Consider the following 72,089-nt stretch of genomic DNA (forward strand, 5'->3'; position numbering starts at 1 on the left):
CTGATCAGAGTATGTTGGTAATTAAGAGAGGGGTTTTTTTATTAAACCATCGATGCAACTACGACATGACACATATTATCAATTCATTGACAACTCTCGATATACCAATAGTTTTCGAATGGGTCGGGATATATGAGTTGAAGGGACCGTACTGTAAGCTAACCATTATGGAATGGTTCTTGCAGGCACTATCATTTGATACCTACGAAATCATGTAAGTGATGCTGCTAGGCGTTTAACATAATTTGTTGGGTACTATCAGACTTGAGTTCTGACGTTCTCATTATCAAGAAGTTGATAGGTAAGAATGGAGCAATTGTGGTATGCTAATATAAGGACATGTTTAGTATCGAATCACTTAGAGATGTGAACCTACTGCTAGTTGTATAAATAAACCATTGAGGGTAACACAAGTGATAACTTTTTAGATCCCGTTGAGAAGTAAAATTAGTTCAATGTGTTGAACGGCTTATAAAAGAGTTTATAAGCACAAGGAAAATTATAAGTATGACTTCTATAAAGGGAATGTGACTTTTAATTTGTGGAAGTGTTTCTAAATTAAAAGATGGCCAAATAAATAATGTATTTGAAAAATTGTTATTTTCATAAACATTATTATGAACTAAATTAAATTAATTCAAGTGTTGAATTAATTAAACACTTTTGGGCCTAGTAGAGTCCAAATAATTAAATTAATTCAAGTGTTGAATTAATTAAATAATATTTGGCCTTGTCAAGCCCAATAGCAAATAATTATTCAACTAGTGGGCTTTAGTAAATTCAAGTAAAGTTTAAATGGTCTCAAATGTGTTTGAGATATCTAAATAAAAGTCCATGGGCTTTGTAAATGTTACAAGTCTAAATAATATGCATGGGGAGGTGAAGAGTTAGAAGACAACTTTTTCAATAAACAAGGTATGACATGCACATGCTCACTTTAACTTTTTCAAGGACCAATAAAGTTTTTCCTCCTGTTCTCTCCACGTAGTGATGGCCGAAACTTTCCTTGGATAATTTTCCAATTTTCTTATTCATTTTAGTTGAGTAAAAATAAACTCTTCTAAAAAAAATGCTCTAATTTTTCTAGTGCAAAATTAGAGTGGATCTACCTTGTTAGTGGTGGACCTAATTTGAAGGAAAGAAGGAATTTGGGCAAGGAGTGCTCAAGGGAGCTTGTAGATTAGTCTACCATTCAAGAGCTAAGATGTTTAACATCTTAGTTGGAACCATCATCAATTTAAAGAGATTGATAGGTATATTTCTTAAACACTCTATGTATGACATGTTTGTTTTTTTGTTATTTGCTACACATATTCTGAGGTTCTCGGTTTTGTTTTTCTTGTTGAGAATTTTTCAAAACTTCCGTTGCGCAACCGGGCATCGTAACCGATCCACTTTCAAGAGGTGATTTCCAGAGAGCAGACATTATGGGGGAGGCCATCAGCACCCCATACTCCATTCATCCGGGGATTACGAAGATGTATAAAGATCTGCGGTCTTTAAGTATTGGTGGCCGTGCATGTAGGGAGATATTTTTTGTTTCGTGTCTGAGTGTTTTACGTGTCAGCAAGTCAAGGCAGAGCATCCGAGACCTGCATGAATGCTGAGACCGCTCCCTATTCCCGAGTGGAAATGGGAGCACATCACCATGGATTTTGTGACAGGGCTACCGAGGACAACTGGAGGATATAATGCCATTTGGGTGATAGTTCATCGGCTCACCAAGTCAGCACTTTTTCTACCGGTCAAGAAGACTTTCACCATAACTCTATACACAGAGATGTATATCTGAGAGATAGTCAGACAACATGGGGTTCCGATGTCCATCGTGTCAGACAGGGACCTGAAATTCACGTCTGCATTTTGGAAGAGTCTGGATCGGGCATTGGGTACCAAGATGCTATTCAGTACATCCTTTCATCCTCAGACCGATGGTCAGTCTAAGAGAGTGATTCAGATCTTGGAGGACCTAATCAGAGATTGCATGATCGATTTACAGGGCAGCCGGAAGCCAAAAATATCTCTCATGGAGTTCATGTACAACAACAACTATTAGGCATCTATTGGTATGGCTCCATATGAGGCACTTTATAGGAGAAATTGTAGTTCACCAGTCTATTCGGATGAGGTAGATGAAAGAGCATAGTTGGGTCTAGACATTGTCAGAAAGACTACAGAGCTAGTGGTCAAGATCCGAGACAAGATGAAGACCGCTCAGAGCCGACAAAAGAGTTATGCATATCAGCAGCGTAGTGATCTAGAGTTTGCAGTAGTCGATCATGTGTTTGTGAAGGTCGCACCGATGAAGGGTGTGATGAGATTTGGGAAGAAAGGAAAACTTAGTTGTTGGAACAATTCACGTTCGCAATATTGATTTTAATGTTAACCAAACTTTTTATTTTGTTTCTAATTATTTACTTAAGTGCACAGAAAGCTACCGAGACTTAATTGAAGATATCGAGACGCAAACTAAAAGCGCCAACTGATTGCCCAAACTGATAAGTAGTTCGGAAGAAGACCTTCCAAAGCTCGGCTAGCTGATGAAGAACTCAACTGATGAATATCCCAGCTAACCAGTTCAACTGAAGCAGTGAAATCAGTTCAGCTTACGAGCCAACTGATTTCACCAAACCAGTTGTACACCAGTTCAACTGACCAATTCAAAACATCAGTTAGAAGCCAAACAGTTTGCAGAACACGACAAGTTTATCTAAGTGAAATCCAGCTGTGAAAAACGGTATAAAAACAATTGTCCAGACAAAGGACAATAATGAACGTTGCAGCATATTAGATAAGAACAATTCCCTCAGTGTGTGAGAACACTTTCATGTTGTATTCATAGATCAGTTCTCACACACGCGCACGCAATCACTAACAAGCACAGAGAATAGAGCATATTAAAAAGCTGAGTGAGTCTTGCACAAAGATATTAAACTTTTGTATGTAGTCTTTAACTATAACGATCATGAGCCATTAGGCTGAACCAACATGGGCCTCGGCGCATACCCATGCACCACTACTGATCATGGATCATTAGGTTGGTCTAGCATGGGCCTTGGCCCATGCCCATGCACTGTCACCCTTAGAATATCCCACCCTTGGAAAGTGGTTTTTTTCGCCTTCCCCAACAGTTGAACTCAGGACCTTCAGGTTTAAGTACCTATATTCCTAAATTGTTGGTACCACTTGGGCTCAACTGGTACCAGGATTGCTTTGCCAAAACCTTTTTATCCAGGAGGTCTTGGGTTCAATCCTGGGAAGGTAAATGCTCCAATGCCTGGGCTGGAAAAATCCTATGAGTAATGGCGCATGGGAAGCCAGTGAGGAAAAAGGCCCCAATGGGAACCCAAGACGGGAAAAGGCCCCCGAGGGAGCCCAAGATCAAAAAAATAGCCCATGGTTGTTATATTAACACATAGACGTTAAACAAGTGTTGGCTGGAAGGTGCTTCCTTCATTCAGAGCTAGGAGTTCAGTTAGGCAGCAACAGAAGTCCTAAGCTGAGTGGGTTGGTACAAGGTGTTTTTTAAATCAAAGTCTTCTACTGGATCCTACCCGAGGTCGTAGAAGGTTGACGTATGAGCAGTTGAAGTTTCCAAACATCCATATATATATCTTGTGTACTTAACTGTTTAACTATTGTTTTCAAATTGATTTGATCAGTTCCAGTTGATATCATTTCAGTTCTCACCATAATTGAACAGATACAAGCAAGAACTGATCCCCCTTATTTCATTTAATAAGTTGACACAAGTTAAAAAGCTTTAAAATGATCAGCTTTCTTAACGAATGATTATTTCATGTATTTTCTGATTGTTTTAAAACCAAACTCGATATAATTCATCGGTGTTTACATTCTTAGAACACGAGTTGTTGCTGTTCATTGATAATATTGTGTTTGGAGCACCCTCGTAGGTGTTAGAATCGATCCATCAATTGTATCAGAGCGAGTTGTTCTAAGAAGAACATTTGAAAATTGATATTTAAATTTGTTTCGAAATGTTATTTAAAATGATTTTCAAAATCCTCTTAAAAATTTTATATGAGTTTACCGTTACAACTAACATTGTAGTCACTTCTCTCGACTCCGTTTTTTGTTATTTAGCAACTTGTAGAGTTTTGAGTCCAAATTGACAGTAGAATATGTAAACTCATCAGTGGACAAGATTTCAGTTGCCAGCCTACCAATTCAGTTGATCAACAAACAAAACCCAACTACCCTGAAATGTCGGATGATTAGGAGCTTAATCATCAGCAGTATATCACCGCTTCATTGCCATATCAGATCAAATTGGATGATCAATGCAGTTCAACATCAGTTGAGTCCAGTTTGAGTCAGCTAGACCAGTTAGCCAACACAGAGATCAAGTCCAAAGAAAATTAGCTGCTCTTCTAACAAAGAAACCCAAGATCGATGCAGCATTTCAAAGCATTCAAGGCAACCATTTGTTGGTATATTCAGGTCTATTATTTATAAACTGACTGATATTTGATGTTTTTAAAATTTTCTAATAAAGTAGAAATTTTCCTTGGACATGTTGGTGTGCTTTAATGTATGATACAAGGGATGCGTATTTGATTAAATAAACGCGATGTTTATCCAGTTAGTTTCTATGTAACTGAACTGCTATCTTAAGATTTGTTGCCTAAACTGATTGAATTTTAAAAGATGTTAAAACTTCATCAAATCGCGTAAATGATTATATTATTAAGGGGGTTTTTAATTCAATTCTTGAGGGGGAGCTTTTTTATCCCTCGGACTGAAAAATGTTTTAAACTCGTTTTTTTAATTCTTGAGAAGGAGTTTCCATTAATTATCCCTCGAACTGAAATTTTATCACTTAAATGTCTTTTATTCCCACAGAGGGGGAGAATTAGTATTAATTTTTTTTTTAAAAATCATCTTTACAAAATCGATTTTATTGCTCACGTTTTGTGATCATCAAAGAGGAGGAGATTGTTGAAACATTTCATGTATCTGTTAAAAAAACTTTTTATTTTGTTTCTAAAGAATTTACCTAAAAAACCTATTGAGCCTTAACTAAAGATATCGACACGCAAACTAAAAGCTCCAACTGATTGCCCAAACTGAACCAGTTCAACTGATATATCAAATATCAGTTCAACTGATTGTCCAGCTGATAGGTAGTTCAGCAGAAGACCTTCAAAAGCCCGGTCAACGGATTAAGAGCTCAACTGATGAAGAGCTCAGCTGACCATTTCAACTGAAGTAGTGAAAGCAGTTCAACTGACGAGCCAACTGATTTCACCAAACTAGTTCAGCTGACCATTTCAAGAGATCAGTTACGAGCATACCAGCATGCAGAACACGACAAGCTTATCTAAATGGACTCCAGTTGTGCACAACGGTATAAAAGCAATTGTCCAGTCAAAGAATAATAATGAACGTTGCAGCAGATCTTAAAGTCAAGATGTTCCAGAATGGCTGTGATAATGACAAGATACAAATATCCAGGAACGGATTCAAACTACAACGGACATATTTGATGAGATTTTAAGAACGGTCATGAAGCCTCTATAAATACAAGATCAAGACCATCAACAAACAAGTGTGTGTAAATCATGAGAAAAGAAGAAGGACACGCTCAACGTCTATCAGCTTACAAGAAGCAATCAAGCCCAAATTTAATGGAACACTTTAACGTGTTATCAGCTAAGATTAGATGCACAATTCCCTCAGTGTGTGAGAACACTTTCGTGTTGTATTCATATATCACTTCTAACACACGCACACACAATCACTCACAAACACAGAAAATAGAGTGTATTGAAAAGCTGAGTGAGTCTTGCACAAAGATATTAAATTTTTGTATGTACTCTTTTACAAATAGACGTTAAACAAGTGTTGGCTTGAAGGTGCTGTCTTCATTTTAGGCTAAGAGTTCAGTTAGGTGGTAGTGTAAGTCCTAAGCTGAGTGGGTTTGTACAAGATGTTGTATTAATCAAAGTCTTCTGGTGGATCCTACCTGAGGTCGTAGAAGGGGTGACATAGGGTTTAGGGTTCCACCATTATTGTACTGTTGATAGTACAATTTCTTTTCCTCCTTTGATAAGCTTGTCGTGTTCTGCAAACTGATTAATTTCAAACTGATACTTTCAACTGGCCAGTTGAACTGTTCTTGATCTGGTGAGGTGAAATCAGTTGACTCGTCAGCTGAACAGATTTCACTGATTCAGTTGAACTGGTCAGTTGGGCTCTTCATCAGTTGAACACTTCATCAGCTGGCCGGGTTCTGAAAGTCTTCTGCTGAACCACCTATCAACTAGACAATCAGTTGAACTGCTCTTGATACTTCAGTTCTACTGGTTCAGTTGGCGCGTTCAATTTTCTTTTCGATAGCTTTAGTTTTGGCTTGGTAACTGATTAGTTGGAAGCCTGATCAGTTTCAGCTTCCTACTCACTTAGGTAAATAGTTACTTACAAAAATAACAAGTTTTGTTAACATCAAAATTAAGATTTCGAACATGAAATATTCCAACAGGTTTCCAGGGGCAAAATGGTCATTTTTCACAAGGGTCGAGTTAGCAGTCCTGCAAGCGCCCTGATAACTAATTGCTTGTTTAAAATGTTTATGCTTATTATGGATGTGAATATTTATAAAAATATGGAAATTACGTTGTATGCTTGATTTTAAAAAATGTACGTATATGCATTTTTTTCATAAGTGATGAATACGATGTCATGTTTTGAAAGAAGGGAGTTGGTTGTGACTAAAACGAACACGAACACGAACATGTGAGGCCAATGCTCAGTGGATGGGTAAAAATGTCGATGATGTCCCCGTCATCGGGTACCGCGGTTATATGTAGATGGATCCATCAATTAGAGCTAATACGAAAGTCACAAGTAATTATCTGAATTTAATAAAGGAAAACAAACATGTATATGATTAAATGATAAGATATGTTTTAAATATGTGTATGTTATGATATGTTTAAGTTCTTGCTTTTAAGGTCATGAAGTTATATTAATTAAAGTACTTTTCACTGTTGCATGATATGCATATGTATTTGTTATTACGGTTCAGGTATGTTGAGTCTTTAGACTCAATAGGTGTGATTGATGCATGTGAGCATGATGAGACTGTGGGCCTCGAAGACTGAATAGGCGGAGCTAAGAGTGCGCACGTTAACCCGAGGACTTTGCATTTTTTTGCATTTTATGTTTATGAGTCAGAAGTGATACATTATGTTTTATGCATTTCTGATCTTTCCATATGTTGATGATCTGGCAGGCTTTTGAATATTGCATTTGAGTTCTTTGAAAATAGTAGTTCAGAGTTGAGATGATATTTAGATTTTTATTTAACTGCAATATTTTTATTCAGCAGTTGAATGAATTTTTAAAATGCTAGATCGACAGCTTTTATTGCATGCAATTGTTTCAATATATTTTCGAATAGAGCTTTAAAAAAATTCTAGTAGTATTATAGAGGTAGACTTTGCACGATTACTGGATCAGCATGTTGGGAATGCTGCGAAGGTCCGACCAGAGGTGGTTTATGAGAGATTTTGGATGATGGATCCCAAAGAATTTTCCGGCACTATTGATCCATTCGTGGATGAGGGATGGATTAGGTCTTTGGAGATTATTTTTAGGTTTATGAATATGGCGGACACTGACCGAGTTTGTTGTACCGTTTATTTGCTGAAGGGCAACGCTTCCTTATGATGAGAGGGAGCGGAGCAAAGAGTGAATCTAGGACTTTGTCTTGGGAGGAGTTAAGAGAGAGAATTTACCATTTTTTTGGTTAAATTCTTTTTTTGAACATAATGTAAAATCCTCTCTTTTTTCAAGATCTGTTCGTTCTTTTTTCTCTGGTAGATGGTGAGAGGATATTATTTGATATGTATTTAACTGCTGATGTCCGTTCAAGGTTGAAGAGAGAGTTTAAGAGTCTCCGCTAGGGGGATTCCTCGGTTGATGAGTTCGTTCAGAAGTTTGATCGGTGGCTGTCACTTTGTGCCCCTCATTGCAAATGTTGTTGCGGAGAATTTACGACATTTTTCTGATGGTTTGAGGTAGACGTTCCATCGGGATGTGATGCTTACTGACCCTATTGACTGTATTGTTGTTGTTGAAAAAGCCTTTCCAGCTGAGCAGTCACTGAAGGACATTGACCGGGAGATGTAGTTCAAGAGGAACCATGCCCAGCAATCAAGTCATTAGAACAAGAAGCTGTTTATGGGACCACCGGAGAGGCCAGAACAACATAAACCATAGGGGCAGCCACAGAAAAAAGCCATCCCGAAGACTGATGAGAAGCCGTACTGCAAGGAGAGCAATCTCCATCAACACGACAAGTGCATGCGGGGCACCTAGCAGTGCTTCAGGTGCAGAGGAATGGGGTATAAGGTTGATGATTGCCCAACGCATAAGAAGCCCTCGACTGGAAGGGCTTATGTGATGAAAATGTTATCACAGGCAGAATTTTATTAGTGGGCGTAGCCACTTACGCTTTACTAGATTCTGGAGCTACACATTCTTTCATATCTGAATCCTTTGTGAAATGATTGAAAATCTTATCGGAGGACTTAGAGTCGGGATTAAGATTTTATAGTGCCTTTGGGCGAACATATAATCTTTACAATCATGGTTAAGAATGGGGAGCTCAAATTGCAGAGGAATGTCGTTCTAGCAGACCTTATTGTATTGCCAATGCCCAAGTTCGAAGTTATTTTTGGCATGGATTGGCTGACACTGAATGGAGCTACTATCAATTTCCAGCGGAGGTCAATATCTATTAGAACGCCAAATTGTGAAGCATTTATCTTTTAGGCAGCGCAGAACAATCAAATTCCGCACATTATCTCCTGAATTTGTGCGAAGAAGCTTATCTGGAGATGCTGTCAAGGTTTTCTTGCTAGTATTATGTCAGTACCCAACACTGACAGTCGATCGATTGAAGATGTGGAGGTTTTCAAGGATTTTCCTTATGTGTTCCCTGAAGATGTTTCGAGCATCCTGGCCGAGAAAGAGGTGGAATTTGTTACTGAGTTGATGGTTGGTACCATGCTGATATCTAAGGAACCATATTGCCTAGCACCTGCTGAGTTGAAAGAATTGAAATATCAAATTCTAGAGCTGCTAGACAAGGGATTTATTTGCCCTTGTTTCTCTCCATGGGGTGCGTCGGTACTGTTTGTGAAGAAAAAAGATGGGAGTATGACACTGTGTATCGATTATAGAGAGCTGAATTGAGTGGCAGTGAAGAAAAAGTATCCATTACCCTGAATCGCGGATTTGTTTGATCAACTGCAAGGAACTTCGGTATTTTCAAAGATAGATCTTCAGTCTGGATATCACCAACTGAGAGTAAAAGAGGCAGATGTGAATAAGACGGTTTTCAGAACGCGTTATTGACGCTATGAGTTTTAAGTGAAGCCTTTTGGACTTACTAATGCTCCACCGATCTTCATGGATCTCATGAATTGCATATTTCAGTCGTACCTTGATTAGTTTATTATTGTCTTCATCGATGATATTTTAATCTATTCCAAGAACCGAGATGAGCATGATCATCACTTGAAGACGACATTGCAAGTATTACGAGATCGGAAATAATATGCAAAGTTCAGCAAGTGCGAGTTTTGGCTAGAAAAGGCGGAGTTCCTAGGCCACATCATTTCGAGTGAAGGAATAGAAGTCGACCCATCCAAGGTCAAGACAGTTAAAGAATTGTCAGTTCCTAAAAGTGTAACGGAAATTCGCAGTTTCTTGGGTTTAGTTGTCTACTATCGCAAATTCATCAAAGGTTTTTCGTCCATTGCAGTACCCTTGACATCTTTAACGAAGAAGAATGTGAAATTTGTATGGGGACCGGAGTGTCAAAACATTTTTGGTCAGTTAAATCAAGCACTCACTACCGCGCCATTTCTAGCTATGCGAACAGAACAAGGGGAATATGTGTTATATACAGATGCTTCAAGGCTGGGATTGGGCGCAGCTCTCATGCAACACAATCAAGTCATAGTGTATCCGTCTAGACAATTGAAAACCCATGAGAAAAATTATCCAGCGCATGACCTTGAACTTGCTGCAGTCGTATTTGCGCTTAAAATTCGGAGGCACTACTTATATGGTGAGAAATGCAAGATCTTTATGGACCACAAAAGCAACAAGTATTTGTTCACCCAAAAAGAGCTGAACATGAGACAAACAAGATTGCTAGGACTTGTAAAGGACAACGACTGTGACATTAGCTATCATCCCGGAAAAGTTAATGTAGTTGCGGATGCTTTGAGTAGAAAATGGACAATCTTGGCTCAATTATCAGTTCAGAGACCTCTACAAACGAAAATTCAGATGTTTGATCTTGAAATTTATGCTAGGGAAAAGCCCATAATCCCGCTACTTTAGCAGTACAGCCTACTCTCGAGAAAGAATTCAAGCCGGACAGTCTATCGATGAGCAACTACAGAAATGGAGACAGCAAAATGAATCGAAAGGCTGAATGTTATATTCAGTCGAAGATGTCATAGTCAAATATCGAGGACGACTATGGGTTCCTAATTGAGATTCACTTAGAGTTGATATTATAACAGAAGCCCACAGTACCCCTTATTCTATACACGCCGGAAGTACAAAAATGTACAAGGACTTGCAGCTCTTATATTGGTGGTGGGAAATGAAACGAGATATTATGCACTTCATATCCGAATGCTTGACGTGTCAAAAAATGAAGGCAGAGCATCATAGACCAACATGAATGCTCCGACCACTTCCCATTCCCGAGTGGAAGTGAGAGAACATTACTATGGAATTCATGGTAGGATTGCCAATGAACGTGAAAGGATTCAACACCATCTAGGTAATAGTGGACCATATTACTAAGTCAGCACATTTCCTACCAATAAACACGAATTTTTCTATGACACAGTATGCAGAGCTATATATTCGAGAGATAGTCCGACTACATGGAATTTTAGTGTTTCGGACAGAGACATGCGATTCACTTCATCATTCTAGAAGAGTTTGCATGCAGCCTTGGGGACCAAACTACTATTCAGCACCGTATTTCTTCCTCAGACATACGGTCAGTGTAACGTCCCGAAAATTTAAAGGTCCACGTGAACCACATGGATGCAAGTTATTAAATTTATTTTGTATTTTAAATTTTTTTTTAAAGCATTAAATGCATGTCTATTTCATGAATTTGATTTTTAACTCATGGTTTATTTAAATTTTCATGCATTAGGATTTTTAGTTGCATTTCGCACTAGAACGAGGGACGAGATCGGAGATATTCAGGAAAATATTTTTATTGAATAAATATTTGTAATTACTTAATATGAGGAGTTTTAAATATTATTTTTTTAAAATGGGCATTGGTTGGTTATTTTTACCCGCCGGGTTATATTTTTAGCAGGTACGCAAAGTTTAGCGAATCGGAGAACTTTTTGAGGGCTCGGGCAATATTTTCAAAAACGTACCTAAAAGAAATATTTTCGGGAGTGTGTTTGGGCTTGTTTGGTTGGTTTTATTGCTTAATGGGATTTATACCCTTTTAATCCTTTTAAAATGCAATTAGGGCCCATTAATACACTTTATTTTAAATAATTAACAGCTAAACTAAAACCTAAACCATTCCCCTCATAGCAGACGCCCACCCATTATTCCAGCAGCCTCTCTAACTTTTTTTCAGCAGAAAAGAACCAGCAGCCTTCGGCTTCCGTGGCTTCTTCAAGAAAGCTTCTTCCCCGCCTCTTCGTTTTTGCAAAGGTTTTGACACGTATATGTGTATATCTTGTGTGCAACTCACGTTTTCATGTATTGTTGCAAGGGGCTGCCGATTTCCATCATTTCTAAGGGCGTGTAGGCTGTAAATCAAGGTGAAATGATGCTGGAATTATAAGGGATGACCGAATGTTTCCCTTAGGCGGCTAGGGTTATGGGTTGGTTTTGTGAAAAAGGTTGGTAGGATCTGAAAGGGGATCGGTATGGTGCTCAGAAGCGCAACGGAAATTTCGAAAATCATATTTTCATAGCAATAAAATCGAGCACCCCACATAGTGTGTAGAAAATATGAAAATAAACACAAATGTCATACATAGATTGTTTTAGAATTGTATCTAACAATCACAAGGATTGCTGTTTTGGCCCCAACTAAGTTGTAAACAACTTAGCTCTTGAGGGTAGATATTCTACAAGCTTTTCCAAGAGCACACCATGCTCTTCTGGATTCTTTCCTTCAAATTAGGTCCACCACCAACTAAAAACATCAACTCTAATTTTGCACTAGAAAAATTAGAGTATTTTGTATTGAGAATTTTATGCAATCTTCAACAAAATAAAGAAGCAAGACACGAGGGAAATGTGCAAGATAATTTCGGCCATTGCATGGAGAGAATGGGAGAAATTTTCTAGGTTATGTAAAAATATAAAGTGTGTTCCAAAGGCATGCATGCCTTTAACTCAAAATTTGACCTCCAACCTTTAATCTCCCAAGCATGTAACAATTACAAAGCCTATGGACTTTTATTTAAATTTCTCGAACATATTTGAGACCAATTAAACCTTACTTGATTTTACTCAAGCAGACTAATTGAATAATTATTTCAAATTGGGCTCTACAATAGCCAATGTTATTTAATTAATTCAACACTTGAATTAATTTAATTATTTGAAATCTACTAGGTCCACTAGTGTTTAATTAATTCAATACTTGAATTAATTTAATTTAGTCCATAATAATGTTTATGAAAATCACATTTTTAAATACATTATTTATTTGAGTCATCTTTTAATTTATGAACACTTCCATAAATTAAAAAGTTACTTTCCCCATAATCCTATTATAGAAGTCATAATTCTATTTTTCTTTGCGCTTATAAACTCTTATGTAAGCCGTTCAACACATTGAACTATTTTCCTTCTCAACAGGATCTAGAAAGGTAGCACTTGTGTGACCCTCAATGGTTCAATGATACAACTAGTTGTGGGTTTACATCTCAATGTGATCGAGACTAAACATGTCCTTGTATAATCATACCCAGTTGCTCCATTATTAATAATCAACTCCTTGATAATAAGAACGTCAGAACTGTCTGATAGTACCCAACCAATCATGTTAAACGCCTAGCAACATCGCTTACATGATTCCCTAGGTATCAAATGATAGTGCCTGCAAGAACCAATCCATTATAATTAGCGTACAGTACAGTCCCTTCATCTCATATATCCCAACCGATTCGACAGCTATTGGTATATCGAGAGCTATCAAAGATTCGATACTATGTGTCATGTCGTAGTTGCATCGATGGTGTAATCTAAGAAACCCCTTTCTTAATTATCACCAACATTCTGATCAGAGATTTCAAACTACATACACATGAGATCAAATAAGATATCTATACCCGAAGGTAAGCGGTGAATCCCCGACAACAGTGCATGGACTCCTATATGTTTCGACAAAACACTCAACTTTCCCACCTAATGACCCTATATGAGTCGGTAAACATGTCAAAGTGCAATGCTAGCATAGAGAGTCACAATGTTGTCCGGATCATAAGGATTAATGATGTACAACCATAAAATATGACGTTTCCACTGGATATGTGAGAACCACTTGGAAAGTCCTTTAGGTAGGGTTGTTCAGTGCACTCTACGAGGAGCACCTATCTGCATGCTCGGACATCACAATGTCCCCTACCAATGAAACATGGTACTCACATCGCAGATACTAGTCTCAAACTCGAGCGGCCTTTATCCTTCTTAACGGCGGCTGAATCAACTAGGAACTGTTTAGAATATACAGTATTCAAATGTGAGTTTCATGATACTCATCATATGAGCATCTCATATTCTTTCTGCTATTTGTATATTCAAGGACTTTATCAATGCAACTAGCATGAGAATACATATAAAGATGCGCCAAAACAATAATTTCAAATATAATTAAAATAAAGTTTTTTTATACATAGAGTTTCAACATGAACCATCGGCCAACACTTGGCTCGACGGGCACCTACTCTAACAATCTCCCACTTGCACTAGAGCAAACTACTCATATGCTTCAAACCCATAATTTTGCGATGCTTCTCAAACAATGGTCCAGGTAAAGGATTAGTTAGTGGATCAGCAGCATTATCTGCGGAGCCGACTTTGTCAATCGACACTTCTCCTCTTTCCACAATCTCTCGGAGGATGTAGCACTTTCTCAATACATGTTTGGATTTCTGATGAGACTTTGGCTCCTTTGCTTGATCTATAGCTCCCGTGTTGTCAAAAAACACCGGGACAGGAGCAACTCCATTAGGAATGACGCCCAACTCTTTGACGAAATTCCTTATCCAAACAGCCTCCTTTGCTGCAGCTGATGCAGCAATGTATTCGACCTCAGTGGTGGAATCCGCAGTACTGTCTTGCTTGCAACTCTTCCAATAGATAGCAGCACCATTGAGCATGAATACGAACCTAGAGGTTGACTTTGAATCATCGATATCGCTTTGGAAGCTAGAGTTGGTATAGGCCTTCCAATTTCAGTTCTCAACCTTCATAGACCAAAAACAACTTATTGGTCCTTCTTAAGTACTTGAGGATGTCTTTCATAGCTTTTCAGTGTGGAAGACCAGGGTTCGATTGATTTCTACTCACTACACTTAGTGCAAAAGCCACGTCAGGACGTGTAGATATCATCTCATACATGATGCTACCAATTGCAGATGCAAACAGAATGCTTGTCATTGTTGATATCTCTGCATCAGTTTTGGGAGACATAGACTTGGATAGGGACACGCCATGACACATTGGTAGATGTCCTCTCTTGGACTCATCCATCGAGAACCGCTTAACGATGGTATCAATGTATGTGGACTGGTTGAGACAAGAAATCTTCTTGATCTATCTCTATGTGGACTGCCGATTTCCATGATTTCTAATGGCGTGTACGCTTTAAATTAAGGTGAAACGATGCTGGAATTCTAAGGAGTGCACAGTTTGAGGGATGGCTCAATGTTTCCCTTAGGAGGCTAGGTTAATGCGTTGGTTTTGTGAAAGAGGTTGGTAGGCTCGACCGAGTGAGGCCTGAACCATGTCATGTTGCAGTCCAGGAGGGTCCAACCAAGGCCTAGTGGAGGTCCATACAAGGTTGGTCTCGGGTGGAAGGGAGAGTTATAGGCTAGAAACTTATATGAGTCGAATGTGGCTAGATCGAGAGCTTCCTTGATGGATTGAGGATTGAGCATGCATGAGGCTGAATACTTGAGATGGTTTGGTCCAGGAGAGCCCTAGGGTGGTCTAGGACGAGCTTGTTTGGGGCTGATCCAAGCAGGTTAGGTGTAGGGTCGTTGGTTCGGTCCAAAGTCGTGACTAGGGTTAAGGATTGTCTGTGCAACTAAATTCCAGCAACTTTTGGTTATGGTTTTAGGGTGATAATGGGTCTGAAATAATAGGTTTACGGGCTTGTCAAGTAGGGTTAAGTCATGGTTTGAGTTAGGAAATATTTGGTTAAATTTCGGGTTGATCCGGGGTAAAACCGGGACCCTGGTCCAAGTTTTAAAAAGAATTTCTTTGATTAAGTTTTAAAACGAATCGATTAAGTTTTGAAACGGGGTCGATTTTATGTGTAAGAAATATTTTTATTATTTTTTGGGATGTTTTAAGGTGTCTGGTAAGCTTCAGATCGGAATGTTGAGGTCCGGGGGTAAAACCGTCATTTTGGGTTTCCAGAGGCAAAATGGTCATTTTGCACCCGAGTCGAGATTTTTGTCCTAGCAGAGCCCTGAGGACATTTTATCATGTTTTTAAATGTTTATGCATCATGATCACGATTTTTATGAATTTAAGAAATATACGTTGCATGCTTGGATTTAAGAAAATTTACGCATGTGCATGATTTTGATAAATGATGATGATTTAAAGGATGATAATTAGTTGTGGCTATCGAAGTTTATGTAAATACTTGAGACGTATATGTAAATTATGATGATGAGGCATAGGAACAGTGGATGGGTAATACTGTCACTGATGGTCGACAGCCGCCGAGTACCGCGGTTCTATGTATGATGGATCCATCGTAAATGATGTAGGACAGTCACAACTAATGAACTGAATTCACAAAAGGAAATGATGTATAAAGATACGATGATAATGATGAGCTGTTTTGACATGTTACAATTTCATATTGCACGTTTACTTAACGCCTTTAAAGTTCATGAAAGGCATGTTGATTACAGTATATTTTCACTGATGTGTGCTATGTATATGTACTTGCAATTATCGTTACAGGTGTGTTGAGTCTTTAGACTCACTAAATGTGAATGATGCAGGTGAGCTTATTGATGTTGATGGTGGAGGTGATGATGACTGTACGGGCGGAGCTAGTGGCGCACGTTAACCCGATGACCTTGAACTCTTCTGCAATAATATGATTTTATGTTAACACGTTTAAACAGTTCATAGATTGATGAATTTATTTTGTTGACGGTTTTTGACAGATTTTTTTATGCTGGACGTTTTTTATTTTTAAAAGGTAAATTGTTTAGGTTGGTTACTCTTTTCATAATTTTAACTGTAATTATTTTATTCAGCAGTGGGATGATTTTACAAAATGTATGTTTTCGAATTTTATAGTTTTATATGGCATTGGTTTCGGCCATAGCATCAAAAAAGGTTCAGTAGAATTTTAAAATTAGTAGACGTTTCAGTCAGTCTGTGAAGGTCATACTGATTTTAGAGGATCTACTCCGAGCATGCGCGATCGATTTCCAAGGGAGTTGGGAACCGAAACTATCTCTAGTGGAGTTTACTTACAACAACAATTATCAGTCATCTATAGAAATTGATCCATACAATTCATTCTATGGAAGAAAATGTAGATCGCCTATCCATTGGGATGAGGTAGGAGAAAGGGCTACGATTGGACCCGAGCGAGTTCAGCACACCGCAAAAATGGTTACCAAGATCCGAGACAGAATGAAGACTGCTCAGAGTCGACAGAAAAGCTACGCGAACAAAAGAAGACGAGATCTCGATTTTGCAGTCGGTAACTAAAAATAGCACCTATGAAGGTTGTTATGAGATTTGGAAAGAAAAGCAAACTTAGTCCGAGGTTCATCTGACGGTTCGAGATATTCGAAAAAGTAGGAGCATTAGCATATCGAGTGGCGTTGCCTCCTAATCTCGCAATAGTTCACAATGTCTTCCATGTATCAATGATGTGCTAGTACATGTCAAACCCTTCACATGTACTGAATTTGAGCCACTGCGGCTTACACCAAACATGTCCTATGAGGAGAGGCCTACTCAAATTTTGGGCAGAAAAGAGAGAAGGCTACGGAACAAGGTGATAAAGATTGTCAAGGTCAAGTGGCTGAATCACTCGGAGGATGAAGGCTACTTGGGAGACCGAGTCAAAGAGGAGTAGTCGCTACCCCAAATTTTTCGGTAAGTCTTAATTTCGAGGACAAAATTGTATTAAAGAATTGGAGGAATTGTAACGTCCAAAAATCAGCCCACATAAACCACATGAATGAAAATTATTTAAATTACATAATTGTTTTATTTAATTGATTTTAAATTCTTAAATGAATACATAGTATATCATTGGAGGTGTAATTGCATGATTTCATGAAAATTAAAGATTTTATCCGAACATTCGATAATATGCTGGAAAAAGGAGATCGTGGACGACTTAGATAAAATTATTTTTCGAAAATTGTTTTGAGACTTGATAATATGATTAAAATTTTATAAAAATGCTGGAGTCCAAATTATTTTACGAGACGAGCTTGATTTTATCCGGGAAGCTGATTTTAGCCAAACGAAGGACTTTTAAAGGCTTAAATATTATTATTTTTTTAAACATTTATTTACAATTAAATATGTATTAATGGGTCTAATTTACCTAATATTAGTTGGCCTAATTATTCCTTAACAAAAAGCCTAAAACCCTAACCCATTAACACCTAATTTTCGAGAAAAAAACCTAGTGCTCTTGAGACTCCATTCAGCTGTCCACTTCACACACCACACACAAAAATTTTCGAAAACTTGGAGAGGAAAGTTCAAGGATTTTCGTCCTTCTTCGCAACCCACGCCAAATATTCGAGTGTTTTAAACAAAAAAGCACGCTATTAAACCTTTTTTTACACCATTCAAATCATATTATGCATGATTTATGTGTTTTAGCATGAAAAATATTTAAGTGCAAATCGCTTAATGTTTTGACAAATATTTCAAAAGTTTTGATGATTTTATGCGCACGTGAGTCGTGTTATGATTTCCAATGGGTACGCTGCCAATATAAGACGCTAAAGGACTAGGAAAAGTGTCTTCAAGGGACAACAAAAGGGCTGGACAAGGGCAGAGAGGAGGCATGCATGGCTTATGGTTAAAGGCTAGGGTTTCAAGGGTTTTTCTTGGGTAAAGGCCACGGCTAGAGGGAGGCTAGACCAGGGGCTCAACCAAGCATGGCTGAGGCACTGTGATGGCTGTGTCATAGGCCTAGGGAGATTCCTATCATGGCTGGACTATTGACATAGAAAGGAGGAAATAATCGCGGCCTTAGCATGGGTTTAGAGCTAGGTTTACGCACGGGTCTATTAGGCAAGGAAGGAGAGGGCTCGGTGTCTAGGCTAGGTCCAGAAGGGTTCAGGGTGGTCCTAGGGTGTGGACCGGTGAGCTGGTGTAGGCCTGGGCACGGCTGGTTGTATAGGGGCCGCGCACGCATAATGGAAAGAAGGAGGGAACCCGCGTGTCTTGGCTTAGGGCTTGGGCTCGTTCGATGCTGTTCAGGAGTGGTTCAGGTAGAGTCTAGGACGGTCTGTGTAACACCTCTGATCGATTTCGTAAAATAACAGCGGAAAATTAAAAATTTACTTAGAGGGAAGGAGGATTTAAAATTCTCTTCACATACAACATTATAATCAAAAACATATACATGATCAATCAAGTGTATTATCAAAATACAAAATATTATTTTTGATCATGTCAAAATGCTAGCAAAATATCTTCTTCCTTCCATCTTCTTTGCATATGACCTCGGCTCCAATCAATGTCCTGGCCCGTCCCTCTTATCTGCATCACATGAATAACTGAAATGAGTATAAAACTCAGCAAGTGGAACTCTTACATAACAATCTGTACATATCATACTCTGTAAAACATGGCTTTGAAATCATTAAATACCATCAACTCTGAAACATAAATATCATAGCATATCATAACAATAACGATGATATTTCTCTTTTCTCTGGTGGATTGATATTTCAATAGTATCTCTGTCTCTGTACCTATATCCCATCGATATAAATCGATTACTCTGTTGGGATATAAGCCTATGGTCGTTGATCAACTAATTGCATGCAATCTCTGACTATGTATCTATCAATCCTAAATCATTTGAACTCTCTTTTTGGCATTACATAAAACACTTTGAAGACTCTTTTCTCTTGTATTCCCTTTGACATAAATGAGATAAAAAATGCCTCCAATATACAACAAAGTGTATTAATACATAGCATGAATCAAATGGAAGGGAATAACATGTTAAAACATTAGAACACAATACATATATTATCATGTGAGCACAAGGAAATGAACTCCACTTACAACACTTTGAAACCTTGATTCTAAACTCTTGGTTGAATCCTACAACAATAAGCCATAAAATGAACCATCAACATATCAATAATCACAAACCCATACCAATAAATCCATAAAACCAACACCATCAACAAACCCATAATCTCCTAACATCAAAATACAAGAATAACCAAAGCCACAAGCTTACCTTAGCTCCCTGAACCCAAAAGAACCTTGTTCTCACTTCAATAATCCAACAATAAGCTTGAATCAAAGAAAGGAAAGAAAGAAATGTAGGAACCCTAGTCTCCCTTGAGCTGCAAACCGAGAAGAGTGGAGAGAAATGAGGGAAAAGTGAACCAACTCATGTATTTAACCACTTAAAACCGAAGACACGCTTTTACTATTCACACACCGCGGGTGCGCTCCAAAATACACCGCGGGTGCGCAAGGCATTCTGCAACACTTCCGAAAATTCAAAGTTACGACCGCGGGTGCGCTGCATTATCGACCGTTGGTGCGCTGAAGGTTCTGCCCTGACACCGCGGGTGCACTAACTTTTATACCGCGGGTGCACTAGCCGACCACGGGTGCGGTGTCTTTTGCAGTGCGGGTGCACTGTCACCTGAAGCCAACAATAAACTTTGCATCTAAAATCGAATCGCAACGTCGCTTCTCCTCATAATTCGGCAACACTCTCAACATGAAAGTTGCACCTCTATGTCTTATCTAACCACTCCAATTGGCCTCATACCAATTGGCTCAACATACGAATTACCATGAATTAAATCGCAACAATGCTACAATACAACTACACAACATCTAATAACCAACAATACTATGAATCATAAATCACAACTCTTAACATCTAAACTGTGGGGACCCGGACGCTAATCATCATCTTAATCATCCTTGGGATTTAATTATCAATTAAGATAAACAGGGTCCAAAATTTTTTTTTTTAAAATGCGGAAGGTAATGGAATCAATCTATTATACAAACCAGTATAATAATACAAATCTTGTACAACATGCTTCTAGTTCAAACTAATCTAAGGTTTAACTACTAAATTTCAAGTATTAAACCAAGTCTACATCCAAGTCCGGAATCACCACTCTAATCTCAATCTCTTATCATTTTCTTGACCCCGATCTTGTCCCACCTGTTGTCATGCACACATACAAACAAGACAACAGCCGGATACTCCGGTGAGAATAAATCCCAGTATAAATAATGTATACATGCAGTTAACTGAATTAACATAAAAGCATGAATTATATCTTATTACATGTAGCATAATCAAACAACATGTATCAATACCAGTCTGTAAATAAAACATGAATCGTAATCTTCGAAACATAAATTAATACAAATCTGTAAATCAAGTTCTAGTCTCGATATCTAAGACTCGACTCATCTCTCATTCTAATCTAGGGATCCCGGTTTAATTTAGACTTTGGTATGCTGTATCGAATGTCTGCAATAGACGTCGATCTACATCTAAGCTCATCGATACACCGTAAGTCTAGAGTCTACACGGTTCTGACAAAGACTCGGCGGTTCTGCCCTAGCTAGGCTTATCTGCCCTAGACTCAAACTCTGGCTCTGCTATAATTCAATAGACTAAACATATCAATCTCATAATCTGCAAATATCAATGCAATAAAGTAAAGTATGTGATTTTGGGAAACTCAAGTCAAACCTAACTTGAGTTGTGCAATCCCGAATCAACATTTATTTATACCTTTCTCTTCACGATATGATGAAGACGAAGTATTGAAGTCAACTCTGTCCATATCCAATCTGATACTAATAATCATATAAATACCATATCAGTATATAACTCAGTTCAAGACCCGTTCTGATCAATACTCAAATCGGCATATAATCTGATCCATATCTGAACAAGGTACAATCTAATTCATATCAATGATATCACGATACAATTGAAATCATTACTGAATCTGATCAATCTGAATCAATACTGAATCTGATCAATATCAATCTACTGATGTTTCAAAGGCATAACAATACCGTCACGATAACCCCGTCTTTCTCAACATCACAGATATAATACCAGAATTCATAACCAGTATCAGTACAACTCATAATCTGAATAATAACACAATTCTGATATAGAATCTCAGCTAAATCAACTCTGAAAATCATAACAATTCCATATGGTATTTGTTCTTCAGTCGGGTTTCGATTATACGATGTCTAACATGACAAGAACATCATATATGAATCATATCAGATTCTGACAATACCATAGTTTCAAATCATATCAAAACGTAGCAAAACTTACGTCCAGTTGTAGTCTACGTCGATAGGAACTCAATACTGAAGTCGGATTCAAAATCTAACGGACAGATTGAAATATAAAGCCGTAAGGATTTTCACCTTTTCTCTGAAACCTTCTCCTTTTCTTATGAATTCTGAACGAATTCATGATATATAGATATGTATATATATATGTATCTCGTACATGCAAGAGGGAAAGTGGCTCATCCTTCATACTGCACGTCTCGCGCATATGCGCGACTAATATCGGCGCATATGCGCGAGACCTTCTGGTCTTGTGAGTAAGCTTCTCGGCAGCTCGCGCATATGCGCGAGGTCCTCTGGACTTCACTTGTACAGGCTCGCGCATATGCGCGACTCAATTCGCGCATATGCGCGAGGTCCTCTGCCCATGTCGCGCATATGCGCGCATCTGTGTCGCGCATATGTACGAGGGCTACTGTTCCTCGCACATTTTCATGCATTATCTCGTCTTTCCCGGTCCGATTCTTTCCGTCTATAATCATATCAATTATCCCCAAATCATTTCGGATTATCATAATCAAAATCTCGGGCATTACATTTCCCCCCCTCTAAAATATGATTTCTTCCTCGAAATCACAGGCAATTAAATCAGATAAAGAAGGAATGTATAATAGAGGTTACTTCAGAAAATTCATTATAGCAAACCGTTCTGATCAAATTACTTGCAATTACTGGCTATACAACATCCGTATATACCAATCAACAGCTCATATCAAATCAATATCATCAGCTGTTATCAAATTCAATCTCAAATGTCACCGTAATATCATTTCCATTCCCGGAAATCTGCAGTACTCATTGTACAATGTCTTATATGTGGCTATCTCAATACTCGTTTGATAGCTATCATTATACATTAATTCATAAAGTGACAAGACATCAGGTCAATAGTGCCAAAATCCAGCACTACAGTTCCTGGATATCCTCCAGTATCTAGATAGTTTACTCCAACTATCCGTCAATCTATAAACCATAGATAAAATCATGCTATACCTTCTGCCAAAAGCACAAAATCAAGCAAAATCACAATCCGATATACTCTACTTCGGCATTCTAGTTATTCTGACCACTTTTCTGACATCGATCTGTGTCATTTGGTCATGTTCGTACGTTATCTGGTACAAACTAAGAGATATAGATTGAACAATCCGTCAATCACAATCATATTACATTACAATCTGGAAAGTATTACAGTAGTTTCATTACGAATTTCATCGAAATATACTCCTCATGTCTAGTCAGCAATATGCAAATTCTGTAATAAATCTTCTGATTTCTATTTTTCTGTCTTCATTTATTGACAATTCAGACATATCAGTACAATTCTGCCAACATTTCAGTATAATTCTATCATAAGTGATTTAATCTGTCTATATCAAAACTGTCTGTTCGAATTATCATACACTTTCTGTTACCTGAACGACTACTAAATCCATTTCTGTGCACTTCTGACCCTATCTGTTATTTCAAATTCGAACTATGCAGCACAAGAAATCAGTTAATAATATAAACTAAAGAAAAATACCTACTTGGTATTCGGTTCTGATTATCGATATCAAATTCAGTTGTACAATTCTGAAATATTTGACGTCACAAGATAATCATTCTTATACAGTAAAAAAAATCACACATCTCCCACTCTGATCGATGTTCTGCTCTAATTATCAAATTTAAGTTCTGAACATTCTGGTTAAATCTTTGAACTGCCGAAATTCTTGAATTCAGTTCTGATTCGGTTTGAATAATCTGTATCAAACACTGACTCAGAATAACCGTACTATAAAATCAAATTCGGAATATCAATAATCTATACTGATCTAGAAGCTAACAATTCTCAAGCAGTTCAAAACATACTCGGATAATATAATCTGCCCACTCTGACAAAATAAATTTTCTGATATTTCTGATATCGGTATCGTTCTCAGTCACTTATCACAATTTTAATTGTGTCAAGAACAATCGGTATACTAACTTCAGATATCGCATACTCTGAATACAATCTGTTTCAAGCAGAATTCATATCTGAAAATTTTCTGTATACAATAATCACATTTCTCCGAATATCCCATTCAATCTTCAGTTATTCGATTCAATCAATCAGATGCTGCGAATATATCAAAATATCATAGATACAATGAGCATGAAATCATAAGAATATCTCTGAACATACTGAAATATGCCAAAGAGAAACACTAAATCAGCTGTAACTCCTGGTCGGTACTCTTCTACGGATCTTTTAATTCTTTCAATTCATTCAGTGTCATTCTGGACATTCAATATCATTCTGTACTGAATTCTAAAACAATAAACAGTACCTGGTCTCAATTCAATTCTGAAATCTATCTTTCTGATATAATGCAAATCTGAAATCTTATCTGGGCAAATATCCGCCAACTCGTACATTACTGGCAAATCTGCCAATGCTAGGCTCGATTTCAGTACATCTACTGAATACATAAGGATACCATCTGTTCCTTTCTGTATCGATCGAGTCATAGACAACACATAGATATCAAAGGAATTCTAAATCTAGAATCTTTACCGTGAAATCTCTACTCATCAGCCATTTCTGGTCTGAATCTTATATTCTCCGAAAGGAATCTATAATAGTTCTGTACTTGTTCAGCATATTAATATCAATAATGTAGTCAAATCAGAAACACAAGTACATCATAATCTAACTCAATCTTATTCTCATCTTACTGTAGTATACGGTATTTCACAGAAATCTCCAATCTCAATCTTTCTTTCCTAGAAGGTACAAAGATTAATACTACAGCAATACAGACCCAACAGGTACCGTATATATCAATGCAACTCAGTCAAAGACAATCGTAAGAAATGCATTAATATATATCAATACATACGCAATATAATCATAAAAGAACAGTACCTGCCACTATATCATCAAGTGCCTCTTGGGTCTGTTCCTCGGTCACTACCACCAGATGGTCCAGCTCCCTGAAATCTGCGAGAATCTCTCTGGAGACAAACTCTAGCAAAATGCCCCAGCTGTCGGCAAATATGGCAACTACCAGTCACTCCCTGGCATTGCTCTGTGGAATGTCTCCCTCCGCAAATCCTTCAATATACGCCAGTATAACTCGGGCTGGAAACACTAGAGCTGGATGAACCACTCGGTCCACTTCCCAACATCATCAACTGTTTCTTTCGCGCTTTCAGCAAATCTTGCTTTCCACTCGTACTGCCTTTATCAAATCTGAGAGGGAGTTGCTGTGTCGGGAGTTGAATCACATCTAACCTTTCTCGTTGTCGAATCAAACTCACCTCAGCTCTCTTTGCCCTACTCAAAGTATCAGCAAAATGGTAAGGTCGCTGCATATTTATCAATACAACTATCTCCGAATTCAATCCTTTGACGAACTGCTCAGCTACAGCTTCATCATCCCCAATTACATGAGGAGCAAAACGCAGTAGAGTAGAGAATTTCGCAACATATTCTTAAATATTCAGTTGGCCTTGTCTCAAATTCTCAAACTCTGCTTTCTTGTCCTCCTGGTACGAAACCGAGAAAAATCTTCGATAAAATTCAGTTCTGAATATTTCCCACGAAATCCCTGTACCTCTCTGTTCTAACATTCTTTTACTTGTAATTCACCAACTCCTGGCAGTCTCTTGTAAATGGTGGAATATCAGTTTAATTCTCTACTCATCTGAATAATCAAATAAATCAAAAGTATTTCTATGTCATCAAACCAGTTCTCAAAATCTTCAGACGTCTCGATACCACTCAGGATCGTCGGCTGAAATACCTGAAATTCTTTCAACTGTATTTCTATCTGAGTTTCTGATACATCTATCTGTTCAGTCGAAGTACTACCCCTTTCTGGAATTCTCCGTGGAGGTATATCTGCTTATCAAAACATTAGTACTCAAATACTACAAATCTGTTTCCAAATCTTTCTCTGATCATCTTACTGCTGATCATTTATCAGATCTGATTCATACTCAATAATACATAATACCAACTCAAATCAGATAATCAGGTAACCATGTATTTCAAAGCAGTAAAGCATAATGTCATGCTAGAACACACAAGGTAAGTCACCATTAAAATAAATCTCATGCTAGCAATCACATGCAAGGAAAGAAAACTCAATCTACCCCGCTCATTCTCTTCTATCTCAGTCTAAAGGATCTATCGCTCTGATACCATCTGTTGTGGTGACCCGGACGCTAATCATCATCTTAATCATCTTTAGGATTTAATTATCAATTAAGATAAACAGGGTCTAAAATTTTTTTTTTAAATGCGGAAGGTAATGGAATCAATCTATTATACAAACCAGTATAATAATACAAATCTTGTACAACATGCTTCTAGTTCAAACTAATCTAAGGTTTAACTACTAAATTTCAAGTATTAAACCAAGTCTACATCAAAGTCCGGAATCACCACTCTAATCTCGATCTCTTATCATCTTCTTGACCCCGATCTTGTCCCACCTGTTGTCATGCACACATACAAACAAGACAACAGCCAGATACTCCGGTGAGAATAAATCCCAGTATAAATAATGTATACATGCAGTTAACTGAATTAACATAAAAGCATGAATTATATCTTATTACATGTAGCATAATCAAACAACATGTATCAATACCAGTCTGTAAATAAAACATGAATCGTAATCTACGAAACATAAATTAATACAAATCTGTAAATCAAGTTCTAGTCTCGATATCTAAGACTCGACTCATCTCTCATTCTAATCTAGGGATCCCGATTTAATTTAGACTTTGGTATGCTGTATCGAATGTCTACAATAGATGTCGATCTACATCTAAGCTCATCGATACACCGTAAGTCTAGATTCTACGCGGTTCTGACAAAGACTCGGCGGTTCTGCCCTAGCTAGGCTTATCTGCCCTAGACTCAAACTCTGGCTCTGCTATAATTCAATAGATTAAACATATCAATCTGATAATCTGCAAATATCAATGCAATAAAGTAAAATATGTGATTTCGAGAAACTCAAGTCAAACCTAACTCGAGTTGTGCAATCTCGAATCAACATTTATTTATACCTTTCTCTTCACGATCTGATGAAGACGAAGTATTGAAGTCAACTCTGTCCATATCCAATCTGATAATGACAATCATATAAATACCATATAAGTATATAACTAGTTCAGTTCAAGACCCGTTCTGATCAATACTCAAATCGGTATATAATCTGATCCATATCTGAACAAGATACAATCTAATTCATATCAATGATATCACGATAAACTCGAAATCATTACTGAATCTGATCAATCTCAATCAATACTGAATCTGATCAATATCAATCTACTGATTTTTCGACGGCATAACAATACCGTCACGATAACCCCGTCTATCTCAACATCACAGATATAATACAAGAATTCATAACCAGTATCAGTACAACTCATAATCTGAATAATAACAAAATTCAGATATAGAATCACAACTAAATAAACTCTGAAAATCATAACAATTCCATATGGTATTTGTTCTTCAGTCCGGTTTCGATTATACGATGTCTAACATGACAAGAACATCATATATGAATCAAATCAGATTCTGACAATACAATAATTTAAAATCATATCAAAACGTAGCAAAACTTACGTCCAGTTATAGTCTTCGTCGATAGGAACTCAATACTGAAGTCAGATTCAAAATCTAACGGACGAATTGAAATATAAAGGCGTAAGGATTTTCACCTTTTCTCTGAAACCTTCTCCTTTTCTTATGAATTCTGAACGAATTCATGATATATAGATATGTATATATATATGTATCTCGTACATGCAAGAGGGCAAGTGGCTCATCCTTCATATTGCACAGTCTCGCGCATATGCGCGACTAATATCGGCGCATATGCGCGAGACCTACTGGTCTCGTGAGTAAGCTTCTCCGCAGCTCGCGCATATGCGCGACTCATCTCCGCGCATATGCGCGAGGTCCTCTGGACTTCACTTGTACAGGCTCGCGCATATGCCCGACTCACTTCGCGCATATGCGCGAGGTCCTCTGCCCATGTCGCGCATATGCGCGCATCTGTGCCGCGCATGTGCGCGAGGGCTACTGTTCCTCGCACATTTTCATGCATTATCTCGTCTTTCCCGGTCCGATCCTTTCCTTCTATAATCATATCAATTATCCCCAAATCATTTCGGATTATCATAATCAAAATCTCGGGCATTACATAAACCATACTTAAACTTAACCAAATAGTCAAAATCATACGAAATCTTAAACCGTACCGTTCACCAGGCTTGGCTATTACAGTCTGGACGTGGTCTTGTCCTAGGTGGTTCGAAGGTTTTGGGAAAAACATGCCTTAGGAAGGGTCTAGGGTTCGGTTATAGCCTAGGAAGGAAGGTGGCTTGAACCGTGGTTCACCGGGTGTGGTTTGTGTCTCACAGGGGTAGTCTAGGTATGAAAAGTCCATAGTTAAAGTTTGGGAAAAAAATATTAATTATTGAATTAATTTTGGATTAAAACCCTTCACGGTTTATTTATGAAGTAATTAAATCGAAATGCTCGATTTTACGCCTAAAAAAATATTAGAAGTCAATTTTAAGTTTATATGAGTTTATAAGCTGATTCAATAAGATGGAAAATGGAAGTTAGCTTAATTGATAATTGAGGAAGGATAGTGGAACTGCCTGTTTTGAGAAGGAGTTCACTAAACTAGCAATCGCTTAATATAGTAAGTGAAAAGTTTGATCTTCGAAATTTTTCTTTTTTCATTATATGAACAAGACTTGTATCCTTGATACAGCGGTGCTCTCAGATAGTCAATTGGGGTTATAATGAGTTCGAAATTATTTATTTAGTGAATTGAGATTTTACGGAATAAATGATTGTGCTAGTAGTGGTAACTACTTGTAACGTCATGAAAATTTGAAGATCCACGTGAACCAAATGGATGCAAGTTATCAAATTTCTTATGTAATTTAATTAAATTGTTTTAACTTCATAAGTTGATTATGGTAGGCATGTATACATGTTTAAAATGTCGTTTCTGCTAGAATGCATAAAAAATTTGTTTATTCGAGACACGAACGACGAATGGAGACCGGGGACCGTAAAAGTAAAATATTTTTAGTAATTAATCAATTTATGCAATTAAAACAATTTAATTAAAATACATAAAAAACTTGATAACTTTCATGCATGTAGTTCACGTGAACCTTCAAATTTTTGGGACGTTACACTACTAACATGTACAAATTCTCGTAAATGTTCTAGAGGAGCGTAAAATTAAATTAACTAATGAGGTAATTATATAAATTAAATAATGGTTATTTAATTTAATATATATACATTTTTTTTATGTTGATATAAAATATATGTATATATGGTATTAATATATCATTTATTATCAAAAGTTGATTAATATATATTATATAAATATTATGGGAATTAAATAAAATGAAATATAGAGTTTGTTAATAAATTATTATTACCTAAAAGTATGATAATCGACAAAATTAAGATAGCACTTAACTATTTCATGAAACAGCTATATATCTTATATGTAACAGGTATTAGTTCAACCGCGCAGCCCAGCAACCGGACTGCTTCACTACCGGCTACAGAAAAAAGAGTTCAACCGCTTAAACAAAGAATATTAAAAAGAAGTCTGACCTCTTGAATTCCAGACCGCTGATAATTCAATCGCTTAAAGTAAAAAGAAGATGAACTTCTCAACTGGCTGATTCAGAGACATCATTAAAGAAGGTTATTTATTGTCCACTTAATATAAGACATTCTCTTACCGAGTTCAAGACATTCAATAGTTTGCACCGCTTCAAAGTTAACTTGCCCCTACCTAAGTCCCGAGAATGATCTGCATATATATCACTATCCCTGTAAGGTCCAAAATTAAGACGACGTAATCTAACTGCATGTAAATCTAGGAAATATGAAAAATGGCTAATTAAATTATTTTAACTACTTAATTGATTATGTGACATGTTTACATGAAGTTTTAAGTAGTTTTCTACTTACATTCATTAAAATGTAAATTTTAAGGATTATTCGAGTTGCGATTGAGCAACGGAGACCGAGGGCTGAAAAATGTAAAAATGTTTTTATTAAATAATTGTTTTTAATTATTTAAAATATGGTTGTTTCTTTTTCATATATTTGGAAAAAAGAAGTTTTGAGTGATTTTCTACGCCGGGATGTAATTTTTATCAGCGTTGGTTTTTCAACAAAAATGCGAACGTTTTGGCAACCCGACTAATAAATTCACAAACTTTTCTACTCAAAATAATTTTTAATGTTTAAAAAATTGCACAATTGGGCTTAATGGGCCTATTTAACTTACTAATGGGCCTAAGCTTAATTATTGATTAATTAACTATAAAATACTCAAAACCCTCCTCATTAACCCTAAACCCCATGACTCACACTCTCACAAAATCTCTCAAGTTACACGGCACACACACCACAATTTGAAAGGGAAGTTTGAAAATTTCAAGAGGAAAATCAAGCCAAGGTTGTCGTCGTCGTTCTTCGCAATTGTCAAGGAGAATGTGTGCGTTAAATATGCAAAGGCACGCATAATTCTTTCCTTCAAAAATCATCACACCATAATATGTATTTATGTACGAATTGTATGGAAAAACAATATTTATTTTCGTTTTTGCATAAACATGAATGTTTAAGGCATGATTTTGATCCAAATTCTTGTTGTTTTCATGCGTAAAGGGGCTGCCATGATTAGGGGAGGATTAAAGATTGTTTTTACATGAAATAAAGGGTCCTAAGAACACACACACGCTGAAACACGAATAGAACATGCTAGAACCAAATTCGAACGTTTTGTGTCATAGGTGATCGGGACAAGGGAAAAACCGTGCATGGCTGGGCGTTGGCTCAACCAAGGCTAGGCTGGGACGCGGTTGAGTCCAGGGAGAAGTCATAGCCACGCTAGGACTCGAGCTACAGGGCTAGGGAAGAGTCCAAGCGCACAACCCGAGAGGAGCAGCAGCGTGAGAGGGCTCGTGTCAGGGGCCAGTGGTCTGGGCTAGGTTGGTTAAGGTCTAAGAGGTTTCACAAGGGGCTGGGCTTGGTGTTGGCTCGAGGGCGTGGGTTTTGGTTGTGGCGCCAGGAGTCCTTGGCTGATAGGACTCTCGACCGCAGCAAGGGGTTAGGCGCAGGTAGTTGTGTTGAGTTAGGAGCTGCGGTCTTCAACTAGGGTCAAGTCCTATGGGTTAGCTTGGGTCCAGGGGGTTCCTAAGTGGTCTGGGAAGGGGTTGGCTCATGGTGGTTCGAGCAAGGCTCGACGAAAAACCACCTTGGTTCGAAGATTGTTGGGATTGAGTAGTTAGGGTTTGTTCCTTGGAAAATAAATTCGAAACACGGCTCACGGGGGTCGAGTCATGGTTCATGGGGACTAAAATAATATAAAAAGTATAAGTTTTGAATTCAGGAATTTTATATTAAAGTTTGAAATTTATCGTGATTAAAACACCTTCAAAACGACTAAATTATGAATTAATTAAAAAGTCAAGTATTTAAGCTTATGGGAATTTTAATTTAGGCTTAAATTATTATTTGGGACATGTTAGAGTCAATGAAACACCTTCAAAACGCCCAGTACTATGGTTTTTAGATGGATCCATCGCCCAATACAAATACGAATACGAGTCACAATCACGATCTGAATTCAACAAACACAAATATTAATATAAATACCTTAATATGAATATGTTGATATGAAGATGTTTTTGAAAAAGTTTATGTTTGAAGTTAAGAATGATTATGAAAATGTTATTTTAAGTACAAGTATTTTTCAATGTTGTATGTGATATGTATACGTATTATTTGCTATAAAGAATATGATGCGTTGCGTCTTTAGACTCATTAGGTATGATTGATGCATGTGATTACAATAATAACGTTATGGGAGGTCATGATAGTTGACCTGACTTGATTGAAGGTGCACATAACCTGAAGACCAGCGCTTCTACTTTTCCGCACTTATGATTTAAGTTTATGATCTACGTTAAAGATTTTTAAGACTATTTATTTATGCTTTTGAGTGGTTTTTGAGAGGATGATACTTTTCAAGTTTATTGCTTTTTAGGTTTGGTAAAATGTTTGACGATTTGACTATTCCTTTTGATTTTCAAATATTATTTGGTTGATTTTTTTAAAAATGATGCAAAAATATTTTGTGTATAAATGTATATTCATAGGCCGAATAGTACAGGTTTTTTAAAAAAAGTCTAGTATTTTTTAAGTAAAACGAATAGGAGACGTTTCAATCCCAGAAAGGAAATATCATTTATCATACAAAGGTCTGAGGATAAAAGCAGTTACCATAAACGGAAACTATGCACAAAATCTTTAGAGAACGGGACTCAAGGAAATATCAGCAAAGAGAAGATTTAATGCATATCTAATGAACATTAAATGCAGTTGCAGCTGATAGTGACACAGCTTCACTCTGTTACAAGTCAACGTTACTCATATCCTTTCGACCGTTGGAATGGCCGCATATATTAAAAGAAAGGATGTGTGCAAGAACTAACATAGAGATCATTACCAAACTCACAATAGTGAAATCATCACAAGCTTGCATACTTCAAAGATTTAGAGCGCACTTAAAAGTCTACACACGTCATCGCTCATAAGCACGCACTGAACAAAAAGACATCTGATCATTCAAGGATCATCTTCGTGCTACCAAAAATCAATTTGTTTACTTATATCAGTAACCTTTTGGTTATTTTTTTAAGTAGTGGTGTCTGGTGAACCAAGTGTTCTTAATATCCAGAACTGTAAAGTGATCATTAAGAGTTCCAAAACAGGCTGTGTGATGAGTCCTGATTGGAGTGGGTTGTTGCAAAAAAATTTTGTAAAGCCAAAGTCTTTTAGTAAAATCCTTCCTAAAGAGGAAGAAGTGGTGACATATGAGTTTTCATTTCCGAACATCCATTAAAACCTTGTGTCTCTACTTTCTGCAAGCATTTTCTTTTCATTATATTTGTTGATAAGTTTGCCAACAAGTTTTTAGCTATCATTATAAACCTTGAACCGTTTTTCCGCACTTTACAGTGGTTCATATTTCTAACAAGTTTGAGAAAAAATTTCAACCGCTTCAAAATGGTTGAAAACTAGTTTTAGAAAGAAATATTTGAAAGAGTTCATTCACCCTCCCCACCTCCCTCTAAACTCTTTCCCGATCTCAACAAGTAATATCAGAGCAGGATCTTTTTAAACATCGATACCCAAAATATACTAATGGCGTCTTCCAAAAAAATCACTATGTTTTCAAAGGAAGATTATGATGATTGGGAAATTCGTATGCAGGCTCATCTAGGAGCTCAGGATAACTATATGTGGTACGTCATCACTTACGGACCAATGAAGATCTTAAAAGTAAATACAACTACAATCACCACTGAAAGAGCTCCCCAAATGGTGGAAAACACCGTTCTGAATGGACAACTGAGGGCAAGAAGAAGGCGAGTCTCGATAATGTGGCAAAAGATATCCTTTATAAGACCTTGGAAAAAAATATGTTTTCCAAAATCAAGACCTGCACTACAGCAAAGGAAAACTAGGAAAAATTCACACAACTGTGTGAGGCAACAATCAAACTAAAGAAAATAAGTTGACTGTGTTATCCAGAAGTTCGATAATGCAAAAAAATGAAGCTGGGAGAAACTCTTGATGAAGTTTGACGAACGGTTTTGCAGTATTATCATTCAACTCATTTCTTTTGGAAAAGAATATTCTAATCGAGAAATTGTCCTAAAAGTTATGCGAGCTCTTCCCAGAGAATGAGACGTAAAAACTATAGCGATGCGAGAGTCAAAGGATCTGAACAAAATAGAACTCCATGATCTTTTCACTGATCTTAAAGCATATGTGTTCGAACTTGGAATATGAACTGAAGAGAAAAATCCAGCTCCCAACAAACATAGGCCTTGGCAGCCACCACGGGACTCTTCAAGTCGAATAGTCCACAAGTAAGAAAGCAACAAAGCAATGGTCAAGCTTGCTTTAATTCTTCGAAAAAGATGCATTTTATTGTAAAATGCAACAGACCAAGAGAAGATGAAAAGAGACCGGTTGACAGGAGACGCTCTAAATATGATAGAAAATTCACCAAAAAGAAGAGTCAACGAGTTCTAGTAGCAGAAGAGGACAAAAGCAAATGGGCTGACTCAGACTCGTAAAAATCCATCTCTGAAGAATCTTCAAGTGAAAGTGAAGATGAGACGGTAAAATATTTCATGGCCAATGAAGATTCAGAACTCTCAGATGAAATGGTATTTAACTTTTACTCTATTGAATTCACTAGAGAAGATCTGGTCACTACACTACACGATAAGGTAAATGAGTTTAAAGGACTATCGCGAAAATTCGATGAATGCAAAACAGAAAAACAGAACTTAAACAACAAGTTGACTCTCTCTAGCTGCTCACAGAAAAAGGAGGTCGAATGTTTGAAAGTGAAGTTAAGTCTGCTAGCTGCTGAGAATGATGATTTGCTTAGACTGTTCCATTGCAGAACCAGTAAATCAGTCTACGTATAAGCCATGCATAATTCTAGTATTTTAAATTAAATTGACTTCATTGCATGATTATTTTAATTCTTTTCTTTGAAGTTAATTATTTTATTATTTCATGCAGTAGTTTGATTTTCAGTTATTTCAGTGAGGCTGGACTGGAGTTGGAGTTTTGAGATAGAATTTAAGATTTAGAAATCATTTCCAGAATTTATTTTAGCTAGCAAGTAAGTTAATTTAAGTTAATAAGGAAGTTCAAGGAATTATTTAAATTACTTGAGGTGAGTAGGAAATAAATTCATTTAAGTTCCATAATCAAGGGGTTAGTTAACTAAATTAATTAGGGATAGGTAAGGCTCTTAAGGTATTAAAATTTATCAACTAAACAATATTTCCTTCCATTTATTAGATGAATTTTCGGCTTCCTTAGATGACTAAGCATTACCTTGCCAACTCAACACCTTTGACCCTTTCTTTGTATTTAATTAGTAGGATAATTCTTTTATTTTTGGGAGTACCATTTAGTTAATGATCAATCTTATCCTCACCTAGTCTAGATGGTATTATTATCGGCCACCTCACCCCAACAAGCACCAACAAATCATTTGATATCAAACAAGAATTCAAAATTTCAAAATGAGGGAGACTTGGTCTTGATTTGTCCCTTATATTTTGCACCCATCTCCCTCACTCCCCTAAACATTTCCCCATCTCCCTAATCTCGAAAGTCAGAGCCATTTCAGAGTAGAAAACCGTGGGTTGCATAGCTAGACACAAGAGGAAAAAATTCAGTAACAAGCTAGGTAGCAAAGCGCTCCACTCCTCCGCGCTGGATCGTCTCTTCTTTTCGTTTTTCTTTCAAACGAAACCAGGCATGCATATATTCTTCCTTGACTCTTTAATCAATTCATACTATCATTATTTTTATGTTTTATGATCATCATTTCATGTATGAACCGAAATACATCAAATAATTTTCAGAAAACATCACATGCAGATTTCGGTTTTCTTGTGCAGTTCACGGCTTCCTCTTGTTTTGTTGATTCAGGTGGATGGTTCGATTACAGGATCCCAAGGCGGCTCCTAGACATGTAATAGGATGCATTAGGACCATGTTGGTCCATTCATTTAGTCCCCATGCTTGCTGGAAAACCGAAATCACAGCAAGCTCCCCATAGGTGCAGATTTGTGTTCGAAAACTCAGGTTGCTGTCATAATGGAGATGGATCTGATCATGGCTGCCACAAGGCCCATAGCCATGGTTGGATCACTTCCCTAGCATTTCTATGATGTGACTAAGTCTCCCTTTTGGTGGCTCGGTCCATGGTGCATCGGTTTTTAAATCAAATGCAAGAACAGCCCCTCCCCTCTCGGCCCCTTCGGTTTTTGACAGCATGTGTGTGTTCGGGTTTTGTGGAATGGTATGGATCTGGGTTGGCCTATGGCCCTTATCCATGGTTCATATCATGCCCCTAGATGTCTAGATCGTGCCATGGTCAATCAATGGCCACTGGAACGAGTCTAGACAGCAAGCGAAGCACAACACCACACACGCACGCATGAGGGCCCTCGGTAAGAGCTTTTGGTTGGTTGCTCGAATGGTGAGGATTGTGGCTGGCCTAGGGCCCTTATCCATGGTTCAAATCATTCCTTGGGATGTTGGTAAGAGTCTCTGGTCGGTGTTTCACGCCCCAATGGCCGGTAGTCTCGAAAACAACACAAGACACGCGATTGCACAGCTGCTGGAATTTGACAGCAACTTGCTGTGACGGTTCGGAGGCTCGTTTGAGTTCTTGGTTGGCTTTTAGCCTATGGCCTTGCACTGGACAGTGCCTCCTCAAGTTAGGAAGGTCGCGTTTTTGACCGTTTGTGATTCGGATCATTTTTGAGGTCGTACGAGAATTTACGGTGCGACGTGCCAAATTGACTCTCGAAAGAGCGTTTCTTGTTTTGGCCTCCATTTCACCTAGATTTCGACCCTCATCATTTTAGGAGTATTAGTTCATAATTTTAAGCGTATTTTAATCATGACTATACGTCGGTTCAGTGTTGGTTCGGGTTGGTTCGGAGTCATGATTAAATACGAAGTCGTTAGACGTAATTGTCGCATTTTCAAACTTAATTGCATAGTTTGGTCAAGTATAAGCTATTGCATATTTTTCATGGCATATTGAGGTTGCAGCGAGCCTGGGAACGATCCAATCCAGTTGGTAAAATATACAGGATATTTTCATTATGCCATTTAATTATATTACGTGCATGAAAATAGAAAATACTTATTTTTGAGATTTATGCGATATTGCTTGTGGTCAATTCACTATTATGGGAGCATTATTTTATACGGTCGCCAGTGACCGATCAGTTCAGTTTGGTACCACCCGGTCGCCAGTGACCGGTCAGCTCAGTTCAGTTTGGTACTCCCCGGTAGCTAGTTACCGATCATTTCAGTTCAGTGCAGGTGCCACTGGCGTAGACAATAATCTCAACAGAAAATTTTTATCAGCTATTTAAGTACAGGGCTCCAAGGAGCAAACATTCTATTTACTATGACTTTCAGTTCACTTATGCATGTATTATAATTGCTCAGTACAAGTTATTTTATGTATGCCTCATGACATAATATTTTATCCATGCAAATTACATTTTCTCGTTACCTACGATATTTGCTTGCTGAGTCTTTAGGCTCACTAGACTTGATTGTTGTAGGTACTGATGAGGCCAGGGCCGAGGGCGGGGACCAGTGAGCCAGCTTGGGTCGGCAGTAGTGGCACTCGAGGACCTCAGTTTCAGCACATGTTATTTTATGCTCAAACATTTTTACCAGTTGTTGGACATTCTTTGAATTGTTATTTTTGGCAAACTTTATTTTCTTTCGCTGCTATATTTTTTTTTTAACATTGAACTTGATTCATCAGTTTATTTTATGGATGACGCACTCCATTTATTAAAAAAAAAATTTAATTTTTTTAATTTTCCGCAAATTTTCAAAGTAAGAATTCAAGAGGCCTTTTACAGTTGGTATCAGAGCGGTGGTTCTGTATAGGGTTACACTAGTACTGACCACGAGAAGCTCACAAAGCCACGCCTTCGGTCTGTAAGTTTTACAGTTCAGAATTTTATTTAAAGCATGAATTATTTTGACAGCATGCTTCCATGAAATAATTTCGACCAGATTTTCAGCATTTCAGTGTTCTTTTAAAATAAATTATGGAATTATGCATGTTAGTTACGTATGGGTTATGTTGGAACAGTATGCCCCCTAGACGTCAAGTAGGACGCCCGAGAGGTAGTGGCGAGCACCGTCGCGAGGACGATGACGATCAGAGACAAGAGAGGCAGACACCTCCTCTTCCTCCTCCACCTCCACCACCGCCCCCACCTGATATGAGTGCCCAGATGCTAGCTGGGATGACACAGTTCTTCGCACAGTTTGCGGGGAACAATGCGGTGGTGACTAGGCCGACCGGGCCAGAGGCTGTTTACGAGCGATTCATGAAGATGCGTCCAAAGGAGTTTTCTGGGACGTCTGACCCCATGATTGCCGAGGGATGGATCAAATCCCTCGAGGTTATCTTCGAGTTCATGGAGCTGGGAGATGCAGACAGAGTCCGTTGTGCCACCTATCTGTTCATTGGAGATGCCCGCTTATGGTGGGAAGGAGCCTCAGTAGCCCTGACCTTGGCTACACTTTCATGGACACGCTTCACGGAGGTTTTCTACTCCAAATATTTTGTTGAGGAAGTTCGCACCAGGTTGACCACTGAGTTCATGAGCCTGAGACAGGGAGATATGACGGTTACGGAGTTCATCCGTAAGTTCGAGAGGGGCTGTCATTTTGTGCCCCTGATAGCGAATGATGCCAGAGCCAAGTTGATGCATTTCCTGGTGGGTCTACGGCCGATCTTGCGCCGGGATGTTTGGGTGTCTGACCCTGCTACTTATGAGATTGCTGTCTCCAAATGCCCTAGCCGCAGAGCAGGATCTGCGGGATATCGAGAGGGATCGCTAGGGCAAGCGCCCAGTCCAGGTACCACATCGCCCTCCTCCTCATCAGCATCAGCAGCAGAACAAGAGGCCTTTTAATGAACCGCCTAGAAACAGAGGCCAGCAGCAGCGGGGACGCCCAGCCCCGAGGACTTATGAGCACCCAGTCTGCCCCAGGTGCTCACGCCGCCATCCTGGAGCATGTATGTCTGGCTCAAGAAAGTGTTTTAAGTGTGGCAGTCCAGACCACATGTTGCTGCAGTGCCCTCAGAGGACTCTGCCTACCCAAGGCAGAGTTTTTGCTCTCCATGCCGCGGAAACCAACCCGGAGACTATGTTGTTGACAGGTACCTTTAAACTTTAAGTTATTATTTGAATTTCCGTGTTTTGGGAATAGGGAATAAGATTGAACTTAGAACTGTGATAGGATTGCATGCTCTACTCAGTAGTATTTTGGGGATTTAAGTTAGAAGAACTCTGGCCTTTGCATGTCTATAAGTTTGGTTCTTGTAGCTACTGGATTCAACTTAAGAGCTCCGCTCTTTCAGGGAGAATTTTTATATCTGGTTCCGCTACCAAGGCCTTGATAGATTCAGGGGCCACTCACTCGTTTATTTCGAAGGTCTTTGCGAACTTTCTCAAGATCAAGACCATTGGGCTAGACACAGTCTTTTCAGTAGTGTTGCCGTCAGGCGAGGAGATGGCAGCTACCAATGTTATCCGAGATATAGATCTTGAACTGCACGGTAATCTTGTTTATGCGGATCTGATCGTGCTACCGATGCCAGAATTTGACATCATCCTTGGGATGGACTGGCTATTGAGGAACAGAGTGTTGATAGACTTTCAGCGGAGATCTAATTTTGTCCGACCGCCTGGAATGGAGCAGTTCTTATTTGAGCCAGACAGGTACTTTCCTTTACCGCGCATTATTCCTTATGTTCAGGCCAGGAAGCTCATGCATGGAGGGTGTCAGGCATTTCTAGCGACCTTTTTATCTGTCCCCGAGGAACCCAGCCAGTCAGCCTCAGATGTTCCGATCGTCAGAGATTTCTTAGAAGTTTTTCCCGAAGACGTCTCTAGTATGCCACCCGAGAGAGAGGTGGATTTTTCCATTGAGCTTATGCCAGGTACGGCTACGATATCCCAAGCGCCGTACCGACTAGCACCGACAGAGATGACAGAGCTTAAGAAGCAGATACAGGAACTTCTGGACAAGGAGTTCATTCGCCCTAGCTTCTCACCTTTGGGCGCGCCAGTCTTGTTTGTTAAGAAGAAGGATGGCTCTATGAGACTTTGTATTGACTATCGGGAGTTGAACAGGGTTACAGTGAAGAATAAATACCCACTTCCGAGGATTGAGGATCTGTTTGACCAGTTGCAGGGAGCTTCGATTTTCTCCAAGATTGATCTGCGCTCTGGTTATCACCAGTTGAGGGTGAGAGATGCTGATGTTTCCAAGACTGCTTTTAGGACTCGTTATGGCCACTACGAGTTCCTTGTGATGCCGTTCCGACTGACGAATGCGCCAGCGATCTTCATGGATCTCATGAATCGCGGATTTCAGCCGTATCTTGACCAGTTTGTGGTAGTGTTCATAGATTACATTCTCGTCTACTCCAAGAGTCGGGAGGAGCACAGCAGACATCTGACCACAGTGTTGCAGACATTGTAGAAGCACAAATTATTCGCAAAGTTCAGTAAATGCGAATTCTGGTTAGAGAAGGTGGCGTTCTTAGGCCACATCGTTTCTAGCAGTGGTATTGAGGTAGACCCAGCAAAAGTTGCAGCAGTCAGAGATTGGGTTGTGCCTCAGAATGCATCCGAGATCCGCAGTTTTCTTGGGCTAGCAGGATATTACAGAAAGTTCATTCAGGGATTCTCCTCCATTGCCGTTCCACTCACAGCACTGACCAAGTAAATTGTGAAATTTGTTTGGAGCGAGGAGTGTCAGAAGAGCTTCGATACTTTGAAGCAAGCTCTTATCTCAGCACCAGTTTTGGCCATGCCATCAGGGCCCGGCGAGTTTGTCCTTTATACAGATGCTTCGAAGCTTTGTTTAGGTGCAGTTCTGATGCAGCATGGGAGAGTGATAGCGTATGCTTCTCGACAGCTGAAAATCCACGAGAAGAACTACCCTACCCATGATCTAGAATTGGCGGCCGTAGTTTTTGCCTTGAAGATTTGGAGGCACTATCTGTATGGAGAGAAATGCCAGATCTTTACCGACCACAAGAGCCTCAAGTATTTCTTTATGCAGAAGGAGCTGAACATGCGTCATAGGCGTTGGTTGGAGCTTGTGAAAGACTACGATTGTGACATTAGCTACCACCCGGGTAAAGCTAATGTAGTTGCGGATGCATTGAGCAGAAAAGTCGCAGTGATGGCTCATTTGACGATTCAGAAACCTCTTCAGTTTGAGATACAGAGGTTTGATCTCGAGACTTATCCTCGAGGTAGAGTTCCTCGTCTATCTACCTTGACCATTCAGTCTTCCCTTATGGACCGTATTCGCAGTGGTCAGTCAGTAGATGAGCAATTGGCACAGTGGAAGAAGAGAGATGAAGCCAAGGGCAGTGTCTTGTATACAGTCAGCGACGGTATTGTGAGATACCGTGACAGGATATGGGTTCCTAGCAGTGATTCTATCCAAGCAGACATCTTGTCAGAGGCCCATATGTCCCCGTACTCCATTCACCCTGGGAGTACGAAGATGTACAAAGATCTGCAGCTATTGTATTGGTGGCCTGGTATGAAGAAGGACATCAGAGGATTTGTGTCCGAGTGTCTGACTTGCCAGTTAGTGAAGGCGGAGCATCAGAGACCAGCAGGTTTGCTCAAGCCTCTTCCCATTCCCAAGTGGAAATGGGAGAATGTTACCATGGACTTTGTGATCGGATTGCCGAGGTCAGCCAGAGGATCGAATGCTATCTGGGTGATTGTAGATCATCTTACCAAGTCAGCGCACTTCTTGCCTATTAAGACGACTTTCACCATGGTTCAGTATGCAGAGCTGTATATCCGGGAGATAGTCTGACTTCATGGTGTCCCAGTTTCTATCATATCTGACAGAGATCCCAGATTTACATCCTCGTTTTGGAAGAGTTTGCATTCGACTGTGGGTACGAAGTTGCTGTTTAGCACAGCTTTCCATCCGCAGACAGATGGGCAATCAGAGCGAGTTATTCAGATCTTAGAGGATCTTCTCCGTGCTTGCGTCATTGATTTCTCCGGGAGTTGGGAGTCGAACTTACCATTGGTTGAGTTCACCTATAACAACAGCTTCCAGTCTTCTATTGGTATGGCTCCGTATGAAGCGCTGTATGACCGCAAGTGCAGATCTCCTGTTTATTGGGATGAAGTAGGAGAGAGAGCAGAGTTAAGTCCAGAGATTGTTCAGCAGGCAGCAGATGTAGTAGTCAAGATCCGTGATAGGATGAGGACTGCTCAGAGCCGACAGAAGAGTTATGCCGATCAGCGGAGGAGAGATTTAGAGTTTGCAGTGGGCGATCATGTCTTTGTGAAAGTGGCACCTATGAAGGGTGTCATGAGATTTGGGAAGAAAGGAAAGCTCAGTCCGAGATTCATTGGACCGTTTGAGATCCTCGACAGAGTTGGGACGCTAGCTTATCGTGTGGCTCTTCCGCCGAATCTGGCCGGAGTACACAATGTGTTCCACGTCTCCATGCTGAGGAAGTATATGGCAAATCCTTCGCATGTGCTGAATTTCGAGCCGTTGCTGCTTACTCCGAACTTGTCTTATGAGGAGAGGCCATTGCAGATCCTAGACAGACAGGAGAAGAAGCTTCGGAACAAGCTGGTTAAGCGAGTCAAAGTCCAATGGCTCAACCATTCTGAGGAGGAAGCTACGTGGGAGTCTGAGCCGGAGATGAGAGATCGATACCCCGAGTTAGCCGGTGAGTTCTAATTTCGAGGACGAAATTTCTTTTAGGAGGGAAGGATTGTAGAACCCGTAAATCAGTCTACGTATAAGCCATGCATAATTCTAGTATTTTAAATTAAATTGACTTCATTGCATGATTATTTTAATGCTTTTCTTTGAAGTTAATTATTTTATTATTTCATGCAGTAGTTTGATTTTCAGTTATTTCAGTGAGGCCGGACTGGAGTTGGAGTTTTGAGATAGAATTTAAGATTTAGAAATCATTTCCAGAATTTATTTTAGCTAGCAAGTAAGTTAATTTAAGTTAATAAGGAAGTTCAAGGAATTATTTAAATTACTTGAGGTGAGTATGAAATAAATTAATTTAAGTTCCCTAATTAAGGGGTTAGTTCACTAAATTAATTAGGGATAGGTAAGGCTCTTAAGGTATTAAAATTTAACAACTAAACAATATTTCCTTCCATTTATTAGATGAATTTTCGGCCCCCTTAGATGACTAAGCATTACCTTGCCAACTCAACACCTTTGACCCTTCCTTTGTATTTAATTAGTAGGATAATTCTTTTATTTTTGGGAGTACCATTTAATTAATGATCAATCTTATCCTCACCTAGTCTAGATGGTATTATTATCGGCCACCTCACCCCAACAAGCACCAACAAATCATTTGATATCAAACAAGAATTCAAAATTTCAAAATGAGAGAGACTTGGTCTTGATTTGTCCCTTATATTTTGCACCCATCTCCCTTACTCCCCTAACCATTTCCCCATCTACCTAATCTCGAAATTCAGAGCCATTTCAGAGTAGAAAACCGTGGGTTGCATAGCTAGACACAAGAGGAAAAAATTCAGTAACAAGCTAGGTAGCATAGCGCTCCACTCCTCCGCGCCGGATCGTCTCTTCTTTTCGTTTTTCTTTCAAACGAAACCAGGCATGCATATATTCTTCCTTGACTCTTCAATCAAGTCATACTATCATTATTTTTATGTTTTATGATCATCATTTCATGTATGAACCGAAATACATCAAAGAATTTTCAGAAAACATCACATGCAGATTTCGGTTTTCTTGTGCAGTTCACGGCTTCCTCTTGTTTTGTGGTTTTAGGTGGATGGTTCGATTCCAGGCTCCCAAGGCGGCCCCTAGACATGTAATAGGATGCATTAGGACCATGTTGGTCCATTCATTCAGTCCCCATGCTTGCTGAACAACCGAAATCACAGCAAGCTCCCCATAGGTGCAGATTTGTGTTCGAAAATTCAGGTTGCTGTCATAATGGAGATGGATCTGATCATGGCTGCCACAAGGCCCATAGCCATGGTTGGATCACTTTCCTAGCATTTCTATTATGTGACTAAGTCTCCCTTTTGGTGGCTCGGTCCATGGTGCATCGGTTTTTAAATCAAATGCAAGAACAGCCCCTCCCCTCTCGGCCCCTTCGGTTTTTGACAGCATGTGTGTGTTCGAGTTTTGTGGAATGGTATGGATCTTGGTTGGCCTATGGCCCTTAGCCATGGTTCATACCATGCCCCTAGATGTCTAGATCGTGCCATGGTCAATCAATGGCCACTGGAACGAGTCGAGACAGCAAGCGAAGCACAACACCACACACGCACGCATGAGGGCCCTCGGTAAGAGCTTTTGGTTGGTTGCTCGTATGGTGAGGATTGTGGCTGGCCTAGGTCCCTTAGCCATGGTTCAAATCATTCCTTGGGATGTTGGTAAGAGTCTCTGGTCGGTGGTTCACGCCCCAATGGCCGGTAGTCTCGAAAACAACACAGGACACGCGATTGCACAGCTGCTGGAATTTGACAGCAACTTGCTGTGACGGTTCGGAGGCTCGTTTGAGTTCTTGGTTGGCTTTTAGCCTATGACCTTGGACTGGACAGTGCCTCCTCGAGTTAGGAAGGTCGTGTTTTTGACTGTTTGTGATTTAGATCATTTTTGAGGTCGTACGAGAATTTACGGTTCGACGTGCCAAATTGACTCTCGAAAGAGCGTTTCTTGTTTTGGCCTCCATTTCACCTAGATTTCGACCCTCATCATTTTAGGAGTATTAGTTCATAATTTTAAGCGTATTTTAATCATGACTATACGTCGGTTCAGTGTTGGTTCGGGTTGGTTCGGAGTCATGATTAATTACGAAGTCGTTAGACGTAATTGTCGCATTTTCAAACTTAATTGCATAGTTTGGTCAAGTATAAGCTATTGCATATTTTTCATGGCATATTTAGGTTGCAGCGAGCCTGGGAACCATCCAATCTACTTGGTAAAATATACAGGATATTTTCATTATGCCATTTAATTATATTACGTGCATGAAAATAGAAAATACTTATTTTTGAGATTTATGCGATATTGCTTGTGGTCAATTCACTATTATGGGAACATTATTTTATATGGTCGCCAGTGACCGATCAGTTCAGTTTGGTACCACCCGGTCGCCAATGACCGGTTAGCTCAGTTCAGTTTGGTACTCCCCGGTAGCTAGTTACCGATCAGTTCAGTTCAGTGCAGGGGCCACAGGCGTAGACCATAATCTCAACAGAAAATTTTTATCAGTTATTTCAGTACAGGGCTCCAAGGAGCAAACATTCTATTTACTATGACTTTCAGTTCACTTATGCACGTATTATAATTGCTCAGTACAAGTTATTTTAAGTATGCCTCATGACATGATATTTTATCCATGCAAATTACATATTCTCGTTACCTACGATATTTGCATGCTGAGTCTTTAGGCTCACTAGACTTGATTGTTGTAGGTACTGATGAGGCCAGGGCCGAGGGCGGGGACCAGTGAGCCAGCTTGGGTCGGCAGTAGTGGCACCCGAGGACCTCAGTTTCAGCACATGTTATTTTATGCTCAAACATTTTTACCAGTTGTTGGACATTCTTTGAATTGTTATTTTTGGCAAACTTTATTTTCTTCCGCTGCTATATTTTTTTTTAACATTGAACTTGATTCATCAGTTGATTTTATGGATGAGGCATTCCATTTATTAAAAAAAAAAATTTAATTTAATTTTCCGCAAATTTTCAAAGTAAGAATTCAAGAGGCCTTTTACATCCATGCTACGTTAAAAGAGAACAAACAGTTGATAAATATATTCAACTCATGGAACAAGTCCTCTGCTTCACTTAATAGGATTCATGAGATGCAAAAACCAACCGGAGACATAACCGGGCTAGTTTACAGTATCAATGAATGCAGTACTTTAAAATCATCAACTCAACCGTCACAAGAAAATACAGTTTAAAATCAATTAAATTGGTCAGATCTAGCGCGGTATATAAACATGACAAGCCTGAAGTCCAAAGCATTCAGAATGTAAATCTTGACAAACAATGGAATGCGATGTGATTTAGGACATCACGAAGTTAAGAGTTCTAATTCCAACCTATCATGGCTCAGATGTATGCCAAATCCAACCATTCACAACGGTTCATATTGGTCCCACAGAAAGCCAAGTTCAACTAGATATCACTCAATAGCAAGACCTAACCGCTACCACAATAACCGACCTATTCAAAAGAGGTATAGAGTTATTGACAATTACAAACGGCAAAGAAAACATACTGAGAAAGAAAGAACACTGCATACACCACCTGATTATGGATTTAACCGCACTCACCTTGGGACACACCATGGAAAGTCCTTTAGAATAATCCAGTTTTAGATTCCTAAGGGTCTAACAGCTCGGGACCCAAATAGGAAAGGGTACCAATCTCTCATTTTCATAATTGCAGGCACTAAATAAAAGGAAATTGGAAGAGTCAATTTGGTTCCTGGATAGCGGTTGTTCCAGACACATGATCGGGAATAAAAGTCTTTTATCGGAAATTGTCAACTACAGAGGACCAACCATCACTTTTGGTGATAACTCTAGAGGTAAAGCTGTGGGAAAAGGTAAAATTATACATGGCAAGATCATCATCAAAGATGTACTTCTGGTAGAAAATTTATGTTATAACTTGATTAGCATAAGTCAACTATGTGACAACGGTTACATCGTTGAATTTCACAAACATATATGCTCTGTTAAAACTACTGTAGGTAACTCGGTGCTAAACGGTTATAGAGAGAAAAATACATGTAAGGTAAAATGAAATGATGACTGTCTAAAGGTGCCGACTTGTTTCATTGCCTTAAATGGTAATAAAAATTGGCTTTGGCATAAACGAATTAATCATCTTAATTTCAAATCCATTGCTACCATTAGCAAGCTTAAACTAGTATCTGGATTGCCTAACATTGATTTTGCAAAAGATAAAATCTGCAATGCTTGTCAGCTAGGTAAACAAGTTCGCTCAAATTTCAAGAACAAAGGATGAAACTCATCAGTTAGATGCCTGGAAATTCTTCACATGGACTTGTTTGGACCTATACCGGTAATGAGCTTAGGGGGAAAGAAATATACCCTTGAGGCAATTGATGACTTCTCCACATTCACATGGGTAATATTTTTAAGCTCCAAAGATCAAACCGCGGTTCAACTAATCAAGCTCTTCAAAAGACTTCAAAATGAGAAAACTTCAGCAGTAGACAAAATCAGAAGTGATAGGGGAACTGAATTTTTGAACCAATTCCTATCATTTTATCTCGAAAATCATGGCATAAAACATGAGCTGTCAGCTGCTAGATCACCTCAACAAAATGGAGTAGCTGAGAGAAGGAACCGCACACTGAATGAAGCAGCTAGGACCATGCTGGCAGAATTTGGTATCTCACAACGGTTTGGGCGGAGGCTATCAATACGGCCTGCTACACTAAGAACCGGTCTATGATTAATAAGAATCATGAAAAGACTCCATATGAAATCTGGACCGGCAATCAGCCAGAAGTTTGATACTTCCGCATCTTCAGTTGTAAGTATTTCATTCATAATAATGGCAAGACTCACCTAACCCCATTTGATGTTAATGGTGTTCTCTTTGGATACTCCGCAGTGAGCAAGACATATAGATTTTATAATCAAATAACTCTCACTGTTGAAGAATCCATGCATATTGTATTTGATGAATCATCCATATGTCACGACAATAGCAGTAGCAGCATTCATGAGCTAATCAATAATCTTGATGCTACTAACTTTAAACCAAGCAGTGATGACGAAATAAATTTGAGAGAACTAGGTGAACACATCTCATAAAAAAATCCAACCGCTAAAAAAACAGACTCATCAGACAAACGAATCAGAAAACAATCATCAACCTGAGATTGTTCAGATAGAAGAAGAGTCGTTGGAACAAGAAAATAACATCACTCAACCAACCGAGCCAGATCCATATGGATCATGTCTCCAATAGAAAAAGGACCATCCACTTGAGCTCGTCATCGATAACCCTACTGCTCCTCTTAGAACTAGAAATCAAATTATTAATGAATTTATGCATGCTGCATTTGTCTCCAAGCTAGAACCTAAGAAGATTGATGAGGCGTTGCATGATATCAACTGGATAGATGTTAGAGTAGGTGCGCGTCGAGCCAAGTGTTGGCCGAGTGTTCACAATGAAACTCTATGTATAAACGATCTTTATTTTAATAATATTTGAAATTATTATTTTGGCACATCTTTATCTGTATACACATGCTAGTTGCATAGATAAAGCCCTTGAATATATAAATAGAAGAAAGAATATGAGATGCTCATATGATGAGTATCATGAAACTCATATTTGGAATACTGTATATTCTAAACAGTTCCTAGTCGATTCAGCCGCCGCTAAGAAGGATATAGGCCGCTCGAGTTTGAGACTAGTATCTGCGATGTGAGTACCATGTTTCATTGGTAGGGGACATTGTGATGTCCGAGCATGCAGATAGGTGCTCTTGGTAGAGTGCACTGAACAACCCTCCATAAAGGACTTTCCAAGTGGTTCTCACTTATCGAGTGGAAAAGTCCTAGTTTATGGTTGTACACCATTAGTCCTTATGACCCGGGACAACATTGAGACTCTATGCTAGAATTACACTTTGACTTGTTTACCGACTCTCATGGGGTCATCAGGTGGCAAGGTTGGGTGTTCTGTCGAAACATATAGGAGTCGATGCATTGTAGTCGAGGATTCACCACTTACCTTCGGGTATGGATATCCTATGCGTTCTCATGTGTATGTAGGTTGAAATCTCTGATCAGAATATGGTTGTAATTATGAAAGAGGTTTCATAGATTACACCATCGATGCAACTACGACATGACACATAGCAACGATTCATTGACAACTCTCGATAAACCAATGGTTGTCGAATCGGTCGGGACATATGAGTTGAAGGGACCGTACTGTACGCTAACCATAATTGAATGGTTCTTGCAGGCACTATCATTTGATACTTAGGGAATCATGTAAGCGATGCTGCTAGGCGTTTAACATGATTGGTTGGGTAATATCAGACTTGAGTTCTGACGTTCTTATTATCAAGGAGTTGATAAGTAAGAATGGAGCAATTGGGGTATGCTCGTATAAGGACATGATTAGTCCGAATCACATGGAGATGTGAACCCACGGCTAGTTGTATTAATGAACCATTGAGGGCCACACAAGTGCTAGCTTTCTAGATCCCGTTGAGAAGTAAAAATAGTTCAATGTGTTGAACGGCTTATAAAGGAGTTTATAAGCTTGAGGAAAAATAGAAGTATGACTTGTATGAGAGAAATTTAACTTTTAATTTATGAATGTGTTCCTAAATTAAAAGTTGGCCAAATAAATAATGTATTTGAAAATTGTGATTTTCATAAACATTATTATGGACTAAATTAAATTAATTCAAGTGTTGAATTAATTAAACACTAGTAGGCCTAGTAGAGTCCAAATAATTAAATTAGTTCAAGTGTTGAATTAATTAAATAACATTGGGCCTTGTAAAGCCCAATTAGAAATAATTATTAAACTAGTGGGCTTGAGTAAAATCAAGTAAAGTTTAATTGGGCTCAAATATGTTTGAGACAATTAAATTAAAGTCCATGGGCCTTGTAATTGTTACAAGCCCACTCAAAAAGACATGCAAGGAAGGTGAAGAGTTGGGAGACAACTTTTTGTATAACCAAGGCATGGCATGCACATGATTAACTCAACTTTTTCAACACCCAAGAAAAGTCTTCTCTTCCCTCCTACACCTTGCAATGGCCGAAATTTTGGATCACTCACTCCCTCATTTTTCTCTCCATTTTGTTCTTCAATTGCTGAAGAAAGAAAATACTTCTCAATGAAAAATGCTCTAGTTTTTCTAGTGCAAAATTAGAGTGGTTCTAGCTAGTTGGTGGTGGGCTTAATATTTGAGCAAGGTGGGCTCAAAGGGAAGCTTGTAGAAGGTCTTGCCATTGAAGAGCTTAGTTGTATATCAACTAAGTTGGAGCCAACATCAATCTTTTAAGATTGATAGGTATATATTTCTAAACACCCTATGTATGACATCTTGGTGTTTTTGTATTTGCTACACATCTTAGTAGAGGTGTTCGGTTTTCTCTTCTTGAAATTAAAATTTTGAACTTCCGTTGCCCATTAGAACACCTAAAATCGATCCCTTTCAAGTGGTATCATGAGCTATGAATACTATTTTGTGTAGCATATACATAGTATTATATTGAGGTCAATTTCTAACAGTATGAGACAAATTTTCGCATCAAATCATGGCCGGTTTTGGGGACGACTTTGGGCAGCAAGTTGCTGCCCATTTAGGGCACCTTGGGCTGCTGAAGGGGCTGCCCATTTCGGGCAGCAAGGGCAGCCCATCCGAACAGCCCCTATTTTCAAATAAAAAAAATTTTTTTTTTTGGCCGGAATCCGGCGACGGCGATGACGACTAGGGTTTCCAAAAGTGTTTTGGATTATCAAAGTGTCATGGGCCCTGATGTTGTTGGGCCATTAGATGGCTAATATATTTGTGAAATTTAAATGGACCAAAATGTTTTTGGTGAAAAATGATTTTTTGTGCCCTTAAGTTTAAATTTACAAAAGTTGCAAATATTTTCTCATGAAATAAATAATTTAAATTGGACTTTAATTATTTATAGTAAATGGTGATTTACTAGACATTCGGTTTTAAATAAATTAATTGGAAAGTAGACAAAGGTGTTTGTATACTTTGTTAATTTAGTTTATAATCGTGGCGGTTAGTGATTGGATCAAGATATAATAATGGATCAATTAATTATGGTGATAATTAATTGATGGTGTATGATATGTGATATTATGCATGAAGGATGATCAAAATCCCAAGCCCAATTTGCTAGGTGTATGCTATGATATTTTGTGTTGAATGATTGTAATAATTATCAATTTATAAAGTGGGCTTGGTTTATGGCCCGTTCCCACCCCCATGAGATGTATCCCTATTTTCCATGGATATTTATTTGTAAATATTAGTATAGTGGATGATCAAGATTGGAAGATGGTGGCCATGATGATTATGAAGATCAAAGACATGTAAATATTGGAAGCTAATGTAATAGTTGCATTTGCATCCCATGCATTTCCCTAGGATTGGACCTAGGCCCGTGCTTAGCTCACACGGGCCATTAGTTTTGGGGCGATTGATCATCCTTGTTTTGTTTACTGTTTATAATATATGCATTATATGTTATAAATAATGAGTATGTGCGTTATTAGTATGATAATAACAAAGTTGCATGAATCCGGCAAACATACGATCAAACATGGCGAGCTTTTAAATAAAATTAATGATGAGACCTTTCAAAATTAAAAAACCCTCATTTTGAATAAGATTCAAAATTAATATCAAGCCCGAAAAGGGGAATTATAAATTTGTTTATAATTTCCATGTCTTCCATCGACAATGGGTGCATGATGAACGCTACCCGTGCTTGGGGCTCGGCTCATATTATTGGGGGGGCCCTGGGTGCCGGAAAGCTGTGACATCCATTGACATTGTGATGTGAACTACGTGGAACTCCCATAATTTCGGCTCATATTATTGGGGGAATTCATGGTGACCATCCATTAAGGTTCAACATCGATGGGTAAGGCTTGACACGTGAAGATGAACGACGTCATATTATTGGGTCCTAATCAAACGTGAGACAAAAGTTTACGTAGAGGGTTGTATTGTGATGCAATTGGAAACTACCTTTTAGGAATTGTGATTGGCTGATATTATTCGGGATCATAATTCGCTAATTGGACCTTGCGTACCTACTGAGGAAAGGAGTTTCACTTTTTCACTAGAGGGTAGTGAAAGATGTCAAAACAGTGGGAGTAAACATTTATAAAGTAAAAGTCCATACTTTATATCTTGCTAAATATTTTAAAATAGTCATTAACATTTATCTGTTATACTTTTCAGTACAATTTTTGACAATGTCTTCGATTCGCAATCCGCTATCTACAATACTCGACAAACACGTATTAACCGGACCTAATTACCTCACTTGGCTAAGAAACCTAAAAATTGTCTTGAATTCGGAAAGGATAGCATATACACTGACTGAGTCGCCCCTTGTTGAGGCTCCGACTGACTGCACTCCTGAGGAATTGCAGACTTACAAGGAATGGTGTGACCATGACTTGAAAGCCAGGTGTTATATGCAGGCTTCTATGAATGATGAGCTGCAGAGGCGTTTTGAGGATGCAAAGAGTGCTGCTGACATTCATTTGCATCTCAAGGAGCTCTTTGGAGAGCAGACAGGTCCTCTTAGGCATGCTACCGTCAAGGAGCTGATCACTTTGCGCATGCGAGATGGGGCCTCGGTCCATGAGCATGGCCTAAAGTTGATTGGGCTCGTGGACAAGCTCGTTGGCATAGATCTGATTTTTCCTTTGGAGTTGACCACCGACGTGTTGCTTTTGTCACTGCCTAGCTCATTTGATCCTTTTGTGGTGAATTACAACATGAACAAGCTAGAGCCGACCCTTGAGGAAGTTGGTTAACATGCTTGTTACGTTTGAATCCACCATCAAGAAAGAGAAGTTGGTTCTTTATGTGGGTTCTTCATCTGGTACGAAGATTGATCCACATGGGAAGGGAAAGTAGCGTTCTTTCCAACGTCCCAAGAAGAACGTGCCCTTGTTGAGGCAATCTCCGAATCCCGTCGTGGCAGCCACACCGGTTAAGGCTGACAAGACTAGTGATGTTTGTCATCACTGCAAGAAGCCTGGACATTGGAGGCGTAATTGCAAAGAATATCTTGCTCAGAAAAGTTCTGAAAATGGTATGTTCTAAATTTAAGTAAACATTTCAATTAACTCTACTTCTTGGGTATTAGATACCATTTGTGGCTCACATCTCTGTAATGAGTTACAGGTGATGGGAAGAAGTAGGAAGCTTAGAGAAGGTGTGACCTTCTTGAGGATGGGCAATGGAGCAAGAGTTGCTGCCAAGGCTGTTGAAGATGTTTACTTATTGTTGAACAATAGTTTTAAGTTAATTTTATGAGATGTTTTGTTTGTACCTAATTTTGTGAAAAACATTGTTTCCATTTCTATGCTGATAAAAATGGATATTCTTGTTTATTTAGCAAAGGTGTTTGCAATATTTACAAGAATGAATGTTTGATTGATACTGGTGAACTTGAAAACGATCTCTATAACTTAAAATTGAAAGATATTCAACTAAATGTCCATTCAAAGGCAGACACCATATGAGATATGGATGGGTAAGCCTCCCAAATATTCTTATCTTAGAATATGGGGGTGCCCTGCTTATGTGAAGCAGATAGTGAGAGATAAATTGGATAGTCGATCCATTTTATGCTACTTTGTGGGATATCCAAAGAATTCGGTTAGATACTACTTCTATCATCCCCAAGAAACAAAGGTGATTGTTTCTAGGAATGCAACCTTTTTAGAAAAGGAATTTCTATTAGATAGAAAAGGCGAGATGATAGAACTAGAAGAGGTTCGAGAGACACCCACAATTATAGAACCCACACCCGAAGAGCCAAGAGAGGAGATACAAGCTCCTAGAAGATCCGAGAGAGTCTCAAGACCACCTATGAGGTATGGTCTGCTTCTTGAAGAGGGTCATGATGAGCCTAACCATGGATGTGATCCAAGGACCTTCAAGGAAGCGTTATCTGATGCCGATTCATCCAAGTGGCTTGAAGCGATTGAATCTGAGATGAAGTCCTTGCATTCGAACCAAGTGTGGAATCTCGTGGATCCACCTGAGGGAATTGTTCCTATAGGGTGTAAATGGATTTACAAGAGGAAACTTTGGGCGGATGGGAAGGTATTGACCTTCAAGGCGCGATTGGTAGCAAAATGATATACTCAAAGACAAGGAGTTGACTTTGAGGAAACCTTTTCTCCACTTGCAATGTTCAAGTCCATAAGGATATTGCTAGCCATAGCTGCATGGTATGACTATGAGATATGGCAGATGAATGTCAAGACAGTCTTTTTTAATGGGGATATTAAGGAAGAGATTTACATGTCTCAACCTGAAGGGTTTACATCTGTCGGAAGTGAGCATATGGTATGCAAACTTCATAGATCTATTTATGGTCTAAAGCAGGCATCTAGGAGTTGGAACCTTAGATTCGATAGTACAATCAAAGAGTTTGGTTTTACTAAGAATCCTGAGTAACCCTGTGTGTATAAGAAGGTCAGTGGGAGTGCTGTGACATTCCTGGTGTTGTATGTTGATGACATTCTACTCATTGAGAATGATGTAGGAATGTTGCAATCAACTAAGATATGGTTAGCGAGTAAGTTCTCGATGCAGGACTTGTGTGAAGAATCTTTTGTATTGGGAATACAGATCTATAGAGATAGATCGAAAAGATTTCTTGGTCTCACCCAGTCCACATACATTGATACCATCATGAAGCGGTTCTCGATGGATGAGTCCAAGAGAGGACATCTACCAATGTGTCATGGCGTGTCCCTATCCAAGTCTATGTCTCCCAAGACTGATGCAGATATAGCAGTGATAAACATAAAAATTGTACATTAATTAAATGTTTTATAATATAAATATATAGTTTTTGTTTTATTAAATGTTTAAATATTATATGTTTTATAATAAATTGTACAAAATATAAGTTGTTGTGTAATTACAAGTTTTTACTATTTTCTACAGGTTCGATAAAACAAGAATAAACTTGGCGTTGCAAATGGGATTAAGCTGATTCTTGGACCTGTAGAAAGTTGATGTTAATATCTACAATATTGGTGTCAAGCATGAGATAAAAATCCTCTCACAATTGAGATCAAATTAAGCAACAAATAAAGTTACCAAAGGAGTGGTAGTTTTACCATGCTCTAGTATTTTGACCATATCTCTCAAATTACTAGGTCAAATGATTTAAAAAAATACCACAACTAGACAACTCAATTATCCACATGTTTCTTTTTATGCGAAGAAGCAAATTCCAAGAAGAAGATTTTCAAAAGTGATGTGTAATATAATATAATATCTTGGAACACCAATGAAGACTTTTGTGTAAAAAAATAATATTTTATTTGTGGTTGTCTCCCCAAATTTGGCTATAAATAGGGGTGCATTGTAATGTATTGAGATATCCCTCATTCTATGAACAAACCTTTGAGTTCATAATATTTCTATATTTTTCCTTTATTTATTCATTTAAATATAATTAGCATGTTAATTTCATATTCAAAGTGTTACACTTTGAATAATGAATAGCTAACTTCCTAAAGTTGAGATGAAAAGGTGAAACTCTTGGCATGATAATAAGGTTACAAAAGGTAAGAATCTATGTTTTATATTATTTAATCATTATTTATTGTTTATGTTATATTTATTTATTTAAGCATTTTTATACCCTACTTATAAGTGGGAGTTTTGATTTATTGTTGCTATATGTTACACTAAATTCTTGGAACCATTTAAATGTTAGTTTGGTGTTACCAACCATTTAAAGTGGGAACCTTGATTTACTATATATAAATTTATCATAATATTAATTTCTTGGTACCATTTAAATGTTAGTTTGATTTTACCAACCATTTAAAGTGGGAACCTTGATTCAGTGTTTACAAATTTATATAGCACAATAAATACTTGACCACATTTATGAGTTTTGATATATATTATATACTTATAAGATAATAATATGTAACATAATAAAAATATGATTATTTAATATATTGGAACCATTTTATTAAGTGGATTTCAATAATGTTCGTTAATGTTAACTTTATTAAAATACCAAGAGTGGATCCTTTAATCCCAACTACTTAAATTAAAATTTGAACAATTAAAATTTACCCATTAAAGATTCAAACAATTAAAATTAAAAAGAAACAAAAACAAAAACAAAACAAAAAGACATTGTAGTGGACTTGTAATTACCTTAGCTTTCCTGTAAATACGATATTCGGACTCACCGAATTATACTACTTGTGGACAACCTGCTCTTGGGAGTGCAACAATCAAAGTCGCAACAAGTTTTTGGCGCCGTTGCCGGGGAAGTATAATTTAATTTCAAGTCTATTTAATTTTGTTTATAGTTTATTTTTCTTTATTTAAATTTTTATTGCTTTTGTGTGTTTTTTTTTTTTTTTTGCATTTGCATTTGCATGAGCATTTGGTCACGTACACTTAGTGGTCGACTCATTCGAAATAACCCTTTATTTTTACAAAACATGGCGGAAGAACCCATCCAAGAAAATGAAGATGAAATTCAATCTCAACATGATCATGATAGACGAAGAACACTTAGAGATCACATGAATCCTACACGTACTAGTGCACCTTCATGTCTAGTTTTTCCCCTGATGCATCTCATTTCAATTTTAAGCCTGTTATTATCCAACTTTTACCCAATTTTCATGGCTTAGATTCTGAAAATCCATACATGCATTTACGAGAGTTTGAAGAAGTGTGCAACACATATAATGATCTAAATTGTAGCATGAACACCATTCGACTTAAGCTTTTTCCTTTTTCTTTAAAAGATAAAGCTAAAATTTGGCTACAAAATCTTAGATCGGGATCCATTCGAACTTGGGATGAATTGCAACAACAATTTTTGAAAATTTTTTTCCATCTCATAGAACAAATTCTTTCAAAAGGCAAATCATTACTTTCACTCAAAAACAAGAAGAAACTTTTTATCAGTGTTGGGATAGATACAAAGAATTGCTTAATCTTTGTCCACATCATGGTTTTGAAATTTGGAGAGTTGTTTCTCAATTTTATGAAGGCTTAACACCTAAAGATAGGCAAATGGTTGAATTTATGTGTAATAGAACATTTCAAGATAAAGATCCAAATGAGGCAATTGAGTATCTCGATTCATTAGCTGAAAATGCTCAAAATTGGGACACTATAGGTACAATCGAACCATCAAACAAGATTCAATCTCCTACATCTGGTGGAGGTATGTACACTCTCAAAGATGAACATGATCTTCAAGCTAGATTTACCTCTTTGGCAAGAAAAGTTGAGGCACTTGAATTGAAAAAGAATGGTCAATTAAAATTTGTTAAAGAAATTGTGTGTCACATCTGTGATACAAGTGATCATTTTACAAAAGATTGTCCCACTTTGCCCTCTTTTAAAGAATGTCTCCATGAACAAGGCAATGTTTTGAACAATTTCAAAATGCCAAATTTTGAACCATTTTCTCAAAATTACAATCCAGGTTGGCGAAATCATCCAAATTTTAGTTGGAGGAATGATAGTGCTGCACAATTTTCACAACCACATTTCCAAAATCAACAAAATTTTCAAAATTATGCACCTTATGTTCCTCCACCTAAAAGAAATTTGGAAGATACATTGAATTCTTTCATTGCAAAGCAAGAGTCTATCAATACTCAAACTGCTCAAACCATGACAGATTTGAAAGATACTTTTGCTAAATTTGCATCTGCACTTAATGTTCATGAAAAAGGTAAATTTCTTTCACAACCTCTACCTAATCCCAAGGATCATCATTCACAAACTGGAACTTCTGGAACTCGATCGATGGATCAGGTAAAATCTGTTATTACCCTTCGAAGTGGTAAGGTTGTGGAAAAATCCATTCTTGAACCTTGTGAAGATGATGATAAATCAACTCCAAAGGGTAAGGAAGTGGAACCCATAACTTTCGAAGAGGAGGTTCAACATACAGTGTCACCACCATTCCCTCATGCATTGAAAAATACAAAAAAATCAAATTTGAATTCTGATATATATGATATTTTTAAACAAGTAAAAGTTAATATTCCTTTATTAGATGCAATAAAACAGGTACCATCATATGCCAAATTTTTGAAAGACTTGTGCACTGTGAAAAGAAAATTGAATGTGAAAAAGAAAGCATTTTTAGCCGAACAAGTAAGTGCAATCATTCAAAATAATAATACTTTGAAATACAAAGACCCTGGTTGTCCTACTATTTCATGTATTATTGGAGAACGAAAGATTAAAAAAGCCTTGCTTGATCTTGGAGCTAGTGTGAATTTATTTCCATATTCAGTTTATCAAGAACTCAATCTAGGCGAGTTAAAATCAACTTCGGTAACAATTTTACTTGCCGATAGATCTGTTAAAGTGCCAAGAGGTATGATAGAAGACGTATTGGTCCAAGTTGATAACTTTGTATATCCTGTCGATTTCATAGTTTTAGATACACAACCTATCGAAGCTTGTAATGCAATTCCTGTAATTCTGGGTCGTCCATTTTTAGCAACTTCTAATGCCCTTATAAATTGCAAGAATGGAATAATGAAGTTGTCATTTGGTAACATGACCTTGGAGCTCAATGTTTTTAATCTTTGTAAGCAACCACATGACAAAGGAGATGAAAGTGAAGATGAAAATCTTATTGAAACTCTTGTGGAAGAAAACATTCAAGAAGGGAGTATCCGTGATCAATTAGATATTTGTTCAATTGAAATTGTTAAAGAAAATATTGAAATTGATCTTGATGATTTTATCAGGTATCACTCGTTACCAAGATTAGAGAAAGAATTTGATGCAAAATATGAGAACAAAGACGAACCACCCATATTGGAGTTAAAACCCTTGCCAGAAGAATTGCAGTATGCATTTCTTGGAGAAGATGAAACATATCCGGTGGTAATTTCTTCCAAACTAGAAAATGATCAAGAAGGTAAATTAGTTGATATGCTTAAAAGACATAAAAATGCAATTGGTTGGACACTAAAAGATCTCAAGGGCATTAATCCACTAATTTGCAGACACAAAATTCATTTAGAAGAAAATGCTAAAACATCTCAACAACCACAAAGGAGATTAAATCCACACATGAAAGATGTTGTGAAAACTGAAGTTCTCAAACTACTTGATGTTGGGATTATCTACCCTATTTCTGATAGTAAGTGGGTAAGCCCAACACAAGTAGTTCCAAAAAAATCTGGTATCACAGTGATAAAAAATGAAATGGGTGAATTGTTAACAAGTCGAGTCCCATCTAGTTGGCGGATGTGTATTGATTATAGAAAATTAAATGACGCCACTAGAAAAGATCATTTTCCATTATCATTTTTGGATCAAATTATAGAAAGAGTAGCAGGTCATCCATACTACTGTTTTCTTGATGGATATTCAGGTTATTATCAAATTCTCATTCCACTCGAAGATCAAGAAAAAACTACATTCACATGTTCTTTTGGAACATTTGCATTCAGAAGAATGCCATTTGGTTTATGCAATGCCCCAGCAACATTTCAAAGATGTATGCTAAGCATTTTTTGCGACATGGTTGAAAATTGTTTGGAAATTTTCATGGATGATTTAACTGTCTTTGGGAATACATTTGATAATTGTCTTGAAGATTTGGAAAAAGTTTTAAAAAGATGCGAGGAAAAAGGTCTTATTTTAAATTGGGAAAAATGTCATTACATGATTACTTCTGGAATTGTTTTGGGACATGTCGTGTCATCTCATGGAATTGAAGTTGATAAAGCAAAAGTTGATGTCATTGCCAATTTACCCCCTCCAAAAACCATTAAAGAAATTCGCTCATTTTTGGGACATGCTGGATTTTATCGGAGTTTTATAAAGGACTTTAGTTTAATCTCTAAACCCATTTGTAACCTCTTAACAAAAGACACTGCATTTGAGTGGACTCAAGAATGTCAAAATGCTTTTGATAAAATTATTTGACATTTAACATCAGCTCCTATCATGCAACCTCCTGACTGGTCTTTACCATTTGAAATCATGTGCGATGCGAGTGATTATGCAGTCGGTGCAGTACTGGGTCAAAGAAGAAACGGTAAGCCTTATGTGATATATTATGCAAGTAGAACTTTAAACAATGCTCAAATGAATTACTCCACAACTGAAAAAGAACTACTTGCTGTAATATTTGCATTAGATAAATTTCGTTCTTATTTGATTGGATCAACGACTATTGTGTTTACTGATCATTCTGCTATTAGATATTTGTTGACCAAACAGGATGCAAAACCACGACTGATACGATGGATTTTGTTACTCCAAGAATTTGACATTGTGATCAAAGATAAAAAAGTAACCGAGAATGTCGTAACCGATCATTTATCGAGACTAGTAACAGGATCATCTTGTGAAATGACACAAATTAACGATAATTTTCCTGATGAACATCTATTTTCAGATACTACTACACCTTGGTTTGCTAACATAGTAAATTTTCTTGTGACAGGAAAAATGCCACCGCAATGGAGTTCCCAAGATAAAAGAAAATTTTTGAATGAGGTAAAAAACTTTTATTGGGATGATCCGTATCTGTTCAAGTATTGTCCAGATCAAATTTTTCGACGTTGCATACCCGACAAAGAGGTAAGTAGTGTCATTAAATTTTGTCATTCAGAAGCATGCGGAGGACATTTTTCTTCAAAGAAAACGGCTGCAAAAATCTTGCAGTGTGGATTTTATTGGTCCACTTTGTTTAAAGACACCCACGAAATCTGCAAGATCTGTGAAAATTGTCAAAAATTGGGTGCGATTTCAAAAAGAAACATGATGCCTTTGAATCCTATCATTGAAATTGAAATCTTTGACTGTTGGGGAATTGCTTTTATGGGACCTTTTCCGTCGTCGTTTGGATACTTGTATATTTTAGTTGCAGATGATTATGTTTCCAAATGGATAGAGGCAATTCCATGTCGAAAAAATGATCATAAAATCGTCATCAAATTTTTAAAAGAAAATATTTTTAGTAGATTTGGAATTCCTCGAGCCATGATAGGTGATGGGGGAACTCACTTTGTTAATAAACCATTTGCTTCATTAATGAAAAAATATGGTATTACTCATAAAGTAACTACTCCTTATAATCCTCAAACAAATGGACAAGTTGAATTAGCTAATAGGGAGATAAAGCAAATTTTGGAAAAAACTGTTAACTCAAATAGAAAAGATTGGTCTCTGCGACTTAATGATGCACTTTGGGCATATCGAACAGCTTTTAAAATATCATTGAATATGTCTCCCTATAGGTTGGTTTATGGAAAACATTGTCATTTGCCTGTGGAATTGGAACATAAAGCTTATTGGGCGATCAAAACTTTAAATTCAAGCATGGATGATGCCAACAAATTGCGTAAATTGCAACTTAATGAACTTGATGAACTCAGAAATGACGCGTATGAGAATTCAAGGATTTATAAAGCAAAAATCAAATCATTTCATGATAAAACAATTCTTAGAAAATCTTTTGAGATTGGTAAAAAAGTTTTGCTTTATAATTCTCGACTTCACATATTCCTAGGAAAATTACGATCAAGATGGACAAGCCCATATGTTGTAAAGCATGTGTATACTTATGGAGCTGTGGATATTGAAAATCCTAAAAATGGTGATATTTTTAAAGTAAAAGGACAAAGGCTTAAACCATTTTTAGAAAATGAAATCTTTCAAGAAAAGTTTATTTCCCTTTCTGATCCTTGATTTTTTTTTTGTTGCATTTAAGTTTGTTTGTTTTTATTTCAGGTTTTCTTAATATTTTTATTTTCCCGGTTAAATGGCGGATAACGGTACCCCGTGACTCTCATAGTCGGTTAAATCAGTTTCCCACAATTGCTGATACAAAAATAAAAAAAAATAATTTCTTTTCTTTTCAAAATGGATGAAATTCTTTCAAAAATTTGTAAATATTTTCCCTCTGTTTCTGAAAATGTTCTAAGAAAAATTTATGCAGGAAGGTGTGAACGATTGAGATTGCTAATGCAAAAAGGAATTCCAGAAGATATTCATCTTGTAATAGAAGCTAAGGTCCGATTAGGAGGAGAAGTTCCACAATCATTGCTCATTCGGTATTTGCCTGGATTAGGAAAAAGCACTTATGCGAAAAAACGAAGGGCCAAAAGTTTAGGGGTTTGTCATAAGTGTGCAAGATGGACTTGTGACAAACGATGCAGATCTTTGGGATGTGTTTCCAATAACAGAGAAGATAAAATTGGTTTCATTAAGAATTGGCTGAGTAAGGAGTCTTTAGATAACATCTTATTGACTCTTGAGACGCACTCTAGTGGACAGGTGCATATTGAACTTCTCCGTTTATGGAAACAATTCCAAGATGAGCGTCATAGTCTTGGGAATCCGACTAAAAAAGACCCTGTTTGCCAATTTATAAGAAAATTGGATGGGAAGCATATCCTCGACTCATAGAAGGCGTTGAAGCCGTTTCTGGACGTAAAACCAGAGGAAAATTGTGAGCCACAATCACACTACTGTTTATATGCATGTGTGTCATTATTGTTTTTACTATTTATTCTGTTTACAGCTGTGACCCATAGTTTTGTCATGATAACATATTACTCCTATAAAATCTCTCATCTTTCTCTCTATTTTCGCAGAAAAAAAAAGAATGTAAAAACATGGCTGGATCCTCTGCACAAACATTGAAAAATATTTGTGTATTTTGTGGGTCGAGTCCTGGAAAAAATGAAGTGTTTGTAGAAACAGCGAATAATCTTGGAAAGATATTGGCTGAGAGAAAAACTCACTTGGTATATGGGGGAGGTAATATTGGGTTAATGGGATCAGTTTCAACATCTGCTCATCTTGGAGGTAGTTAGGTTTTGGGTATTATTCCTACAGCTTTAGCCGAAGGAAATATTACAGGTGTTACGATTGGTGAGGAATTAAAAGTTTCTTCTATGTATGAAAGAATCACTCAAATGATTGAAAATTCTGATGCTTTTATTGCAATACCAGGTGGTTTTGGTACATTAGAAGAAATTTTTCACACTGTTTCTTGGGCACAACTTAATATCCATAATAAACCTGTGGGCTTGTTGAATATAAATAATTATTTTGACAGTTTGTTGACATTTCTTGATAAAGTTGTGGAACAGAATTTCATTTCAGAAAATTCACGACGGATGCTCATCTGTGCTTCGACTGCCGACCAATTAATTGATAATTTGGAAGCTTTTGTTCATAAGCCTGATCCGATGATAACAAAGATCAATTGGTCGCAATCAAGTAGTAAGAAAAGGAAGTTGGATCATTGATTCAAAAGTCGTGGATTGGTTTGCGTTTGTTTCAGTTTGTTATCTTCAATAAAATTCCAGGTGATATCTCTTTCATTACGTACTCTTTATTAATAGTTATTTTGACATTAGGGACAATGTCATATTCTGATTGGGAGGAGAACAAACTTATAAAAAAAAAATTTAAAAAAAATAAATAAAAAAAATAATATATTTTATTTTAAAATAAAATCATGTTTATTGTTTGTATCTTAGTAATTTTTGCAAAAATTGTCATACATTACATGTTTGAAAGATTTAAATTAGAACATGCATTAATCTATTTAAGAATGTTTAAATTTTTATTTGAAAAAAAAGTCATTTTTAATATTCTGATCAATATAAAAATATGATTTATGAAATCTTTTTGAGTGATTAACCATTGTGATAATATCAGGTATTAAAGTATATGGCCCAAGATATACCTTATAAGAGTGCCTATAATTTTAAACTCACACATATTTTGTGAGTGAGTGGAGAGGACTGAGAAAATAGCTTTCGAGCCTTTATTGATCATGAGAGAGACTATCTATTGTTTAGATCTTGAGTTCTTATTTTGAAGAAAAAAAAAATGATATTTCCTGAAAAAAAAAGGGAGAAAAATACAAAAAGAAAGATATTGAATATCTATGTAATTTTTAAGTTATATGCTACGACCCATATATCTCTAATAAAAAAAAAACAAAAAACAAAAAAGAGAGAGAAATTTATTATACAAATTAAATAAATATGTGGTCAAGATGCATAAACATAGTCTGATTCCAAGATGTTATGCAAAAAAAAAAAAAATCAGGAAAAAATATATAATAAGAACAACTAGATTTTGAATCAATGGATTTTCTATCTTTTGATTAGTTTGGCTCGTTTAGTCTGTCTGCATTCTGTAAACCATTTTTCTGAGCATTTATCTGTATTCCAACTCCATGAGAGAAATCGTTGCCATAAATTGAAACATTTATTAACCTCTGAGGATATGGAGTTGAGACTCTTACTAGGAATTTCTGAAGGCCGTGTACATTTAACTACCTGAAATAAGCTTTGAATTGATCATCTTAAATTATTTCATAAATTATAATTATGATGATCTTGATATAACTTTGACAGTTTTCAAATTTAATTTAAACACTTAGATAGTTTTGATTACATTTCTATTTAAATTAATCAATATGTTTTGTATTGCTATTAACGCTTAAATTGCTAGGGACTAGCAATAAGCTGGTTGGGAGGTGTGATAAACATAAAAATTGTACATTAATTAAATGTTTTATAATATAAATATATAGTTTTTGTTTTATTAAATGTTTAAATATTATATGTTTTATAATAAATTGTATAAAATATAAGTTGTTGTGTAATTACAAGTTTTTACTATTTTTTACAGGTTCGATAAAACAAGAATAAACTTGGCGTTGCAAATGGGATTAAGATGATTCTTGGACCTGTAGAAAGTTGATGTTAATATCTACAATATTGGTGTCAAGCATGAGATAAAAATCCTCTCACAATTGGGATCAAATTAAGCAACAAATAAAGTTACCAAAGGAGTGGCAGTTTTACCATGCTCTAGTATTTTGACCATATCTCTCAAATTACTTGGTCAAATGATTTAAAAAAATACCACAACTAGACAACTCAATTATCCACATGTTTCTTTTTATGTGAAGAAGCAAATTCCAAGAAGAAGATTTTCAAAAGTGATGTGTAATATAATATAATATCTTGGAACACCAATGAAGACTTTTGTGTAAAAAAATAATATTTTATTTGTGGTTGTCTCCCCAAATTTGGCTATAAATTGGGGTGCATTGTAATGTATTGAGATATCCCTCATTCTATGAACAAACCTTTGAGTTCATAATATTTTTCTCTATATTTTTCCTTTATTTCTTCATTTAAATATAATTAGCATGTTAATTTCATATTCAAAGTTTTTCACTTTGAATAATGAATAGCTAACTTCCTAAAGTTGAGATAAAAAGGTGAAACTCTTGGCATGATAATAAGGTTACTAAAAGGTAAGAATCTATGTTTTATATTATTTAATTATTATTTATTGTTTATGTTATATTTATTTCTTTAAGCATTTTTATACCCTACTTATAAATGGGAGTTTTGATTTATTGTTGCTATATGTTACACTAAATTCTTGGAACCATTTAAATGTTAGTTTGGTGTTACCAACCATTTAAAGTGGGAACCTTGATTTACTATATATAAATATATCATAATATTAATTTCTTGGTACCATTTAAATGTTTGTTTGGTTTTACCAACCATTTAAAGTGGGAACCTTGATTCAGTGTTTACAAATTTATATAGCACAATAAATACTTGACCACATTTATGAGTTTTGATCTATATTATATACTTATAAGATAATAATATGTAACATAATATAAATATGATTATTTAATATATTGGAACCATTTTATTAAGTGGATTTCAATAATGTTCGTTAATGTTAACTTTATTAAAATACCAAGAGTGGATCCTTTAATCCCAACTACTTAAATTAAAATTTGAACAATTAAAATTTACCCATTAAAGATTCAAACAATTAAAATTAAAAAGAAACCAAAACAAAAACAAAACAAAAAGACATTGTAGTGGACTTGTAATTACCTTAATTTCCCTGTGGATACGATATTCGGACTCACCGAATTATACTACTTGTGGACAACCTGCTCTTGGGAGTGCAACAATCAAAGTCGCAATAGGTAGCGATGACAAGCATTCCTTATGCATCTGCAGTTGGTAGCATCATGTATGGGATGATATCTGAACGTCCTGACGTGGCTTTCGCACTAAGTGTAGTGAGTAGATATCAATCCAACCCTGGTCTTCCACACGGATAGCTGTGAAAGAAATCCTCGAGTATTTGAGAAGGACCAATAAGTTGTTCTTTGTATATGGGGTGAAGAACTGAAATTGGAAGGCTATACCGACTCTAGCGTCCAAAGCGATATAGATGACTCGAAGTCAACCTCTAGGTTCGTATTCATGCTCAATGGTGCTGCTGTCTCATGGAAGAGTTCCAAGCAAGACAATACTACGGATTCCAGCACAGAGGCCGAATACATTGCTGCATCAGATGCAGCAAAGGAGGCTGTTTGGATAAGGAATTTCGTCCAAGTGTTGGGCATCATTCCTAATGGAGTTGCTCCTGTCCCGGTGATGTGTGACAACACGAAAGCTATAGCTCAAGCAAAGGAGCCAAGGTCTCATCAGAAATCCAAACATGTATTGAGAAAGTACCACATCCTCCGAGAGATTGTGGAAAGAGGAGAAGTGTCGATCGACAAAGTCGGCTCCGCAGATAATGTTGCTGATCCACTAGCCAAGCCTTTACCTGGACCATTATTTGAGATGCATCGCGAATCAATGGGTTTGAAGCATGTGGGTAGTTGGCTCCAGTGCAAGTGGGAGATTGTTAGAGTAGGTGCCCGTCGAGCCAAGTGTTGGCCGAGTGTTCACAATGAAACTCTATGTATAAACGATCTTTATTTTAATAATATTTGAAATTATTATTTTGGCACATCTTTATCTGTATACCCATGCTAGTTGCATAGATAAAGCCCTTGAATATACAAATAGTAGAAAGAATATGAGATGCCCATATGATGAGTATCATGAAACTCATATTTGGAATACTGTATATTCTAAACAGTTCCTAGTCGATTCAGCCGCCGCTAAGAAGGATATAGGCCGCTCGAGTTCGAGACTAGTATCTGCGATGTGAGTACCATGTTTCATTGGTAGGGGACATTGTGATGTCCGAGCATGCAGATAGGTGCTCTTGGTAGAGTGCACTGAACAAGCCTCCATAAAGGACTTTCCAAGTGGTTCTCACTTATCGAGTGGAAAAGTCCTAGTTTATGGTTGCACACCATTAGTCCTTATGACCCGGGACAACATTGAGACTCTATGTGCTAGAATTACACTTTGACTTGTTTACCGACTCTCATGGGGTCATCAGGTGGCAAGGTTGGGTGTTCTGTCGAAACATATAGGAGTCGATGCATTGTAGTCGAGGATTCACCACTTACCTTCGGGTATGGATATCCTATGTGTTCTCATGTGTATGTAGGTTGAAATCTCTGATCAGAGTATGGTGGTAATTATGAAAGGGGTTTCATAGATTACACCATCGATGCAACTACATCATGACACATAGCATCGATTCATTGACAACTCTCGATATACCAATGGTTGTTGAATCGGTCGGGATATATGAGTTGAAGGGACCGTACTGTACGCTAACCATAATTGAATGGTTGTTGGAGGCACTATCATTTGATACCTAGGGAATCATGTAAGCGATGCTGCTAGGCGTTTAACATGATTGGTTGGGTACTATCAGACTTGAGTTCTGACGTTCTTATTATCAAGGAGTTTATAAGTAAGAATGTAGAAATTGGGGTATGCTCGTATAAGGACATGTTTAGTCCGAATCACATGGAGATGTGAACCCACGGCTAGTTGTATCAATGAACCATTGAGGGCCACACAAGTGCTAGCTTTCTAGATCCCGTTGAGAAGTAAAAATAGTTCAATGTGTTGAACGACTTATAAAAGAGTTTATAAGCTTGAGGAAAAATAGAAATATGACTTTTATGAGAGAAATGTAACTTTTAATTTATGAATGTGTTCCTAAATTAAAAGTTGGCCAAATAAATAATGTATTTGAAAATTGTGATTTTCATACATTATTATGGACTAAATTAAATTAATTCAAATGTTGAATTAATTAAACACTAGTGGGCCTAGTAGAGTCCAAATAATTAAATTATTTCAAGTGTTGAATTAATTAAATAACATTGGGCCTTGTAAAGCCCAATTAGAAATAATTATTAAACTAGTGGGCTTGAGTAAAATCAAGTAAAGTTTAATTGGGCTCAAATATGTTTGAGACAATTAAATTAAAGTCCATGGGCCTTGTAATTGTTACAAGCATACTCAAAAAGCATGCAAGGGAGGTGAAGAGTTGGGAGACAACTTTTTGTATAACCAAGGCATGGCATGCACATGCTTAACTCAACTTATTCAACACCCAAGAAAAGTCTTCCCTTCCCTCCTACACCTTGCAATGGCCGAAATTTTGGATCACTCACTCCCTCATTTTTCTCTCCATTTTGTTCTTCAATTGTTGAAGAAATAAAATACTTCTCAAAACAAAATGCTCTAATTTTTCTAGTGCAAAATTAGAGTGGTTCTAGCTAGTTGGTGGTGGGCTTAATATTTGAGCAAGGTGGGCTTCAAAAGGAAGCTTGTAGAAGGTCTTGCCATTGAAGAGCTTAGTTGTATATCAACTAAGTTGGAGCCAACATCAATCTTTTAAGATTGATAGGTATATATTTCTAAACACCCTATGTATGACATCTTGGTGTTTTTGTATTTGCTACACATCTTAGTAGAGGTGTTCGGTTTTCTCTTCTTGAAAATAAAATTTTGAACTTCCGTTGCGCATTAGAACACCTAAAATCGATCCCTTTCAATAGAGGCTATGCAGGAGGAACTTAATCAATTTTAAAGAAGAAAAGTTTGGCATCTAGTTCCTCATCCTGATAATATGCACGTTATTGGAACTAGATGGGTGTTTAGAAACAAAATGGATGAAAATGGTTCGATTATCAGAAATAAGGCCAGACAAGTAGCTCAAGGCTATAGGCAGGAGGAAGGAATAGATTTTGATGCATCTTTTTCCCCTGTAGCTAGGCTAGAAGCAATTAGAGTTTTTCTAGCCTTTGCAACATTTAAGGATTTAAGGTATATCAGATAGATGTTAAACCTGCATTTCTAAATGGTTTGCTAAATGAAGAAGTCTATGTACAGCAACCTCATGGCTTTGTTAATCACGTTCATCCTGATTATGCTTACAAACTAGATAAAGCCTTGTATGGACTAAAACGAGACCCTAGAGAATGGTATGACACGTTAACTAAATTCTTGCTTGAACATGGCTTCTCAACCGGAACTGTTGACAAAACTTTGTTTAAATTTTCAAAAGATGATAACTCATTGTTCGTGAAAATATACGTGGACGATATCATAATCGGATCAACTAATCCTAAATTATGCGAGAGATTCTCTAAGATAATGCAGGAACAGTTTGAAATGAGCATGATGGGAGAGCTGAACTTCTTTCTAGGGCTGCAAGTCAAGCAGTCAAAGGATAACATCTTCATTAACCAAGCAAAATACACGAGAGATATGTTGAAAATTTTTGGAATGGAGAATTGCTCTCTAGCTACTACCCCAATTAGCTCATCAATAAAACTGGACAAAGATGAAAGGGAAATCTCTATTGACACAAAAATGTATAGATGATTAATTGGTTCAATATTGTATCTAACCCCCAGTCGTCCAGATATAATGTTTGCTATCTGTCTATGCGCTCAATTCAATCTAATCCAATGCAATCTCATTTTACTGCCACTAAACGAATCCTTAAATATCTTAAGGGTACTATTAATGTGGGTCTTTGGTATCCCAAAGATTCAAGTCTTCATCTTGTAGGATATTCAGACGTAGACTATGCCGGTTGCAAAATTGACAGGAAAAGTACTGGCGGTTCATGTCAGTTTTTGGGTGATATATTGATATCGTGGTTTAGCTTGTGGTCGGAAGCTGCTATGAACAGATGCTATGGATACAACAACAGCTCAAAGATTATGGAATTCAAGCCACTGAATCTCCAATCTTCTGTGACAACACAAGTGCAATCGCGATCACATACAATCTGGTTATGCATTCTCGGACAAAGCATATTGACATCAGACACCATTTTATTTGTGAACATGCCATGAAGAAAGAGATTCGGCTTGAATATGTGCATACTGATCAACAAGCGGCTGATATTTTCACAAAACCGTTACCAGAGGCTAAGTTTTCTTATTTCCGAAATACGCTTGGTTTAATCAATTTATCTCAAGTCATTTGTTTGACATTCGTAGTTGATTGAATTATTTCAAAGATTGTTATGCGGGAAATAAAGAGATAAACATACGAGAATTGGTAAAAACATAATAAAATTTCATTAATTTAGGCGGGTTCGTACAGCAGCAATTTCATTTTTCACTGCACCTTTCCAAAAGACCAACCAAGTGTTCAGCCCTCCGACAGAGGTGCGCATAAAATCCTCTGAGAACAAAATCCTTCTCAGAGCCCTATGCTCTTTCAGGAGCATGAGGAGGTAGACACCTTCATAACTGAAGATGTCTTTGGTATCAACGACGCGGAGGCGCCGCTGATACTTCTTCAGTGTGGCCACCACTTTGGGGTTAGCAACAAGCCCTCCCCCAAGGGAGGACTGAAGTTCCTGGATTTTCATCCAGCTGATACTTCTTCAATGTGGCCACCACTTTGGGGTTAGCAACAAGCCCACCCCCAAGGGAGGACTGAAGTTCCTGGATTTTCATCCAGTTGACAATGTCTTCCTCAATAAGTTGTCTTCAAGTGCAGCCTTCCGCGTTGTGATTATTTCTTGCATAAACTCTTTTGCGAGATCCGGCTCACTTTAACTACCTCCGGTATTCATTCTCTCTTGCTCTGCGCTTTAAAATGATTTCACATCTAACCCCTCTTGTTGTATTTATAGATAAAAACCATACGATTAGTCACCATCGTAATTAATGTCAAAGAGGATATGAAGAGTTCCCTGCAAATTAACCGCTGTTTCATTACTCGAGGATAAGTTTACTTTATGCATTTGCTTAGGAGGAATACCGGTTTAGTCAATATTACAATGACTCAACCGCCTCCCCCCTAATCATATTAAACTGTTCATTTCTTCATTTTGGGCACGTTTTACTTTCCACGTCATTTCGTAAAAATTACGCAACTTTGCGTCTGCCATATCTTTATGTGACGGCTACTTTCTCAAAATTCGAAATTAATCATTTTACCACCGTCTAAAATTTTTCAAAATTCCTCCACTAACAGTCCTCCATGTGGACTGAATCTTCGAACCGGACACTCATACATATATTCAGTATCATTCTTTTCTTTATTTTTGCTTTGCTTCCGTAATACTCAATTATTCTGAAATATTATCTGAGATTATCTTCTAGTTGTGTATTATGATCCTTCTGCATCAAATGGTTGCATAAATTGTTGAAAGTAAAATTCTCATCAACTTCGCATCAGTATTTGCATGACCAACAAGCCAATTAAAGCAATGTTTCGTCTCCTCGAATCTTCTGGCCCTCATTCATTTTTGGGATGCAGTGAGAAGTATTCTGAGCATCTACTGAAGGAATTCTTTGATTCAGCATACATGGAAAACGGAGAAATTATTTGGGCTGTTCAAGGGGAAAATTCTTCACTTCACCCAGAGGATGTTTGCTGATTTGTTAAAACTACCAGCAGATGTAATTACCCGACTTTTCTACACTTCCAATAGGCAACATTGAGCTTTGGAGAAACTAATTCTCCATAACTGAATCTCCAATTTGTGGGGCCCCGGGTCCGATATCTAATACTAATATTTATAATTGTAACAAACCAAATGATTTAGTAAATACATAATTTTTGGTTCACAAATTCACATAAACATTGTCAAAATAATTTAATGATCTTAAATGTTTGAAATATAATTTTCAACATGCCAACAAAAAAATAGTGAACCAAAGAAATCCAAACATCATCACATAGCTCCTAAGACCCGAGAATCCCACTCTAACTCGTATCTCCTCGCCTGGAGCTGGACTCTGTCATCCCAAGCCTCGCCTCACCTACCGTCAAGCACATGAAAACAAGAGGTAGCCGACGTGCCGATGAGTATAAACCCAGTATGATACAATCAATAACATATGAAAATTAAAATTTCAAATATCTCATATAAAATTCATAAAGATGAAATATAATGCAATGCATGATTAGAAGCTGTGGGCTATCAATAAATCTCAAGATCAAGTGAATCATCTGGTCATAGGGTACCCAAGGGAATTGAATCACCCAGTAACATCCACCGACTCATCCGTTCGGGGTTGTGTGAAGTGTTCTACCATCCCAGGACTATGGTGCGCCTATAGAGAGTGTTCAGGCCATAGCAGCGACATCCGCATGCACTATGCCAACTCAATTATAGCGACATACATCCAACAAATTAATAAATCAAGGCGACTTCCGCCATATCCAATCTGAATAGAAAAGTGGATCAATATGCAATGCAATGATGCATTTCAATCTCATCAAGTCAATATCATAATAAACTCATCTCAAAAGATCAATCATCAACAAATCACAAGTAATTTATCAAGCCATCAAATTTTCAATTTAAAAATAAAAATGATACTTTTACCTCGTATTTTACCGACCGTAACATACCTTTCAAATATTACCAAAAGAAGATCGAAATGTGTAGATGAGAAGTCTTGAACCTTTGAATTCTACTATA

This window comes from Primulina tabacum, chromosome 4 (assembly GCF_025594145.1).
Source record: "Primulina tabacum isolate GXHZ01 chromosome 4, ASM2559414v2, whole genome shotgun sequence".
In the NCBI taxonomy this organism is placed as follows: domain Eukaryota; kingdom Viridiplantae; phylum Streptophyta; class Magnoliopsida; order Lamiales; family Gesneriaceae; genus Primulina; species Primulina tabacum.